We start from the raw sequence: 57,311 nt of genomic DNA, 5'->3' as shown, positions 1-57,311 counted from the left end.
ATAGCCGAAGTCCCGGGCGCATCGAACCATAACTGATTTGTTAAATTTTCATCCCACATGTTTCTCTAAGGAGCTCATGGTGGCGTACATGGTCCCCCCTTCTCATTTAATCCCTACGACCCTGTGAGGTAGGTTAGGCTGGGAGGAAATGACTGATCCAAAGTCACCCAGTGAGCTTCATGGCCGTGTAGGGATTTGAACCCTAGTTGACCAGGTCCTAGTCTGATACTCTAACCCAAGGGTCTGCAACCCGCGGCTCCGGAGCCGCATGTGGCTCTTTTACACCTTTGCCGCGGCTCCGGGGCGGATACTAGCGAGGGGAGGAGGCGCATTGTGTGCCCCGACACTCCCCACTGTGGCGGGCGCTGTACTGGCTGTGACGTCGCATGGGGGCGGTGCGTGCGTTAGTCACGCACCGTCCCGACGTCACCTTCCCGGTTTTGTGGCTCCCAGTTGTTTTTTTCTTCGGAAACGGGTCCAAGTGGCTCTTTTTGTCTTAAAGGTTGCAGACCCCTGCTCTAACCACTACATCACACTGATCTATTAGCGCAAACCAGACCCCACACCTGCTTGTCTTCTTTCTTGCATCCAGTCCAGCGTATGCCACTGCCCTTTGTCTCAGTGTTGCTATTGTAGAACTGAGTAAGGAACAGGAGGAGGAGGAAGGGGATAAAAGTAGAATTAAAAAGTCTCTGCCTCCCACAGCTTTGGCTTCACCTCCTGTTGGTCTCTCTGCCTTCCACTCTATCAGCCATTCAACGGAGTTCTGAACTGGGATAATGCTTGCTTGGATGGAAAAGTGTGTGTAGAAACTTGCATGGCTGGAATCTAACCTACTGCACTTGGCCACTGGTCAAGGATGGTGGGAGTTGCAGTTCCATCACCACCTGGAGATCAAAGTCTGCTATGTTTTTAGCAAATACCATGGGCACCACTTCTTTCCTCTAATGTGAAAATGTTTGGCATTAGCCATGACCCTGTACCTGGCATCAAAGATGGTGGGTGGAGTGCAATTCCAGGAAGCAGGCAATTATGCGCAGATTAGATGCTTTCAGCAGTGGCTCAAAGGGACGCTGTGATGCTCATAAGGCCACTGTGGACTTACAGAAACAAATTATAACCCTCCCCCTTCTAAAGGCTCTGCAGTTAGTGAGATCTACCTCCACGGATGCGGGTGGTGCTGTGGGTTAAACCACAGAGCCTAGGACTTGCCGATCAGAAGGTCGGTGGTTTGAATCCCTGTGATGGGCTGAGCTCCGTTGCTTGGTCCTGCCAACCTAGTCGTTCAAAAGCACATCAAAGTGCAAGTAGATAAATAGGTACCACTCCGGCAGGAAGGTAAACAACGTTTCCGTGCGCTGCTCTGGTACACCAGAAGCGGCTTAGTCACGCTAGCCACATGACCCGGAAGCTGTCTGCGGACAAACACCAGCTCCCTTGGCCAATAAAGCGAGATGAGCGCCACAACCCCGGAATCGGTCACGATTGGACCTAATGGTCAGGGGTCCCTTTACCTTTTACCTCCACATTCTAAATTCGCCTTTAATATCAAAAATGGAAGGGGAGAGGTGGTGGTGGGGGAGATGTAGCCTCTTATTTTATCTGGTCTGTGCTGGTGAGCATGGCTATTCCAAAATACGTTGAGCTGACTCTGCACAGAAGTCCACGGGGGTCTTAAGGGGGCACAGAGGAACTATGGCTTGCATCACGTTTGTTTCCCTGCCTTCGGCTTAGAATGATGGAAAGCGGAGCGGAGCTGCCTTGGGAGCTTCAGGGCAGAGACAGGATTTGAACCCAGATCTCCTCCTTCTCCTTCTAGTCCTGTATCCCCTGGCTCTTCTCCCCATAAAAGTGCCCATCACCCCCACCCATCCCGCCGCGACAATTCCCCACCGTGCTTGCAGGGGCTTATGGGAATTGGAGTCCAATCGAATTTTTACCTCCCGCCCCTTCCTCAAGCACTAACCACGTGCTAGGCAAGGAGGAAGTCCATTGGACGGACGGACCGGAGGGACTTACTCCTGAGTGGACAGAGGACAGAGGCGTGGCCGGAGCTGGCCCGCCCTGGAGAGTCACGCCGCTTTCATGCTTTACCGACGTCATCCAACGAGAGCTCCCCGCCGGTCACTTCCAGGAGCGGGAGTTTGTGTGTGGTAAGGGGAATCGTACCAAACCTTTCGCCGTGACGTCACGGCCAGCTTCGGAGCGGTGCTGGCGAAGGGCAGCGAACTGACAAGCTGCGCTTGTGCCCGAGTCACCGGCGGCGGAAGTGCGTCACCGCCTTTCCCGGAAGTTGCTGCTGAGTATCTTCCGGCCGACTGAACGTGGCCTGAGCTGCAGCAGGAACTGTCGCCGCCGCCGCGATGGTGAAGCCGGGATTCAAAGGCCGCGCCAGCATCAACCCCTCGCGGGCCAGCACCAACCCCGGTGAGCGAGTGGGGTGGGCGGGCAAGGGAAAGGAGGGAAGGTCGCCAGGTGGGGGGTAGCCCCTCCGGGCTGGATCCTGCGCTCTCCCCACGGGGTGCTGGGCCTCGGCGCTGGTCCGCAGCAGAGCTGCAGGTGAGGCCGCACTTGGAAGAATGCGTCATGATGCATATGAGGGCAAAAAAAGGAAAGAAGAAAAAAAGGTATTAATTTCTCCTGAACTGGCGGAAAGTGACCAGGAACCTCAGGGTCGTAGTGGCCCAGCACGATGAGGATGTCGAAAAAGGTAAATTCCATGCTAGGGATCGTTAGAAAAGGAATTGGAAATGAAGCCGCCAATCTCATAATGCCATTATGCAAAACTATGGTGCTACTTCACATTGAATACTGTGAGCAGTTCTGGTTGCTTCACCTCCGAAAAGATATTGTAGAACTGGAAAAGGTTCAAAGAAAGGGCAGCTAAAATGATCAAGAGGATGAAGCAGTTCCCCAAGAGGAAAGGTTGCAGTGCTTGGGACTTTAGGAAAGGTGAGTAAGAGGTGACATGATAGAAGTTAATAAAAGTATACATGGCCTGGAAAAGCGGATAGAGAAAAGGTTTTCTTCCTGTCTGATAACACTAGTGCTCATGGGCATCCAAAGAAGCTGAATGTTGGATAACTCGGGTCACTTAGAATGAAGTATTTATTGAAGCACGGAGTTAAACCCTGGAACTCGCACTCACAGGAGGCAGTGATGGCCACCAACTTGGATGGCTTTCAAAAAGGATTAGACAAATTAACGAAGAAGAGGGCTACCAATGACTACTAGCCAATATGTCTATGCTGTGCCTCCACAGTTGGAGGCAGCAATGCTTCTGAATGCCAATTGCTAGTATTCCACAGTAAGGAAGGTGCTCTTGTGCTTGAATCTTGCTTTTGGGTTTTGCATAGGCACCTGTATGGTTGGCTGCTGTGAGAAGAACAGGATTCTGGTCTAGCTGGAACCCTTTTGGCCTGATCCAGCAAGCTATTCTTATGGATCTTGACATAGCTGTTCAGGCCGTGTCTGAGCATTGCACTACCAGGTTTTATAGCATGGCCTTAACCAACCTGGTACCCTCAAGAGGTTGGGGCTACAACTCCCATCTGCCTCAGCTAGCTGAGGTGGGTGGGAGTTATAGCCTCAAACTTCTGGAAGGCACCAGGTGGGTGAAGCAGTACATTGAAAAGCTCTGTGGAGCCACTTAGGTCCATGATGACAGAAGATGGTAGCATAGATGTCACAGGGGGGAAATGTTTTTCCTTTAACAGTTCCTTTTCTTCATCTTTGGTTACTTGTGTCCACACAAGCTGACACAGGTTCCTTCATTTGTACAATTCCTCACTTACACTAGAACCGACCGATGGTTCTTTTAATTTTTGGTCACCATTTAGTCACCATGTCTTTCATTTTCTCTCTCCCTCATCACGTTAGATCGGCCAAATGGCGCTGGAGGCCACAACATGCGGGACCGGGCAACCATCCGGCGCCTCAACATGTACAGGCAGAAGGAACGCAGGTGAGGCTGTGTGTGTGTATGCCATGAACTGCAATAAACACAGTACTGGCTGGAGGGTTTCCTAGTGAGGGCATTGAGGTTCCTGAAATGACAAATTCGTGGAGAGGACCATAATGGCTATGCTCTGCTTCCACAGCTGGAGGCAGCAATACTTTTGAATACTAGTTGCTGGAGACCACAGGAGGAGAGAGTGGTCGTGCTCTGGTCCTGCTCATGGGTTTCCCATTTGTGGCATCTGTTTGGCCACTGTGAAACTAGTGTGCTGGACAGGAGGCCATTGGCCTGATCCACCAGGCTCTACATATGTTCTTGTGTAAAATGACATTTAAAGAGGACTTTTCCTGAGACCAGCAAATGTTTCACAATCATGTTTCATGAGGAAGCTTGATGCAGAAATTCATTTTAGTCAGTAAAAGGAAAGGGAGTCATTTATTAGTTGGTTCAGTTTACATCCTACACTTCATCAGTTCCATTGATCTCAGAGCAGGTTTTTTTAATGATAATTTATTTATTCATACCTCAGCCACATATCAACATGCTATAAAGCAGTGCTATTTTAACAAGATAAAGTAGAACAAATATCAATGCAGTGATAAGAATGCAGCAGAGCAGCACTAGTAGCTAGTGAAGTATTTGCTCAGCTCTCCCCTCTTACCAAAAGCCTGATTGAAAAAATGAGTTTTTAGAGTTTTGCGTCACATCTTCAAAGCAAATTCCATGGAGGTTTCTGGGAAAGAAAGGAAAAAAACTTGTTAGCAGCCACAGGAGGGAACAGTTTGGATTGGGTCTATGCAGGACGAAGGAAGTTCTAACCCTTTGCCCCTGTACAGTGGCCTAGATCCAAATCATCTTCTCTTGCCAGCTGCTATAACATGCATAAGGGAAAAAGTACAATCTTAAGCGCTTAAGGCCTTAAGTCTTTTTCTCCATTGTTAATAGAAGTTCTGGGTTGTGATAGAATTTTGATCAGGGCTGTGACATAGGGCAGAGTTAGGTTGCTTCCTGCCTTCGGCAGCATGGCCTGGTTCCAAATTGTCTCTTCCATGGGGTTGCTTTTTGGGTTACAAAGTATAAAAGCACAAAGCAAACGATGAAACAAAAAAAGTTAAATATTTACAACCAAGTCCTTCCCTAATTTTGAGAGAGCAATAGTGGTCACTCCAGAACAGTCTTTCCTTACTGCCATCTGTGGAAGCAAAAAGCCTGCCATTCCTCCAGTTCTCTTCTGGGTTGCAGCCCTGTGATTTTTTTCTGACTTTTTGATCAGAAATCCAATAAGCTAAAGCACAATTTGTTGGTGGACTGCCTCATTCCTGCTGGGATGACTGTTTTTTTTTTTTTGTGTGTGTGTGTGTGTTTTAAAAGGCTGCTCTAGGTAGATCCTTGTGTCCTCTTAAGCAAGAGCACATACATACTCAGGATAAAAGATTATAGATTTATTTAAAACTTCTATCAAGGAAAATATTCAGCATATGGACTTTCCCTGTAAGTTTACAACACCCATCAGTGCATCACAGGGATCTGTTGTTGCGGGAGGTTGGACTAGATCACTTTTTTTTACTTTCCAACTCTATGGTTATATGATTCCATGAAAAGAAGTTGTCTGCCCAATTGTTGGTCTGTTAGTTTTTCTTATTTAAATCCTGTAAGTAATAAATCTACCTCCTCTGTAAGTTGCTGAATAGCTGGAGACCCCCAATCTGTTTCTTCTTTTCTTAAACTAAAAATGAAAAGTGGTCCATTAGCATTAATAGTTATTCCCAGAATTTGCTTTAATTAGCATCCTTTTCATGTCACAGCAAGAGATTAGTAAGCAGAAGTGGTTGTGGGGCTCTCCTTCAAGCTAGTTACTGTGGTGTGTTTGTTTCTTGGGTCAGCTATTCACTGCTAAAAGGGCACTTCCCCCACCCCACTTAGTTGAGACACAACTTTTGCTACCCCACCTTTCCTTAATGCCATTCTTGCCTGCTCTTCCCTCAAGATCATGCTCCCATGCTTTTCTGCTTCTGAGCTGACCTTGAGAGCAACTAACCTATTATTGCCCATTCAAACACCTCAGCGCTTGGCAGGAAAGGGTTTCGTGCTGACTCAGCACTTCAGCAGAGGCCACATGACATGCAGGTCTTTCCCCCATCACTGAGACCCGGGAGCCACTGTTTTTGAAAGTCCTCCTTTCTCTGTAAGCTGATTCAGATACAGGTTCTTAATAAACAGGGCTCAAGACCCTCTTGCCATCCCCTCTGCTCCCTCGCCTGTTGCCCTGACACATGGGATTGGCAGACATGCATCACACCAGTGTTGCCGAGCAGAGTCACAGCTGCTTTGCTGGAAACCTAGATCTGGGTGAAGCTGCCCTTCTTCAGCTGCGAGGCTGAAGTCACTGCTGCCTCCTGTTTTCCTCAGACTTGGCGCCTGCTTCTGTACTGTCTGTAAACAAGTCGATTTCATGCCCCGTTGTGCAGCCGGCATGTGCTCTGTACCCCTGAGCAGGTGCTAAATGGAAGCAGCCTTGCTGTGTCTCCCCAAACATCTCTGCCTGTGAAAGGGGGCCAAGGGCAAAATGTGGAACCTCTTAGTGATGTGTTTTTCAGAGGCTCTGCTCCATTGCTTGGCGCGGCCTGTGGAAAAGTGTCAGCCTTGGGTAACAGGCATTCTTGCCCCCGCCTCGGTAACCCTCCTGCCCTCCCGCCTGACATGCAGCCAAGGAGCCCTTATTGCTTCCAGTTGTTCACCTGGAGCCGTACAATCAGCTCCCTTCTGCTCCGTCTTGTGTTTCGCTTGAGCGTTTGCCCTTTCCTTCAAGCCAAGGAGCAGGGGCAGGATGGAGGGACCAGCTTATTACTCCCCTGGGAGCCCTTATAGGTACGGTTTTGTTTCTGACAAGTACATTTTCTGCCGTCCTCCAATTCCAAACACATTTTACAATCTTAGCTGTGTTCGCCCTCTTAATACATCGGAATCTGCGAGTCGGCTGAGTGGTCCATCTAGCTCCTTATTGTCCACACTAATTGGCACCAGCTGATCAGAGTTCTTCCAGGGAAGGAATCTGGGACCTTTTGCATGCAAAGTGTGTCCTCCGCTCCTGAGCCTTTGGCTCCCTGTTTCCAATTCAGGGTTGGGGAAACGGAAGCTGAAAGGGACTAGCTTCCCTCAGACAGGCTCAAGCACAAGCCAGCTCTCCAGTGGCTGTTCTTTGTCTGCAGGAACAATCGTGGGAAAGTCATCCGGCCACTGCAGTACCAGTCCACGGTGGCACCCGGCACGGTGGCAAGAGTGGAGCCCAACATCAAATGGTTTGGTGAGATTGTTTTTGGCTATGCTGTGGCACAGGGTTTTTTAAGGATTTCTTCCTTGGGTGAAAGGCAGACGTGCAGGGACCCTAGTCAAAGAGCTGGGTTTGGATAAAGGCCACCTTGCACCTGCTCCTAAATAACTGCTTATTTCATCAAGCCCAAGGTGTGGGAGGCACCATATTGGGCCTGGGGTGCCCCCATTTATGGTTCTCTCAATGCAGGTAACACGAGGGTGATCAAGCAGTCGTCCCTCCAGAAGTTCCAGGAGGAGATGGAGACAGTGATGAAGGACCCCTACAGAGTTGTCATGAAGCAAACCAAGCTGCCACTCTCTCTTCTCCATGACCGAATTAAGCCTCATGTAAGTCCTCCTCTTACCACCTTGTGGTGGGGACTCTTCTCTCCCCACAGCATCCAGGGCCCCTATTTTGTTCTTTTCTTGGGTGTGGTTGTATGCATGCTGGACTCTGGGGAAGACCTCTGGGTTACATTTCCCACGCATTCGCAGAGAAAAGCATATTCCAGTAGGCGTAATTGCAGTAGGTGCAATTAAAGGCCTAGTGAAGGTGTGAACATTGACTTTGCAAAATAACTCCACATAAAGGTTATTCTCTAGTCCACCAGTGCACAGATGCCGACATGCCCAGAGAGGAGGGGGGCAGCCTTTGTTAGGCTTTGTTGCCTGAGTGTCCGTGTCCCTCCTCATCTTAGTCCATTCATGTAAACCATGTGTCATTTTGTGATTTGCACCTGCTGAATTGCTTGTCTCTGTAAACCCCCCTCTAGACCTTGCTCCCTTCCCGCAAAACTCCCCAGTGTCTGTGGGTTGCTTCTGAGTGAGTAGGAGCCGTCCTTTGGTTCCAAGCCTGATTGGCTGGAGGAGGGCTCTGTAGAATATGATTACGTTTGCAACTTATAGATGTAACCTGAGTTGCAGCGTGGCTGCTCGCCCTTTGCCAGGAGGTGCCCAACATGCAAGGACTCAGTAAACTTGGGGGGGGGGGTGTTTCTTGACCCATCTATTCCAGCACCGTGTTCTTATACTGGCCTCCCAGTTGCCCATAGAGGAAAGCTACAGGAACCCTCTCCCCTCCTGTGCCTTAATAATAATAATAATAATAATAATAATAATAATAATAATAATAAATTTTATTTATACCCTGCTCTTTCCGGCCAGAGCCAGGCTCAGGGCTGCTAACACCAATAAAATTACAGTAAAATCATAATAGGGGAAAAAAATACCAATTTAAAACACAGGTTAAAATGCATTTTAAAATGCAGTCTCATTTTAAAAGTAGCCCATAGATCAAAACCATAAGGGGAGGGAAAACATAAGGGTCAGACTGAGTCCAAACCAAAGGCCAGGCGGACCAGCTCTGTCTTGCAGGCCCTGAGGAAAGATGTCAGGTCCCGCAGGGCCCTAGTCTCTTGTGACAGAGTCTGGTCCACCAAGTCGGGGCCAGTTCTGAAAAGGCCCTGGCCCTAGTTGTGACCAATTTAACCACCTTGCAACCTGGGACCTCCAAAATGTTGTCATTTGTGGACCTTAAGGTCCTCTGCGGGGCATACCAGGAGAGTCGGTTCCGTAGGTATGTGGATCCTAGGCCGCATAGGGCTTTAAATGCAACTGGCATTTGGAAGCATTGCTTCCTTGAACTGTGGAGGCAGACCAAAGCCATCATGGCTAGTAGCCCCCAATTGCCCTCCTCCTCCATGCATTTGTCTAATCTTCTTTTAAAGCCCTCCAAGTTGGAGGCCATTGCTGCCCTCTGTTGCATGCCAGGTGTGTTCATGTGGAACATGTATGCGGTCTGTGGTGTTTCTCTGGTAGCCAGATGTGCCAATTCCCAACTCCGGGCCATTGCCCAGGCCTGGCACTGAAGAGGAGGCCGCTTGGCTCTGTCCTCTGGCTTCTTAGGTCCGCCCCACAGCCGGTGCCTTTCATCTCAAGCCCAACATTCCCTCTGCTCTGGCCCACGAGCCGGGCTCTTTCTTCTACGCATACTGAGCTCTCGCAGGACAATTTTGTTTTCTCACGAGTTTCCATGTGTCTCCAATAAAAGGAAAACATCCTAAATTAAGAAAAGAGTTCTGTGTAACTTGAGTGCACATCACTTAAACGAGCAAGCCTTGCTCTCTGTAGGAGACTCGCTTCCAAGAAAAGGGCTGGCCCTTGCAGCTGGACTTTGAAAGAACAAAGCAAAATGGGAGGCAGATTCTCCCTGACAAATCTGGGCCGTGGCTGGATCTGGAGCCCTCTTCGATGGAACTGAGCAGAGAGAGCAGAGGGATTTGCACCCTTGTAGCTTTAATTGCGTTGGACTGAGCGAATGGTAATCTTAATAATAAGAGAAACGGAGCAGCTCTTTCTGGCAAGCCCCAGGGCTGTGGCTCAGGTCTGCTGGGCTGCTGCTCTCAGAAAAAAACCCAAACAACAACAGAACAGGGGCAGTACGTTGTCCAAATCAGTTTAACTTGGGTGTCTTGTTCTGAGCCAGGGCAAATGAGGTGTGACTTCTCCCTCCCCCCCCCCCCCCCGCCTTTCAGAATTCCAAAGTCCACATTCTCGACACAGAAACGTTTGAAACTACATTTGGCCCCAAAGCACAAAGGAAGCGGCCCAACCTCTCGGCAAGTGATGTGCAGTCCCTGGTGGAAAACGCCACAGCTGGAGCCAGCAGCTATGACCAAGACAAGGACAGGGATCGGGTGACAGAAGATACTGGAGTGAGGTGAGCCCCTGGAGCATCCTCCTAGGGAAGGGGATCCCTCTCCCGTCTCTTTTTCTTTCTCTCCTCCCCTCCCCTCAAGGGCCCCGTTGGCTGAGTTAGCAAGACAGGAATTGGAGCTTTTTACCCTGAGTCAAAGGCAGGGCTAACTGGTTTTTTTCCTTTCTCATGGACTGGGCTGGATCACTCCCTCAGAACAGGCTAGCTGAGAGCCTGTGTGGTTTAGTGGTTACAGCATCAGACTAAGACCTGAGAGACCAGGGTTCAGATCCCCATTCATCTCACTGGGTGTCCTTGGGCCAGTCACAGCCTCTCAGCCTAACCTACCTCACATGCTTGTTACGACACCTTCAACTGCTTCTTTGCAGGGAGGAGGCGCGAGAGGAGATCTACAAGAAGGGGCAGTCCAAGCGCATCTGGGGAGAACTGTACAAGGTAGGCTCTGTGGAACTGTGGGAAGGAGGGCAGTTCCCATCTCTCAGCCGGAACGTGACCCAATAGGTCCCTTCAGTTGCTCTCCATCCATTTGCTTCTGGGAAGGGCCTTGCAGAGGTAATCCCTGCTGTGATGTTCTGTGTGCTGCTTCCTTCCTTATGACTTCAGGCTTATACAGGGGAGGCGTGATGACAGTGAGGCGTAGCGGTTTCAGTCTAGGGCCCGGGAGACCAGAGCTCAAATCCCTACTTGGCCATGAAGCTTGGCCTGCCTCACCCCCACCACAGGGCTGCTGTGGGGATAAAATGAGAAGGAGAACTATGTTTGTCACCTTGAGCTCCTTGGAGGAAGGGGGATATAAAAGCAGTTAATCAATCAATAGCAACAGCAGCTCTGGGTCCCAGCTCAGCTCACTGAGGCCCTCTGACCTCTCCTTTAAACTGCTGCTGCTGCATTTTCCTTATCTCTGCTGTGTCCAGAGTTCTGTGTTCATAGCAGCACTCAGCCCACTTCCCTTAGCTTACACATGCACTTGTTTTTGTGTGTATGAGAGAGGTTTTCAGACAACCTCTTTGTTCAGAAGTCTTTGGTAATGTAAAACAGCCAGAGCAGAACTGCTGTCCCCCATTCCACTAACCTCTGAACGCAGCATGGTGAATTTCAGCAGTTTGAGTGTGGGAGCTGGACCTCTTTGCAATAGATGCTCTTGTGTTTTCTGCAAGCTAAGCTGGTCCTGATCCTGGAGCCTGGTCTTTCCCCCTTTCCATGCTGGACTTGCAAAAGTAGGCAGTCTGAATTAGTTTCCCTTACGTGTTCTTTCCTGTTTGGAAGAGTACGAGGGCTGCCGAAGGTAGCTAGACTGTGGGGCCTGATGGTGGCCTGAGCCAGTCTGTGGCGGTGGGTCTGGGTTGCTGATAGGACTGTGCAATAAATAAGTGTTTAAACAAGGCAGGCAATAGGCTTCCCAGGGGGCACCTCAGCTGAACTTGTACAGATAATTTGCAGGCAGTGTCTCACTCTTTCAGATCCACTGGTATCTTTCCACTTAAAAAAAGGTAAGAGTACCTCTGACCATTAGGTCCAGTCGCGGACGACTCTGGGCTTGTGGCGCTCATCTCGCTTTACTGTCTGAGGGAGCCGGTGTTTGTCCAGAGACAGCTTCCAGGTCATGTGGTCAGCATGACTAAGCTGCTTCTGGCGAACCAGAGCAGCTCATGGAAACACTGTTTACCTTCCCACCGGAGCAGTGCCTAATTATCTACTTGCACTTGACGTGCTTTCGAACTGCTAGGTTGGCAGGAGCAGGGACTGAGCAACGGGAGCTCCCCCTGTTGCGGGGATTTGAACCGCCAACCTTCTGATCAGCAAGCTCTAGGCTCTGTGGTTTAGACCACAGTGCCACCCACGTCCCTATCTTTCCACTTAGAGCTCAGCTAGTTATGCAGAGCCTGCTAACAATCCAGGAGCAACACCCCTCCCTCCCACCACAATCAAAGATCCAGCATAAACAAAGAACTAGGAAGGCTTCTTTCTTCACTCACACTCACCCCCACCATGAAAAAGAGAGGACAGAAAATCAATTAATGTTAGAATGATGTTGGATAGAAATTAAGTGGTTTTTAGCGGTAATACTATAAGAGAATATGAAAAATGGATTACTAATAAGTAAAAATTTAATGTTACAATATTTTAAGATTAAAGACTAGGATAAATAAAGAGGGGAAGGATTTGCTGAACTAACCAATTGAATTGGAATACAAAAAAGGGAGGCATGAGGAGGTCCGGGAAACAAGCTAATGAAAAATAAGTAATGGAAAGATTGAGTTGTTTTTAACTGTTTTTTATTTTGTATTTTTCTTTCTTTTTTTCTTTTTTCATTTTGTAATATCTTGAAAATTTTAATAAATATCTTCTAAAAAAGAAAAAAGAGGACAGAGTTTTTAATTTTTATTTTCTGGTGGTGTTTATGTTGTTGGTTCCTCCTAAATAGCTTTCCTCCATATTAAAAAGGATGGTTTTTAAAAAAATATTTAAAGGAGACTATCTTTTTGCTTGCTTGCCCTCCCTCCCTCTGATAACAAAACAGGAGAGATTGGTGGGGTGGGGGCTTTTGGGGGAGCCCTGTGGGAGGGGGAATGGAAGGGAGAATAATTAGCTGGCTGCCTTATGCTGAAATGGGAGGTTGGGTACTATGTGAGAATGATGGAGGAGGGTGTTTTTCAGTAAGGAGTGCAAGCAAATACAGTGGTACCTCGGGTTACAGACACTTCAGGGTACAGACTCCACTAACCTAGAAATAGTACCTCGGGTTAAGAACTTTGCTTCAGGATGAGAACAGAAATTGCGCAGCAGTGGTGCGGCGGCAGTGGGAGGCCCCATTAGCTAAAGTGGTGCTTCAGGTTAAGAACAGTTTCAGGTTAAGAACGGACCTCCGGAACAAATTAAGTTCTTAACCCGAGGTACCACTGTATGTTTCTACTCACAAGCAAGTCCTACTGAATTCAACAGGGCTTACTCCCAGGTAAGTGGAAATAAGCTTAGTTGAACTCTGGGGTTTATGCATGCATAGATTCCGCTTAGTCCTTTGAGTGGGGAAGCAGACGTAACTTGACTAGTAAATCACTTAGGCTACTCTTAAATTGGTGTTCCGTGTGCTGTGCTGGCTCGCCAGATGCAGCTTGTCACGCTGGCCACGTGACCCGGAAGTGTCTGCGGACAGCGCTGGCTCCCGGCCTCTAGAGTGAGATGAGCGTACAACCCTAGAGTCTGTCAAGACTGGCCCATACAGGCAGGGGTACCTTTACCTTTTTACTCTTAAATTAGTTGAAAATAGATTGAATATATTATATGGGAGTTCATTTAACATTTTTATTAAATCTACTACTTCCTTACATTTTAAGGCCCTCTGCTGTCACAGGGAACCACAGCCCACCCTCTGCCACTGCATGGAGGTATGGGAGACCCTCTGCTGCTGAAGGGAGGCCCAGCAAGGCCCTCCAACACTGCAGGTGTATATTGTGATATGTCAAGATATCGTGATGTTTAGCTGGTGATATATCATGATGTTTAAAACCAGATATTGCCTAGCCTTAGTCGCTGAGATTCTGTGGAAAGTTTCCTTCTAGTCTAATGTGTGTCCCTTGCCCTCTCTGTGCCCTTCCAGGTCATTGATTCATCAGATGTCGTTGTGCAAGTGCTGGATGCCAGAGACCCCTTGGGAACCCGCTCCCCCCACGTGGAGACTTACCTGAAGAAGGAGAAGCCCTGGAAGCACCTAATTTTTGTCTTGAACAAGTGTGACCTTGTGCCCACATGGGCCACGGTGAGTCTCGTGAAGGAGGGGTGCTTGCTGGCAGAGCCAGGAAGGAAGGCTGCCCTTTGATGGCTTCCTGCCAAATTCCCCTGGAAATGGCCTTGTCAACCCCAGAAGCTGCTAGGTCTGAAACAGTTCCTTGGAGTGGAGCAAAGGGTTAGGCCACAGCTCCCCTGGGTGGGGGCTCATCGGCAGGGAAACCAATTTTGGAAGTGGGATTTGGATTTTGGAAGTGGGATTTGAACATTTCCAAAGTGCTAGACCTGCAGAGCAGGCTTTTCGTGTCTGGGAGTCTTTCGCTATGATCCCTGCGTAGCAGGGCTGTTGGACTAGTTGACCCTTTGGGTCCCTTCCTACTCTGCACTTCCATGGTTCTGTGATTCTATGAGTAGCTGTGCCTCGTGAAGTGGGATGCTGAATGGCACACTCTTCCCTTCTCCTAGAAACGCTGGGTGGCTATTCTCTCCCAGGAGTACCCAACTTTGGCCTTTCACGCCAGCCTCACAAACCCCTTCGGAAAAGGGGCCTTCATTCAACTCTTGAGACAGTTTGGAAAGGTAAGGCACATCTTTGTTTCAAAGGTGCATTGTAGTGGCGTGCAGTCACTAAGACTAGGCTTGTCCCCTAAATGTTCCCCTGGTGCCTCTTTCCCAAAGCCCGGAAAGCTTCTGCCTGGCTTAGGGAGGGAGGTGCGAGGCTCCAATGGGTCCAAGATCCATCCTGCCATCTTCCCAAAGCCCATTGGTTTTTGAAAGGAGGCTGGAGGGCTCCATCATCCTGTCAGAGCCCTGGTACCTCTTTTGCAAAGCCCGGGAATTTTCTGACTGGCTTAGGGAGGGAGGCACGATGCTCACGTGCATGACATCAGGACATCACAATGTCACATGCGTGACATTGCCGCCACCCCCATCTCCCTTGCAAGCTTGCGCCTCTGGCCCTAACTGTTCCCCTATGAAAAATTTCACTGCACGCCACTGGTGCATTGTCGGTGAAGAGCCTTGCATTTTTGGGGGGGTGGGGGTGGGGTTGCTGAGATGCAGTCCTCGGCAGGAGATACAGTTTCAGAAATCCCCATGGGGTTGGCGGGGGGCTTGGTTTCTGCTGTGCTAGGAAGTCTGATTTCCTGGGAGCGTCCTCCCTCCCCCCAAGAGGAAGCCATCAAGTTTCACATGAGAGATGCCAGCAGGTACCATCTTCTGTTGTTGGGGACTGCACTGCATAGGTATGGCGGCGGCAGCTGCTGGTGGGACAAGTAGATTACTTGAACTGCTAGGCTAGCAGATGACTGTAGGTGTTTGTGTGTGCCCATTGTCATTGAGAACCTCTTTCCCTCGGCCTGAAAGCCCAGAAACCTCTGTTCTTGCACACTTGCACTGGAGCAAGCTTATTTTCTGCTGCTCCAGAGGGTAGACCTGAATTAGTGAATTCAAACGAACAAGGAAGGAGGTTCCAGTGAAACATGAGGAAGAACTTTCTGGTGGTAAGAGCTGCTTGACAGCGGAACAGGAAGTTGTGGACTCCTTTTCCTTGGAGGTTTTTGAACAGAGGTTGGATTCATTAGCTGTGTTTCCTGCATTGCAGGGATTGAACTAGATGACCCTTGGGGTCCCTTCCAACTCTATAGTTCTGTGATTCTATGCTAGTTCCGTACTGACAGCCGCCCCTTCTCTCAGTGACTAGACAAGCAGTGATGCCCCAAAGAACCTGATGTGCTGCTTTTCTGCCGGAAGAGAGCGGCGGCAGCAGCAAAGGAGGTGGCAGCTGTTTGGCCTCCCTCCTTGCTCTTCTCCAGAGTAAACTGGGGGAGGGGCATAGCTCAGTGTGCAGAAGGTCACTGGCATCTCCAGGAAAGGCTGGGGGAGGCTTCTTCTCTGAAACCCTGGAGAACTATTGCATCCGCTTAGTGTAGAGGATGCTGATTCTGTTCAGGGCAGTTTCCGTTCTTCTTTGGTGAAGTTAAGGATTGCTGTGTCCTCTAAGAGAAAGAGGTCTATTGATGGCTACTAGCCACAATGGATAGGCTCTGCCCCTACAATTAGAGGCAGCAAAGCTTCTGAATACTGGTTGCTAGAAACCACAGGACGGAAGAGCACTCTTGTGCTCGAATCCTGCTTGCAGGTTTCCCTTGGAGACACCTGGTTTAGAGCAGGATGCTGGATTAGATGGGCCACTGGCTTGATCATACAGCAGCTGTCCCCAATAGCTGATTCAGAAAACCAGCACCCCTCTCCAGTTGGACGTCTCCTGTTTGAGGAGGCCCAGTGGATGCTATGCCCACACACGTCCTTCTCTCCCAACAGCTGCATGTGGACAAGAAGCAGATCAGTGTGGGCTTCATTGGCTACCCCAATGTGGGAAAGAGCTCTGTGATCAACACACTCCGTTCCAAGAAGGTCTGCAATGTGGCTCCCATTGCTGGCGAGACAAAGGCAAGTGGCCTTCTTCATCATCCCCAAAAAGTGGGGGGTGGGGGCTCATGTTTAATCTCCAGTAGGCAAAGGCGAGGGCGAGTTGCTAAAGGTGGCTCTCCCCCTCCTCCTTCAATCAATCCCTACTGTCATCAAGGAGGAAATGCTGCCTCTTAATCTCCAGGGAGCAACCCCTGAAGGTGTTTGACTCTCCTTCCCCCAGCAGTGCTGAGGTGGGAGAGAGAGGGAGAGCACATTAATTAATCTCTGCTGAGCAGCCCCAGTTTAAAGTAGCTGCTACCACATTCATTTTCAGGTGAATAAGGAGGGCCAAGTTGATGCCATTCTTTCACCCCACAGGTGTGGCAGTACATCACCTTGATGCGCCGCATCTTCCTCATTGACTGCCCAGGTGTGGTGTACCCCTCCGGTGACACAGAGACGGACATTGTGCTGAAGGGAGTGGTGAGTAGTGGAAGGGACAAGCGTTGAAAGGAGCAGGTGCTTCTCTCCTAGCCCAGCCATGGTCTATTATTTATTTCTCTGAATTTATATCCCACCTTTTTCTCTAAGGAGCTTTCACCTGCCTCATTTTATTCCTACAACAACCCTGTGAGAGGCAGTGACTGGCCATCAAGGTCACCCAAGGTCCTAGTGCAACACTACAGTACTCTGACTCTCCATATTTGTTGTCTACCATATTTCACTATCAAAAAGGTGCTGAGGATTAGGATACTTGAATTGTCTTTGCAGAGGCTTCCTGGCTCCTCAACATCTGGCAGAGGGGACACACAAGCCCATCAGAACCCCTGCCTTTGCTCGTTGGAGCCACCCTGCATCGTTCTCACTGCTGCAGCTGTGCCCCAAATGCCCCAATGCCGTGGTAATGAGCTGCTTTTCTTATCTCCAGGTTCAAGTGGAAAAAATCAAGTGCCCGGAAGACCACATCGCTGCCGTGCTAGAAAGGGCCAAGCCAGAATACATCAGCAAGACGTACAAAGTGGACTTCTGGGAGAATGCAGAGGACTTCCTTGAGAAGCTGGCCTTTCAGATGGGGAAGCTGCTCAAGGTGAAGGAGGAGAGCTTGCCTTTCCTTCCTGGGGATTGTGGGTGGAGGGTTATATAGCCAGGCTGTCATGGAAGAAGTCACTTGCTTGGGCTAGCTAGCTGCTGAACTGCACTTTGATTTGTAGCTCAGTGGCAAAGCATCTGTCTTGCAAGAAGGTCCCAGGTTCAATCCCCAATGGAATCTCCCAAGTAGGCCTCTCTCAAACCCCGGAGAGCTGTTGCTAGTCAGTGTAGACAGTACCGAGCTAGATAGAATGAATATAAGGCTAGGTTCCTGTGATTAATAGGCCAGGAATATATGTACTTTGGAAGCAATGTCAATAATAGGAAAGTGTTTCATCAGAGGAAGAATGAGAAGATCAAGCAGGCACTCTTTGGTGACTTGTCTCGTTCCAGGAATCAATCCATCCAAGTGACAGGTGATGGCTACATGGGGAAAGGTATGCTTGTGGGGTTCTAGAGAAAATGGGGTATCAATCTATCCCTCATAAGTATCCCCACCTTCTTGATTTAGTCATAACCTGCCTTGTGATCTCAGTAATGAGACTCCACTTTTCCTTTTAGAGAATTTGAGCAGAGGCCCCTTTTTCACAAATGTCTATGCTTTGTGTGTCTGAAAAAACTGTCCCACTGCCGTTTCAGGGAGGAGAGCCTGATGTGAGCACAGTGAGCAAAATGGTGCTGAATGACTGGCAGAGAGGCCGCATTCCTTTCTTTGTGAAGCCCCCAAATATGGAGCAGGGCTCCCAGGTAAGAGCTGCATGTTTAAGGTGGGTGAGCAAAGGTGCCATCTGATTTCTCAGTCCCAGTGCGGTCGCGGCTGGAATTCTTTGGAAAACAGAAAAGATGGGATATAAATCCTCCAAAAAAAAAAATTGATTTTGAACAACATGTAACGTAAACTGGTGAGCAATATCTAAGCAAGTGGAGCAGAATTGATTTTGCCTGGTCCTCATTTGGATGGCAAGCAACTCTTGGACTAATAAATCACCCTTGTCCATCAGCCGTGGCAGAAAACAGGATGATCTTACTGGCCAAGTGATTTTACTCAAAAGGGGGGCAGGGGCAAAACATTCCCATCTGCCCTCATGGGAAAAAGGACAGGACAAATGAAAATGAGACAGCACTTAAGACCAGGCTAGTCCCACTGTTTCAGTGTTTTGGGGAGTCCTACATCAAATACCTTACACTTCTAAAATCACAGTAGAAGGTGATGCTTTCTTTAATTCTAACAGAAGTCACTGCTGTTTTGTTTACTAGTAGTTCTTTGCTGCAAACCAAAACCATGGAGAAAATCAGGAGTCCTCCCCCACCACCCCAAAATAAAATAAATTCAGGCGATTTTTGCAAATATAAAGAGATGGTTTCTAAAAGGAGCTTTGGGTCAAGCCAAAAACTCTAATCTGGAATCCCTGGCCCTTAATCCTAGAGCTGTAGGGGAAGGAGCACTTGGTACATGTTTAAAGTGGAAGGGAAATCTGCATTTTGATCAGTTTTTGAAGCTGGACCCTGCTGAGGTGCAATTACAGACCCAGCAGTGGGAAGTAAGATGTTCTGGAGTGGAACTGACACATTGGCATATGGGTGTGGGTTTTGGTAATTGTGGCTCCCAGAGATGCTTCCTTCCCTTCATCTTCCAGCCCACAGGTGCTGCTTTGGAAGTGCCCGCAGCTGCCAGTCTGAGCGAGAGCCCTGGGGAGAGCCTTGTTGTGACGGAGACAGCCGCAGCAGAGCCCAGGGGCGAGGAGGGCCCCCCACAGGAAACGAAATGGCCCTTGTCCCATGTGCGGCAGAACTTTGGGAAGCTCCACGTGGCCCCTCAGTTCTTGAAGGAGGACCTGATCCCCGTGGATGTGCTTGATGTTGATGGGACGGACAGTGATCCAGAAGAGGAGGAGGAAGAAGATGGGGAGGAGGAAGGGCACTCCCAGCTTGGCAAGACAGAGAACAGGCCCTCCGGCAAGGAAAGCACCAGGCAGGACCCAAAGGCAGTGCTGAAATCCCTGGATGAGAAGATTGCCAAGTACAAGAAATTCTTGGACAAGGCCAAGGCCAAGAGGTTCTCGGCAATAAGGTAGTGGCTTTTGCGCTGTCCCTGGGAGTGGGATGGAGCTTGGTTGAGCTTGATAGTTACATGGGTGTAAAAGTCCGAAAAGTGGAGGCTAAGCTTCTGTCCAGCCATTATGTTGCCTTTCTGACCCAGCGGCAGCTGAGGCAATCCAGCTGGCCACAACATGCCATGAGCAGAGATTAGATGACTTGGCCCAGCCACATACTGCAGAGGAAGGCTTTTGCTGTCCCAGGCATTGCTTGCCCCCCCTCCCCCCGGCCTTGACTTTGGGAGGTGGTCTTGCTCCATCAGCGAGTACTCTTCTGGGGACAAAATTGAATTTGCGACAAGGCTAGTGTGCTCTTGTGCCACAACCTTCAGTGTCTCTCTCTCCCAGAGTATGTGATGTGTGCGACTCCTGCAGAGGTGGATGGTATTGCTAAATTGTGACTGTCGCAGATGGTATGCCTGCTTAGATGGCAAGGTCTCTGTGTGTGTGTGTGTCAGAATGCCAGCTGTGTGCAGGTTTTTGCAAGGGCCTAAATGCCCACCTCCTTGCCTTGCAGAATTCCCAAAGGACTGAGTGAAAAAGTCTTTGCAAAATCACAGTTGGACTCTGGTGCAGTTGAAAGTGATGAAGCTGCAGGTAGGTTGGCATTATGACAGCACTGGGAGGTCTCCCTCTGAGAGCTCACCCACAAGAGGCCCGTCCTGCCTGTAATCCCATGGTGAGAGGGGATGGCCTGCTCCCGGCTGTCCTTGGCTGTGCTCCTTCCACTACGCAGTCCTGAGTGACTGGGAAACACAATTGAAAGCTCTACATCAAGGGAGGGGTCAATTATTAATAAGAATATTATTTATTACATTTATATACCGCCCTTCTTCCAAGGATCACAGAGCGCTTTACAGTATAAAGGCAAACAACAAACAAAACAATACCCACCAACTTCCATTTAATAAGGCCATAAATTGTTTCTTTAGTCAAAGGCTTGGGAGAAGAGGAATGTTTTAACCAGGCGACCAAAGATCTATAATGAAGGCGCTAGGCGAGTCTCCCCAGGAAGAGCATTCCTCAGATGGGAAGCCACAGCAGAAAAGTTCCATTCTTGTGTTGCCACCCTCTGGACCTCTTATATTCTATGGATTGGGCTGTCATCGGCCTAAGTAGTTGCAGGAAGGCCTTACGTCTTTGGGAACCCCTAGCCACTCATCACCCTGCAGTGCTTGGCAGTTTGGAAAAGCTCCAGCCATCGGCCTGAGCAGAACCACAAGTTTCTGGAGCATTTTGCCTCACACATTCTTGAAATGCTGCTTTTAGGGAGCCCGAGGAAAGCTGAGAAAAGAGGACGGCAAGAGGATGGTGAACAGGACCAGGGTGCCTGTCCGGTGAAGGTTTGCAAGAAACAGAGTTCCAAAGAGGTAGGTGCCAACAGTATCTTTCTGCAGCTCCCACAGTTTCAGGGCAAGGGGGGCTTTTGCAGCTTATGCACAAAAATTTGTACGGCATGTTACGTGGAAGGGAAAATATTCACATTTGTAAACCCACCTTTTGTTCCTTTTAAATAACAATGAATTTGCCCATTCATTTGCACATGGCAAAATGACATGGGCTGTGGCAGCAGTGATGCTTTCCTTTGACTGACTAAAGTGGGTAGGGGTCAGGGCATGTTCCCTCTTCCACAGTCTCCTGTGTCCCCACTGCATCTGATGGGTGAGATTGTCCAATTAAAAACAAATTGCCAAAGAGAGTAGCACAAACTTTCTTTGCTTCTTTCACAGAGGAGAAGAGCAGAGCGACAGCAGCATTCAAAGAAAGTCGGTGTCCGATACTATGACACACATAATGTCAAAAACAAAAACAGGAACAAGAAGAAACCCAACTCAGCAGGACAGAAATCAAAAACTAAGAGAAATAAACACAAGTAATAGTTTTCTGATCTAGATGCCTTTCTGTCCAGTTTTCTGACTGAAAATAGGGATTCAGCTTTAGCCCGCATGTTGCGCCTATGCAGTATTCCTGTGCTCTCAAATTATAGGTTCTCTAATGTTAAGGGATATGTTTCCTGTGTGTTTTTGGCAGATGGAGAAATTTTTATATAGAACCTTGAACTTGCAGATGCTTCTGTAATTGGAGCTACAAATCATTGATAGAGCACATACCTGCATGTAAATAAATAAACCTGCCATAAAAGGAGATGGGATCAGTTAGCTCTGCTTCAGTGGGAAGACTTTGACCCTTGTTAAACCTCTGGCTAGGAAATTAAGAAATGAAGCAGCAGCAAGTAAAACTGCTCATTTCCTGAGTTAAACTATGGAACTTGCCCAAACACAAAGCTGTGACAGCCACCAATTTGGATGGGTTTAAAAGAGGATTAGACAAGTGCATGGAGGAGGAGAGGGCTATTGGTGGCTACTATGCTCTGCCTCCACAGTTCAAGGCAGCAATGCTTCTGAATGCCAGCTGCAGGAAGCCACAGGAGGGGAGAGGGCTCTTGTGCTGGAATCTTGCTTGCTGGGTTTCCACTGGGGCATCTGGGTGGCTACTATGAGAACAGGATGCTGGCCTGATTTAGCAGGCTGGTGGCGCTGTGGTTTAAACCACTGTGCCGCTCAGAAGGTCGGCGGTTCGAATCCCCGCAACAGCGTGAGCTCCCGTTGCTCGGTCCCCGCTCCTGCCAACCTAGCAGTTTGAAAGCACGCAGTGCAAGTAGATAAATAGGTACCACTCCGGTGGGAAGGTAAACAGCGTTTCAATGCACTTCGCCAGAAGCGGATTAGTCATGCTGGCCACATGACCTGGAAAAACTCTCTGTGGAAGTGGACAAACGCCAGCTCCCTCAGCCTGTAGAGCGAGACAAGCACTGCAACCCCCGAGTCATTTGTGAATGGGACTTAACTGTCAGGGGTACCTTTATCTTTATGTTTTTAAAGAGGTTGACTGGATATTTAAATATCAAGGAAACGCATGCCAATTAAGCAAACAGACCAAGTTTCAGAATTGTTTAGTTTAATGTGACTTTGTAGAGCCTTTGTCCTGCTGCGGGGCAGAGGCTTGCCTGGTAATAACAAACTGAAGTACTACTACATAAAAAAATACTTTAAAAAATTCTAGTTAGGGTAAACTGGTGAGGCAAATCCCAAGCAAGCTGAGAAATCACTAGAAGCAGAGAAGGGGAGCTGATCCAGATGAGAGAGGGGGTGCAAATTAATTCTGGAACCTTTTTTAAAGAACTCTTGGAAGATATTCTTTTGTTTGCCACTCAGGAGGCACTCCCCCCTCCAGCCCTAGGCTGTTGGAAAGGTCCGCTACTTCTTTGGTGCAATGATGCCTTCAAGCTGCGCCTGAAAAGCAGAAAAATACAGACTAATTAATTAGTCTCTCACTTTTGCCAGAAGGTGCACATCTAACAATCCACTGCTTCACTTGGAGGCTGCTGCAGTCCTGGGGGCTGAAACAAGTTGGAGTGGAGGGGGGGGTGTTGTTTGTTCTTGCATTCCTCATCCCATGTTTTATAAATTAAGTTTCTTTCATTCTTGGCATGGAAGTCTGTTGCTTTATGAGAAGAAAGTGGAGAGCTGGCACTGTTTCCTGGCTACAAAAGTCTCATTTCATAATGTAAAAGTACTAAAGAGGAAATTGAATCAAAGTTGCTGTAACAGTGGTTTGCATTCTCTGCTTTCATGACTGGCCGTGAAGCCCTTGGCTGTCTGAGGGCTGTGCTATGAACATCATTTCTGGGACTCAGGCTCACAACAGTGACTAGAGGCAACTTGATGCCCAATTAGGAAAAAAAACCACCACCACTGGCTGCCACTGAACAAGGAAGGGTTACTGGGGGCCACATCCAATTTTCTTGCTGGTTTTTCTTCCCTGCATGCCAGAAGCAGGCTCCACCAAGGAGGCAAATCTTTGGTAAGAGGAAAGTGTTTTCTGTCCCTCCACCCCAATCATAACACCCCTAAATTACCTAAGGGACAGGTGGAAGGAAACAAGACTTCTAAGCACATAATGCCCATTGTGAAGCATTCAAACAGGCCTCGATTTCCCATAAGTAGCCCTTTGAAACTTGGTGAAATATCCCACCCTGTCAACTGACGTGCTCAGCTCTGTATGATCTGGTTTTGATCAGACAGACTAAGATTAAAGAGTACAGTTGCACTTCTGGGACCCTTAATAATGCCCCTCACTACTAGTAAAACATGTTGAACTTTCTACATAGCTGATCCTCTCAGCAAGTCTTAAGTCCTCTGATTAAGAATACCACTGCTGGTTAGCATATGGCTAACAGATTAGAATTAAGGACTCTGGCCTTCCAGACCAGGTTAAGGACTAGGGACATGCTTACATAAAGCCAGGCTCTGGTATTTTCTAACAAAACATACATTACTGGGAGGCCATGTAAATTGGGAGCTAGAAACTGGCCTGACCAAATCAACCTGGGTGTGCCCTGTGTATAACAGATGAGCAGGAAAGATGTAGCAACCCTCCCAAAGTCAGAAACCAATAGATGATGGGGCGGGAAGGCTCCTAAAGTCTAATCGCAGAATCCTGTTAGGAGCATAGAATTTGCTGGACTATAACTTCCATCATCGCCGACTGGAGCTTTGAGTCCAACAGAATTTGGATGTCTAAGAAAGAGTGGTTTCTTTATGCACCAATCCAGCCCCTGTCCCCTCTAACCAACCTTGAGCTGCTGATTTGTTCGTTTCAGGAACTGCACTTCTTCTGTGTGCTTCTTCTCTTCCACCTGCCGCCTTTCAAGTTCCCGTTTCTCAATGGCATCACACTTGGCCTTCTGATCATTCACTTGCCTCTCCAAGTCCCGCTTCTCATCCTCTAAGTCTGCAATCTTGGAGCAAAAAACAGACCCACCAGGTTAATGAGTGGCCACAAGAAGTGCAGTGTTACTCCTCCAGGCCTCCTGGAAGTGTCTTTACTGTCACCTAATAGAAGCAAGCAGTGGCGGGTGGCGCTGTGGGTAAAACCTCAGTGCCTAGGACTTGCCAATCGTATGGTCGGCGGTTTGAATCCCCACGGCGGGGTGAGCTCCTGTCTTTCGGTCCCATCTCCTGCCCACCTAGCAGTTTGAAAGCACCCCTAAGTGCAAGTAGATAAATAGGTACCGCTTTATAGCGGGAAGGTAAACGGCGTTTCCATGTGCTGCGCTGGTGCTGGCTCGCCAGAGCAGCTTCGTCACTCTGGCAACGTGACCCGGAAGTGTCTCTGGACAGCGCTGGCCCCCGGCCTCTTAAGTGAGATGGGCGCACAATCCTAGAGTCGGACACGACTGGCCCGTACGGGCAGGGGTACCTTTACCTTTAATAGAAGCAGGCAGGATGTGTGACAGTAATTACTATTCAGGTGGTTCCACGACTTGCTCACCCTAGGCAGCTCAGCCTTGGAGCTGATGATTCTCCTTCGCAAAGTTGCAATAAGATGCACTGCACACACACATCTGTGCAACTATAAGCAAGTGGTAGACTTCATGCTTGCCAAGAAGCTTTGAGGCCCAAACCAACTCTGCCTTTCTTTCCCCAACTAAGATCGTGCAGCGGTGGGAGATGTTGGCCTCCACACTTACTCTCCTTTCCATATCAGACTTGCCCTGCTCAGCCTGCAGTGCCTTCCTCATGCCAAAGGCAACACTGCTCTCATACAGGGTCTGGTAAGCAGCAATTGTCATCCGGATCTCGTCTCGCACTCGCAACAGCAGCAGCCCCCGCTCTGCACAGTTGATGGTCACCTCTCGGATCAGCTCATCTGCAAGGGAAGAGTTGCAAATGAGGCTTTGCATGGAAAAAGTCTGGACTGATGCTCTTTCTCCCACCCACCTCCAGAGGTTGGAAGCTAGGGACTCATGACTGCCTTAAAGGACAAGAATTCTTCAGTGTTTGATGTTCCAGCTTGCGAGCGAGTTAATGGCTCTAACTTAGGTTTCAAAGCTGTACTTGTAGCAGCAACAAAGTTGATCAGGGAGGCTTTTCCTAGGAAGATGAACTACAGTTATTTAGGAGGCAGGTTAAAAAGAAATGGATAAGCAGAAAGGGGTGTATTTGGGGGGTGAGGGTGGGATGGGAAATAACACTATAGTGTGTTACAGTGGTACCTCTGGTTGCGAACGGGATCTGTTCCAGAGGTTCGGCCAGATCCTGAGGTTTTTGCAACTCGAGGATCACTGTTATATGCATGCGCGTGGCGGTAGACCGCTTCTGCGCATGAGTGTGCGGCAAAACACTTCCAGGTTTGCCACTTTTGCAACCTGACGTTTACGTTACCCGAGGGTAATGTAACCCGAGGTGCTACTGTATTTTAATTGGAAGAGGTGTAGGACTAGAACTGGGGGTGAGGATGTGACAAATCATTGAAACGAGGACCTGGGACTCATGCCCTCATTTTCTGGATGAGATTGTGCATGCGGAGAGGGCTGGCTCTGTTCACTCACTCACCAAAACACTGGGAGTACAGCTCTCGCCTCACAGGGCAGATGCCTGTCTCACGGGCCTGGCGCTGCTGGAGTTTGAGGTCCAGCTGTTCCTGCAGATGCACCACATCCATGCGTGTGCTGGGGGTGCTCGACACCTGCTGGATCCATAGCTGGTTCTCTTCCACCCATTCTCTACACCAAAGCAAGCAGAGAGAGGCTAGGATTCAAGGAGACCAAGCAGGCTCACTTTAGGTTTTGGTAATGAAAGAGACATTTCCAGTGGCTTCTAAATCTTAGAAAGGAGACAGCAACCCAAAGCCTGTTCAGACCTCAGTTTATCGTGGATTGTGAATTCCTCATGCCTCCATCATTCCCAACCTAAAGTGTCCTCTTCAAACTACTGCTGTCCCATACCTAAAGGTAAAGGTACCCCTCCCTGTACGGGCCAGTCGTGTCCGACTCTGGGGTTGCGCGCCCATCTCGCTTAAGTGGCTGGGGGCCAGCGCTGTCCGAAGACGCTTCTGGGTCACGTGGCCAGCGTGACAAGCTGCATCTGGCGAGCCAGCGCAGCACACGGAAATGCTGTTTACCTTCCCGCTCGCTAGTAAGCGGTCCCTATTTATCTACTTGCACCCGGGGGTGCTTTCGAACTGCTAGGTTGGCAGGTGCTGGGACCGAGCAACGGGAGCGCACCCCACCACGGGCATTTGAACCGCCGACCTGACGATCGGCAAGTCCTAGGCGCTGAGGTTTTACCCACAGCGCCACCCGCGCCCCGGGGGTCCCATACCTAGTCCTCCCTAAATAGAGATTCCCATACTTTGAAAATTTGAATACAAGAGCTACATCAGTTGTATAGGGAAACTCCAGATTTAGGGAAGAGAAAGTGAGTGACAGGAGTAGTTGGAAGAAAACATGTAGAGGAGGACATGGGCATAGCCAAGTGGGGGGCAGCTGACCCCATAAATCAATCAAAATACTTAACTGAGGTCCCCCCAACACAAAGCCTTCCCCCCTAATAGAAATCCTGGCTATGCCCGTGGAGGAGGGGGAATTAAAGGCGGCACGGGGGAGGGGTTCATAATCCACATTAAGCTGAGGAATGGATGGCTCCATGTCCAAGGGCATTAAGAACACTGTAGCCTCCACTCCTTGAGCTGCTTGGATCTGAGTGCACTGTGAGTAGACCTGTAACTGCAGGATGGAGCCGCAGCTCAGTACAGTGGTACCTCTGGTTGCGAACGGGATCTGTTCTGGAGGCCCGTTAGCAACATGAAGATTGCAACCCGCAGCGGCGCATTTGCGCATGGGTGGGTTGTGATCCGCTGCTTCTGAGCATGACGTTATTTTGTGCTTCTGTGCATGCGGCGAAACCTGGAAGTAACCCTTTCCGGTACTTCCGGGTCGCTGCGGGACGTAACTTGAAAGAACATAACATAAAGTGGATGTAACATGAGGTATAGCTGTATTTGGGTGGGTGTGGATGTTTAGAACCCTCTAAAGCTGTCAGTTCAGCATGCATCTGCAGAGGAATTTTTTTTTTTTTTTTTTTTTTTTTGCTGTTGCCACTATAGAGAAGATGCAGACTTCTTCTCATGCAGAGCGAGGTAGCTGGGCAGTGGGTGCTTGCCATGCCTGGAATGAACGGGGACCCGCCCCCCCAATAAAGAATAGAGCTTCCTTGCGGGCCTCTACTGTGGTGGGGAGCCCTCCAGGACTGGTAGCTCAGCTGCCCCTCCGGCCCCAGCAGGAGGAGGGGGACTCGAGAGGCCCCTGCCCAGGAGCCACTTGGTTTCGGACCCAACCCACTCACAGAGCCTGCATCTCACCTGGGGGGCAGGATGGCGTTGAGGATCTCCTCGGGCTGCTTGGTGGCGTCTACAGTGGGCGGCGGGGTCTTGCCCTTCGGCGTCGGGACGGGCCCCGGCGGAGGCCCCACCTGCGGGCTCGCCTTCAGCGGACGCGCCTGCGGAGGAGGAGGAGGAGGAGGAGACGGAGACAGAGGCAAGTGGAGCGGGGCTGGCTGGGGTGAGCGGAGGGGCTCCGTGCACGGAGCTCGGACCCAGACGCCACCCCCCCGGGACGTACCTTGGGCGAGCGCTTATCAGTGTTGCGGCTCACCAGCACCGGCGTCTCATAGCGGAGCAGGGAGTCCGCGGGCGGGATCATGATGGCGGCGGTGGCTCCTCTCCTCCTCCGGGCGGACCCGGCTTTCGCCCCGGGACCTGTTGTGCTAAGGTTGGCATAGCGACGGCGACCGGGCTCGGACAGGAAGCCCAGTCACATGACACGCTCCAGCCCGCGCCTGCGCAGAAAAGCACCGCGGCCGTTCCATCTACAACGCGGCAGCCTAGAGACACGCAGGAGCCGAAAGGGTTCGTGAGAGTAGTGCCGCCTGCGCCGACTTCCGGGTACCGTGGACCGCTGCCCCGTTCCTCCCGAGAGGCAAGCAGAGAATTGCCGCTCCCGGCTAAGCACTTGCTTGAATCCTTCTTAACATAGTCCAGTGCGGGTATCCTTGCTATTTTGCTTTGCACACGAAAACTGTCCTGCAAAGCAGCTTAGCAGCAACAATCCCTGATGCTGGGACTGAAAGAGAGGAGAAGGGGAGAGAGAGGAGCGGAGCGGTCACCTGCTCAGGATGAGCCTGTCCTTGTTTTCAACCCCCGCCCCCGACTGTCCCTGCCCGTCATGGAAAGCGCCTGGAGGTCTGTGAGCTTAGGCGCGGCTGGCGAGCACAAGCGACGGGGCATTCTACGTGGTGGCTCCGCAGTCCGGAGCCTCACTTCTGGGTCACGTCTAGAGCTGTTTCGGAAAGGACTGAGAAGCATCTCCTATCCCCCAGTGATAGATTCCGTATTTATCGCGCCTCCCTCCGTCTGCAGCGCTTCAGCGCTTCACACACGGCTTGGGGGGGGGAGCTTCCTGCTCTCTCGCTCTCTCGTTTGTTATGAAAAAGCAATAAATGAACCCATTAAGTGAAGACGAAACTTGGCCCTCCAGCTGTTTTGGGACTACAATTCCCATCATCTCTGACCACTGGTCCTGTTAGCTAGGGATGATGGGAGCTGTAGTCCCGAAACAGCTGGGGGGCCAAGTTTGGGCATCACTGCATGGTTAAGTAAATGTCTTATCAGTGGCCGCCAGGGGGCGTCTGACCACGACTGGTCCTCCAGACAACTCCGCTCACAGGGCAAACCATAGAGCGCACAGTAGGTAGAACGGCATCGAGCCTGGCTGGAAAGTGTTTCTCGATAGTGACACCGGCGACGACCTGGAAGCGGAAGCGGGAGGAAAAGAAGAAGGAGAAGAGGCCGGCGGTGTTATGGAGGAGCCGCAGCGTCGGCGGAAGCGGAGCCCGCGCGGAAGCCACTCGCCGCCGCCGGGGAACTCGGGGGCCGGCAGGTGATGATGCCCGGGGGTGGCGGGGATGGGCTCAGAAGCTCCTGTATCTTGTGAGGGGAAGGGGCCCGGCCCAGCGCCGCCTCCTCCTCCACTGGCGCTCCGTGGAGAAGGGGGGGGGGCGCGAGGCCGTGGGCCGACTCGCTTTATTTGCCCTTTGCCTTATAAAAAGGAGCCTTGAAGGACCGAGAGTCGTTGTGCTGTACTGGTTAAGAGTGTCGGACATGGGAGAGACCGGGGTTCAAACCCCCCGCTCGACCATGAAGCTCTATGGGTGACCTTGGGGACCAGCCACTGCCTTCTCTCAACCTAAGTTGCCTCACAGGGTAGCTGGCACCATGTTTGCCACATTGAGCTCCATGCCTAAAAAAGGTGGGATATGAAGACAACGAACAATACAATGGTCTCCGGGCAACTTTTTCCTATTCAAGTCTGGCTTGACTGGCTTTGCAAGAAGGTGAGGTAGGGCAGAATGACAATTATGGGAAATGTGGGTTAAGTGCTTCTGTAGTGGCATTGGGCTTTGATTAGATAACACACATTAGGGAAACTGAGTTTCACCTGTTGACTGTGAGAGTGGTGCTACACATACTAGCCTTCGCCGGCGTGGTGCCCTCCAGATGTTTTGCATTGCAACTCCCAGAAAGTACAGTATGCCCCTTCAACTGTGAAGGTCTCCTTATCCCACTGGCCTTCACCTCAGATCTTGCTTAAGCATAGGAGGAATTGCAGACAGTGGAAAGATACAGGAAGCCCTCGCAGCCCCCTGTCTTTGTGTCACCTGCTGTCTCTTTAAATAGTTGTTGGCTTTATTTCCTGTTTTGTTATGCTTCCTGGTTGCATTTTTATCTTCTGTACTTTGTTGATTTAACTTTATTTAAGCTGCCTTGTGGGACGCGGGTGGTGCTGTGGGTAAAACCTCAGTGCCTAGGACTTGCCAATAGTATGGTCAGCGGTTTGAAACCCCGTGGCAGGGTGAGCTCCCGTCTTTCGGTCCCAGCTCCTGCCCACCTAGCAGTTCGAAAGCACCCCTAAGTGCGAGTAGATAAATAGGTACCGCTTTATAGCGGGAAGGTAAACAGTGTTTTCGTGTGCTGCGCTGGTGCTGGCTTGCCAGAGCAGCTTTGTCACGCTGGCCACGTGACCCGGAAGTGTCTCCGGACAGCGCTGGCCCCCGGCCTCTTAAGTGAGATGGGCGCACAACCCTAGAGTCGGACACGACTGGCCTGTAAGGGCAGGGGTACCTTTACCTTTTAAGCTGACTTGTATGATTCTGCAACTGTCGGGTATATATTCCTTATTGATGCCCCACTCTCACCTCTGAATTGCTGTATACCAGACCACAGTGGATCAAGTGTGTTGACTTGCATGTGCCTTTTTTTGCTGATGGGAATTCATGTGCTTAACCTTGGTTTCATATCTTTAAAAGGTCACAGTCAAAAAGAAAAAACAAGTCCTCAAACAAAAAAAGCAAATCCCCCCGAGAGAAAAGAAGCCGAAGTCCGCATCATGTGATACCTAAAGTAAAGCAGGTAACTGGGCATACCAGATAAAATTGACAGAAGCTTTGTATTGTATTGCACACTTGGGATTAAAGCCAGTATGGACAACTTGAGGAAACAAAAGTTACTGGTGTAAAAAAAAAAAGCTAAACAAACACTAGCACTGCCATTAGATTGTGCAATAGCTTAATTTTTCCAAACAGACCTTGTAGTGTGGCTACTAAATTCAGCATGCTGTGATAACAGTTTTACAGTTTTAGAAAATATATGAAAAGCTGAAACCATTTTACTTATTTATACTCATGAACAGAACTTTTAAAAACTTGCTTTTTGCTATTGCCCTAATGTAGGAGCGAGAAGAACGCTCCCAGAGGGGGCATGAGGAGCGTCCACATCGAGACCACTCTGAGCCGGGCCACAGGCGGGAAAGAAGCAATGACCGAGACAGACATCGGGACCATTCTGGCCGAAGGAAGCCCCACCGGGATCAGCCTGGGGGCCACGAAAGGGAGAAGGACGGTCATCGCTTCCAGGTTCAGCAGGCACAGAGGGAATTATATAATGAGCAACGTCGGGAGCGCCGGGAGCAGGCAGAAGCCAGCGGTGACGAAGAGAATCCAGGGGCAGAGGGGTCACACAGCACAGACAAAGAGCCAGGGAATAAAGAGAAACCAAGCTTTGAACTGTCTGGTGCACTTCTGGAGGATTCCAATACGTTCCGTGGTGTCGTGATCAAATACAGCGAGCCCCCAGAAGCACGGATCCCCAAGAAGCGGTGGCGTTTGTATCCTTTCAAGAACGATGAGGTTCTCCCAGTTATGTACATTCACAGGCAGAGTGCCTACCTGCTGGGCAGGCACCGACGCATTGCTGATATCCCTATTGACCACCCCTCCTGCTCAAAACAACATGCTGTCTTTCAGTACCGGTAAGTCTTGGCCCAGGTGTGGGTGTGGATATGTAGCTGCTTAGGAGCCTCTATGAGCTATGAGTAGCTGTTAGTTTCAAGTTAGCTATTAAAACTCCCCACTTGCTGGGATCTATACAGCAAGAGACAGTATTAAGAACTTTGGATACATCATTTTATTGATAAATACGCCCTGTAATTGCTACCTCCATGTTGTCCTACCCCTCTCCAGCAAATTTATGCCAAATACATTCATCTGCTGTCGTTTTGACCGTAGCTCCTCTTTCCTGGTACACTATGTCGCTATTGAGAAAGTATCCTTGCTTTAAAGCTCCTTGCCTGCAATTTGATGTCAGCCTTGTCTCCTTTTAAAGCCCTTCTAATTCCTTCAACTTGGGACAAACCAGCAACAAGTCCCAAGCAAGTGTCGGGGAGCTTCTAGCCCAAGGACCTAATTAAGCCTGGCACAGGTCCCAGTTTGGTCCATGAAACTGTTCCCCACAGACTACAGTCACCTGCTCCCCATTTGGCCTTACATAGAGGATGTGAAGTGTGGGGCAGGTATAGACACGGTTATAAAGGATTTAACTTAAGCCCCCAATTGTTCCTTTGCAAGCACGTTCTTTGTTGGTGCTGATAGGAACTCCCTAGCACAGCTGAGGGGACTTGCATTGTTTGCAGGAAGGGGTGTGGATTCAAACCTTCTTGGAACAGAGAATTTTTTTTTCTCTGCAGGGGGAAATGCTTTGTTTATGGAGAAAGCAGCTTGAACCCAAACCACTTTCTTGAGAATGACTTCAAAGGAGCTCCCTCTGACTGCTAATCAGTGGTTACAGCAAGTCCCTTTGAAGGCATGCTCCTCTGAACTTCAACATGTGCATGTGCCAGTCATCTGGCAGTATTATGACGTTGGCAGAGGGTGGGGGAATTAAGGGCCAGCCTTGACAAACCTGGTAAACTAATGGAAGCCAGTGCAAAAGAGCTTACCCTCCCTATGCCTCCTCCAGATCTCTTAAGGGTCAGGAGAACCCCCAGAGCAGCACCCAGGAGACATGGGGCTTGCCAAGCTGTACTTGGCAAGCAGAAATATTTGTGCTGACAGAACAGTCGTAAGAGCATGACTTTGAATTCCTGTCTAAGGATCTGGCCCACTGGGTGGTTCCTATTCCCCATTCCTGATATGCTGAATAGTGTGAGGACTGGGAGTGATCAGAAATTGCAATTATGGGGCATATTGAAGGTTTAAAACCAGAGCAGACCTTATGGGGCTTTAAGTTCATTATCAATAGTTCCACTAAAGATTAGGGCAGCTACAAATTTCTCAAGGTGGAAAGGGCCACAGCTGATCTCCTTGAGCAAAGCAGTTACAACTAAATAGCTCTTCTTCCTGAATAAGCACACAGGTCTCTGCTGTCAGTTATGTTCAAAGAAGTTTTATGTTTTAAGATGTGCTCCACAGGGTTGTTGTGGGATGCTGGAAGCTGGGAGAAATCTTAACGAAGTTGGGCTCCCATATATTATGCTGTTAATCAGTACAAATCTCTTGTTTCTTACAAGGCTTGTGGAGTACACCCGCCCTGATGGCACAGTGGGCCGGAAGGTAAAACCCTACATTATTGACCTTGGCTCAGGCAATGGCACATTTCTGAACAACCAGCGCATTGAGCCTCAGCGCTACTACGAACTGAAAGAGAAGGATGTCCTGAAATTTGGGTTCAGTAGCAGGGAGTATGTTCTGCTCCATGAGTCATCAGATACCTCAGAGGTGGACCAGAAGGCAGAGGAGGAGGATGAGGAGGAAGAGGAGGAAGAATCCACCTGACAGCCCATCAGGGGGTGGACTTAACCTTTCTCTGCAGCTGAGCCTCAGATCCTTTGTGTGGACTGAAGCATTGCTGCCCCGATGCCTCTCACTGCCTTAAAATCTGCTGCCTTTGGCTAGTCATGTTAATTTGTGAACTTCTCACACACTCAGTTGATGGTTACGGGCACTGAAGTAGAGCCAACTGTTGCTTTTCAAATGGTTTGGGTTAATCAGAAGGTGCTAGGAAAGCGAGGTCACTTTTGATGCCCAGCTGATATCGCAGCTGTGTTGCTAGAGTTTCTCAATGTATCTTTTAATTTAAGACTCTGAAACAAGAAACCACCCTGTACAAAAATTGCCTTTTCCAAACAAACAGGTTATTTTGCTTCTCCCCACCCCTTTTATTTTTTTGCTTGCACACAGTTTTTTTTTTTAAATGATAGATGCAACTTTTTTTAAAGAAAAAAAAGAATTTTGGTTTAAAGCCTGTTGGATGTTTTGTAATGTCTCTAGCAGTTCGATTTATTAATGTGTTGAGGTAAAAGAACTTGCAAAAAATTGTGTAGATTTCTGAGATTCATGTAGGAAATTGTGTATCAAAATACATTTTCAGGGATATACTTTCCAGATCCGTGGCAGTTGAATCTGGAGTGAAAAGGAAGTTTTCTGTCTCCTCTGTCTGGCTTTCTTACCACTGAGGGGAAGGGAGCATTAAGTTCGTTTCTCAGGCACCTGTATTACCCCATGAATAATTTTGCACTTAGCATGGTGGATAGTTTCCAAAAAACATTTAAGTAAATTTAATTTCCTTTCTTTCAATGTGGATGCTACTATATTTTTGTCTTACTGATAGCAAGAGGCAGGAGGTGTATTAGTGTTGTACGAAGGGAGGTGGAAGAGACCTTTGCCCACAACCCTTTTGCACTCTGAAAACTTTTGCACAGGTTCTGTAGCTGCAGTTTTGTGTGTAGCTGCCTTACAATAAAGGAAACACAACTTGCTGTGTGTAGGGGTAGTAACTTTTCCTACTGCCCCACACTTTGAGAGCACCTCCTGTTTGCATAAATGTACCATGTGCATAGGGTTGTGTGCATGTCTAGAAGAATATTAGGATAAAGTTTAGCATGTAAATATGGGGCCAAAATGCAGATTTTCAAGCTTTTAGGTGATGGAGATGGTTTTGGACAGCAGTATTGCCTTTCCCAGAAGTCCCTATTTTCTTTTTTAAATAAAGGATTTGTAAATTTAGCTTGAACATGTTTATATTGCTGTGGTTTTTTTCTTCCTTTCTCCAAATTGATGTTATTTCCTACTTAACTTTTAAATGAAAACAGGTGGGTTGGTGTGGATATTACAGATAAGCAGCAAAAGTAGAGTTTACAAAGCTCTGTGTATTTTTTAAAAATGGCATTCAGCAAGCACGGCAAACCATTCTATCACTGCAACCTTGTACTATTGAGGAGTCACACTGTAAGCTGTTTAGAGCCTGTGCCCCATAATCCAATACCAAAATATTTATTTTCAATACAGTGCCATTGTGACCCTCTTAAGAATGTTGGGGTGTGTGTGAACAGGGGAAGGACTAGACCATGTGAAAAGTGAACAGAATATTTGAGCTGCAGTTCATTCATTTTCGCCTTTGTATTCAAGTTATAACAAATTGCACCTAGACATTCTGTTGTTGCTCCCATAACCTAGTTTAAGGTGCCATTTAGCTCCTAGCTTTCATATCTCAGTTTCTAACACTGCAGGCAGCAAAATCACAAAATTGGGATGACACATACAGCCCCAATTTTTAAAAAGGAAGAGCAGCAAAGAATGGACTTAACCAATCCATGAAAGAACATATTAGACAACCTGGTCTGAGATGGGCAGGTGAATGTGTTCTGTGGCTCTGCCCATGTACATTCAACTGAATGACCCACTTTATAATGCCAAACCCAACTGTGTGGACTCCCTAAGAAGATCACAATTGCTGTCAGCTTAGCAATTATTTCACTTACTGTGTTGTCCTAATGCATTCTCAGTTTCCGGCTTACAGTTTGTCTGGGGTGTACAAACCATGAGCTTAGGTTTGGATGATCTGCTACTGGCACAGAGGAGATAAAAGACAGCCAGTGATTAGAGTGCCAGTTTACAGCCTGGGAGACCAGGGTTTGAATCCCCACTCAGCCATGAAGCTCACTGGGTGAACTGGGGCCAGTCACTGCCTCTCAGCCTAACCTACTTCATCGGTTTGCTGTGAGAACAAAAATAGAAGGGCAACCATGTGCACCGCCTTGAACTCCTTGGAGGAAAAGGGATATAAGGTCACACATCACTCACTCCCTAAGACAGAGGGGCCTCTGCCACCTGGTTCAGGCCTGGTTCGAAATATAATTGCTTTCTGCTTCATAACAAATATTTGCTTCATCTTGCACCCATTGCCCCGTTGAAGGAATCCCAGGAACTTTTCCTGGCCTGTTGACATTCCCTAAATATATTTGAACGGAGGCGATAGTGCAACTCTTCTCCATCTCCTCTTCTGCTGAGTAACGTCAGAAAGGCAGAGGCTTGGGAGCCCAACTGTGAGTTGGCTTCCTGGCGGGGTGAGAGACCTCCCCAGGTGGAAGGGCGGCGGGAATCCGTGGGCCTGTGTCCGTCGGCTCCTCGACCCTTCCCAGCCCACTGATCGGCTGGGATTGGGACCGACGGGCGCTTCTAGATCTAAGAGGGAAGCGCGGGCGGAGCCTTCCGGCCCCTCCATCCTTCCTGCTGCTGCTTATCGAGAGCGGCTCCGCGGAGTGGAAGCCCCGCCGAAAGGGAGGGAGCTGGCAGGGCGGGGACTGCCGCCTGCGGGCCGCCCAACCGCCGCTTGGCTGCCTCCGCCTCCGCCTCCGCGCAAGGGCTGGCCCGACGGCGGGGAAGGAGGAGGCTCCAGCCTCTGCTGCTCCCAGCGGCTCCGCCCGGCATCGCGCTCCCGCTCGCCTGCCTGGGTCGGGCCTTCCTCTCGCCTCTCCTCCTGCCGCTCGCCCTCCTCCTTCTCGCGGGCGATGGCGGCGCTCCACGGGGCGGCCACCAAGGCCGGCGCCCCGCCGCAGATCCCGGACACCCGTCGCGAGTTGGCCGAGCTGGTTAAGCGCAAGCAGGAGCTGGCCGTGAGTAGGAGCCCCCCGACGCCGAGGGAGGGGAGGGGAGGGGCGAGCTAGGCCTGGGCGAAGATGATGATGATGCCCCTGGCCCGGGCAGTGTGGGCGCGGGCGCGGGGAGGGATGCCTTCTCTGTCCCTGCTCCTCCAAAAGCCCCCACCCACCGCGAGGCTCCCCTGCCGCCCCTCCCCACCGCGCGCTCGATGTTTCCTCTCTCCCTTCTGCCCTTTTGCAGGAGACGCTGGCCAACCTGGAGCGGCAGATCTACGCCTTCGAGGGCAGCTACCTAGAAGATACCCAGATGTACGGCAACATCATCCGAGGCTGGGACCGCTACCTGACCAACCAGAAGTGAGTGGAGGGCGGGGTGCAAAACAGAAAGCCGCCTTCAAAGAGGACTGGCGTCATGGGTAGCAACAGGAGACCTCTAGCAAAGCGCTTTGCAACTGCGCCAGGTCCACCCTGCTCTAAGTGATAAACCCTATAGCTCTCCTCTGGGGGGGTGTCCCATGGCCTGGACTGCTGCGGGTGACTCCCTGCTGCCCCCCTTCCACTTTGAGCTACTCCTTCCTTCTCCTCCCCCCACCCTCCACCTCCTGCCTCACCAGTGCTCCTTCCCTGATTTGGGGCAGGGGCTACAGCCACCTCTCTGGGGTCCAGGGTGTGTGTGTGTGTCACCCACTGGGCCTGGGCCTTAATCTGTTGTCATACAGCAGCCACAGTTTATTCTAGAGTCCAGAAGGCGGCCTGCAAAAGGGCACTCCCTCCCACTTCTTCTTGAGAAGAGAGGGGTGGTTTCCCCGTTTGAGGTGGTGGTTGTGGGGAGATGCTATTTCACAGGTCTGCCCTTGACTTACACCAGCCAATAGGAAGGCTGCTGGATCAGGCCAGTGACCCTTTTAGTTCAGCATCCTGTTCTCACAGTGGCCAACCAGATGCCCCAACGGGAAACTCACAAGCAGCACCTAAGGTCAAGAGCCCCCTCGTCTCCTGTAGTTTCTAGCAACTGGCATTCAGTAGTATTTACCTCCTCCGACCATGGAGGCAGAGCATAACCATTCTGGCTAGTAGCTGTGGATAGCCTTCTCCTCCATGAATTGGCCTAATCCTCTTCCAAAGCCGTCTTGGTTGGTGCCCAGCACTGCTTCCTGCAGGAGCAAGTTCCATAGTTTAACAATGTGCTGTGTAGCTGTCCTAAATATTCAGTTGAAGGTCCACAAATTCTAGTGTTTTGAGTCAGGGAGAAAAACTTGTTTCTATCTATTTTCTCCTCTCTTGCTTCCAGGAACTCCAACAGCAAGAATGACCGACGGAACCGCAAGTTCAAAGAAGCCGAGCGCCTTTTCAGCAAGTCTTCAGTCACATCAGCTGCTGTGAGTGCAACCTGGGGGCGAGGCCTGTGTTGTTTCTCTGAGGCCTCCCCCTCCTATGTCCTTTCTTCCACCCAAACACGTGGAAAGCATATTGCATGATTTCCAGTAACAGGTACTCAGAAGCATTGCTGCCCCCAACTTTGGGTCCTCCTCTAGGTAGTCTCCCTGTATCCTCCCCTATTGACAGGAAGAAGTCACTGAACTGATCCCTCAACTTCTCTAGACATCTTTCAGGTTGAGCAAACTGTGTTTATTTGTTATTTTGAAAGCATTGGAGTTATTCCTGTCCAGTTTTGGCCAGCCCTCTCGCACAACACACACCATTTGGGTCCTCCCAGTCTCCTTCCTTCCCACCTTGTCTTATTCAGGTGTAGTTTGTTCTTTGTCCTCCGAGCACTGAGGGAGGACCAATGCCAACCCTCCTGGGGCAGAGGAAGCTTCCCCCCATCACTAGATGCCTGAGATCCTGTCAAGGGAGATACTGCCAAAGCATAGAAAGTAGGGCAAGTACTTGGAGTGGGGTGGGAATTGCAACCTGTGCCTGTCCGATGGCACAATCTCGGAAGTCCAGCCAAATGTGGCACCTCTTTGAGTGGCCTGAGAAGGAGGCGATGGGGTGGAGTCTCCCAGAAGTTCCCACAATCCTCCTCAATCTGGTCTCTTTCGGTTTCCTAGGCGGTCAGCGCACTGGCAGGAGTTCAGGACCAGCTCATTGAAAAACGTAAGTTGGCCTTCCTTCCTGCTGAGCCCCCTTCCTGTCTTGTGAACTTGTCTCCACACTGCTCACTTCACAGATGCTGTGAAATCCAACTCAGAAGGTGCAGAGTTGGACTGTCCTGCTTCTGGAAGAGAGCAGGATTGAATGCCAAAAGCTCCCTGCACGTGGAAAACTTTTTTTTAAAATTAAATATTTTATTGAAGTACTGTAAATAAAAAAACCAATACAATAAAAACAATAGAAATATGTAAAAAGGGCAGTATATCTAGGTGAGACCGAATATTAGACTGGCAGAATACTTAAGACCATTAGGAAAACTGAATTTCATATTGTGCTGCAGAGAGAGAGTCCTGTGTGCTTGTTATTTATAATATAACACCAAACAGAGTAAAAATTTTCAGAGCCCTCCAAGCTTTTGCCACCAAGTAATTTAGGGGTTATTTTTTCAGCTAATGCTAAACTTCACATATTTTTATACCAAAGCAGAAGTCACAAGTCCTGCAAGGTTCTCCGTGAGAGCTGAAAACTTTGAGTTGCTCTTCCCACAGATTTAGTAAATAAAGCTGCAGTGAAGTTGTGTTGGGATATTTGAGGATTTTGGTCATTTCTTGACCAATTGTCCAGCATTTGAATGCCTGTGGGTGGAGGAACCACAGGTGGAGGAAGGTGCTTCTTTCCCCACATCCCCACTAACAATTCAGGCATCACATGGGCAATTTGCACTGGTACGTTGTGCCATCTGCATAGGATTTCCATGGAACACTCCCTCATGTAAGCCGAGGCTGGTTTATATAATTTGGATGACCATAGCACATAGAATCTATTGTCTGCATGTGCAGGTCTTTCTTCTGTGTAAGTATAAGGCCTAATAAAACAGACCAGTGAGAATATCTACTAATTCGGCACATTTGGCTGACACTAGGCCTTTCATGTGGAAAGCTCCTTCTCCATCAAGGAGAAGGGCAACCCTTGCATCACCCAAATCAGCCCATGTTTCTCACTTATTTACTCTTCCATTCTGCTCTGAGTTTTCTGAGATAAGAATAGGTTAGAAATATAATGGTGTTTTTTTTAAAGAAGATTACAGTAAATTGATAATTGATTCAGGTGTGGGTGCAAAAAGTGCATTTCCCCCCTGCTGTGGGGGCTTCCTTCCTGACCCCTGGGGGCTGGCTTTCTGGCCAGAGCCAATGAGAGCAGCTATTTCTCTGAGCTCTGAGGCGTGCCTGGATTTCTCCTTCAGGGGAGCCTGGCAGCGGGACGGAGAGCGACACCTCCCCAGACTTCCACAACCAGGAGAACGAACCGAGCCAAGAAGAAGCGGAAGAGCTGGATGGCTCCGTCCAAGGGGTGAAGCCCCAGAAGGCAGCATCCTCCACTTCGGGCAGCCACCACAGTAGCCACAAAAAACGGAAGAACAAAAATCGACACAGGTGAGGTGGGCGAGGGCTAAGTGTGTGGGCTGAGCTGGAGTTGGGGGTTTAGAGGGCACCTTCTCTTGAAGGGCAAATACCCTGCCAGAGGATTTCCCCCTCCGGCTTGGCACATATTTTGGTCTTGGAATCATAGAATTGTAGAGTTGGAAGGTACCCCCAAAGGGCATCTAGTCCAGCCCCCTGTGACACAGAAATCGCAGCTCAAGAACCCTTGCGGGATGGCCGTCCAACCTCTGGTTAAAAACCTCCCGTGAAGGAGAGTCTCGCCCTACCAAATCTTTCTTTTGAGGTGGGTGTTGAAGAGGACTCTTGGTGGCACAGAGCAGGGCTGGGGGACTGGATTTTGGGGCCACTTGGACAGGTGGGCAGGGGGAGTGCAGTGCAGCAGTTAGAGCAGTGCTTCCCAAACTTTTTCAGGACACCGCTGCCTTGGTTCCATAACCTCATCCCCAGTGCCCCCTACTCTGTAAAAAGCATTATTCAGAATAGTGGTTTGCATGACCCGTTAAGGTAGATGATAACACACTGGAATTCAAAACAGTAACAGTTAATTGCACATTTATTCAAAATCCAGTTAACGCTATTTAGCTTAATTATTTCAAGAAAACTGATGAACTTGATACGTTGATACCAGCTTTTCGAAGTCTGAGAGTTATTTACACCTCTAGCGGCCACCCCCCGCCACCCCTTTGCCTCTTAGTGCCCCCCTAAGGAATCACACTAGTGTTGGACTAAGATCTGGGAGACCAGAGTTCAAATCCCCACTCAGCCATGAAGTTCCCACTGGGTGACCTTGGGGGCTCTTGTCACTGTTCCCAGGCTAACCTACCGCACAGGGTTCTTGTGAGGATAAGATGTGCAGAGGGAGAACCAACCAATTCCACCTTGAATTCCTTGGATGGAAGGAGGTGGAGTAGGACTGTTGTGCATAAATAAAAATACATGTCAGGTCATAGGATGTTCAAGGTGTGATTGCAAAGGAAGAGGAAGCAGGAGAAGGTGCCTTCCTGACTCTTCCTTTACAGGCAAAATCCTGCCCCTTTCCTGTTACTGCGCAGGGCAATAGAAAAAGATGTTCCGTTAAAAAGCAGCCCATTTTGCCTGTAAAGGAAGAGTCGGGGGTGAGAGCACTTAGAGGGGGCTCCAGCTTGAGGTCTCAAGCCTTGCCTTGAATTTTCTTACACCTGATTCACCTGCCATCAGGGCTGAGAAAGCTAGGCGTGGTTTATTTTGTTTTGTTTGGAGCATTTGCGTCCTGCACTTCAGCCCCAAAGACTCCCAGAGCAGCTTAGACTAGTGGCCAAAATTGTGGAAACCTTTTGGAAAAGGTGTATTTCCGAGGTTTGATGGCTCATAACACCGCTTTTTTTTGGAGTAATACCATAAAATTATATATCAATGGAGAGGTAATTTAATGAAGAATGCAACATTAAGTTCACTTACCTGTATTCTGTAAAAAGTTGTACCCAAATAACCAGAACAGAGAAGCACAACTTCCTTAGGCTGATATGCAGTAGCGTTCCTTCATTTGAATGTAGCCAATGAGCATTTGAGTGTTTAGAGAGCAAATCAGGTGTCGTCTTGTTTTGGCAATGATCCAATCAGGTCACAGTAGGATTCAGCTGTTGATGTTATGTACTGGAGCTGAGAGGAGGACATTGGTCAGTGTGTTAGATGATTGCTATCAAGTTGGTTGGTTTTTTTTTTGGTTCTTTCATTTAGTGAGCTTGTAAAACGTAATAAAATTAAACAAATGGTGCAAAGAGTTGACTGGTAACCCAGAAAGCGATGTAAAATAGTACTATTAAGTGAACAAGGCTACAGTTATGAAGAAATTAGAAGAAAAATTGGTGGAAACTTAACTAAAGGTGGCATTTCTAAATTTTTGAAGAGCTATAAGGAGACTCAGTCACTACAAAATCAGACTGGTAAAGGCAGGAAAAGGTGCATAACAGCAAGTAACGACAGAAGAATTGAGAGACTTGTGGCTACATGGCAGAAAAATAATCTGGGTGTATACAAGATGACATGGCACAATGTAATGTGAAGTTGAGTGCAAGGACTGTTTGGCGCAGACTGCAGGAATATGTTCTAAATGCTAGAATTCCAAGGAAAAAGCCACAGTTATTTCTCAAACAAAGGCTGAAAAGATTAAACTGGGCTAAAACCCAACTGGACAGCAGAACAGTGGGACAGTGTTGTTTGGAGTGATGAGACCAAAATCTCCTTGCGTGAGGAGAAAAATCAGAGAAGATTTGCATCCTGCTTGCATTACACCTACCATGAAACACCCAGTTAGTGTTATGATCTGGGATTGTATGACAGCAAAAGCTGTGGGCAGAATTTGCATCATTAATGGGAATGTAAATGCCCCAAAATACATAAATGAAATACTTGAGCCCGAACTGAAGCGTTCCACATGTAATCTTTTCATAGACAATGAAGCATTTATAGAAATATTTATTTAATATTTAAACAGGATTTAGCTCCATGTCATGTTGCTGCTGTTTGCAAAAGGTGGTTTCAAGATAATCATATTCCACTGCTGGAATGGCCTGAGAATAGCCCAGACCTTAACCCAACCAAAAACCTATGGAGCCAACTAAAGAAACTTGTTAATCAGAAGCAACCCAGCAATAAAACCCAATTAATAGAGGCAATAATTCAATCTTGGTTTCGCATTATTACAGCTGCAGAACTAAAAAACTTGGTTCATTCCAAGGGAAGGCATCGTAATGCCGTAATTAAAGCTAAAGTTTACCCAACTAAGTATTAACTGACATGGTGAGAATTCTTGCATATCTCATTTTTTCTATGTGTTTCACGTTTCTTCTTTATGACTGCTGTTGTAATAAATAATCCTTCATAAAAGTTACTACATTACATTCTTCATTAAATGATCTTTACATTGATATAGAATTTTATGGTATTACTCCAAAAATGAAGTGGTGTTATGAGCCATCAAACCTCGGAAATACACTTTCCCCAAAAGGTTTCCACAATTTTGGCCACTAGAGTATATATGATCAAGACAAGACAATCCCTAACTGCAGGCTTACAGTCTATTAAAAACAAACAAACCATGAAAAACAAGGGAAACGGAACAGGGAGGGAAGAGGAAAATGAAAACCAAAACTCGGACACCAATTTCTGCACAGCTGTTCCTATATTGACCAGCTGGCACAGTTCAGGAGCAGGAGGTGCCTGATGGAGCTAGGCCTCTAGCAAAGCTGATGAAATGAGCCTTGCTGGTACCCATCTCTCCCACAGAGGCAGCCTGGGGTGAATGGCTGCCTGCAGGTGACAGTTGAGGGCAGAGGAGGCCCGATGGGGCTGGCCCGTCCCAGCAGAGCCAATCATTCTCTGCTTCTCAGCTCTCCCACTGCTGGAACGGCACCCGAAACAGCGTGGTGCATCACTTGGTGGACCAAAAGTTCCCCACCAGTAATGTAGAGGGAGGTAGCTTTATTTTAGTAAATTTTGATTCTTCATTCCAAGGAGCTCAGGGTGACAATTATGGTTCTTTCTTATCCTCTCAGCAGCTCTTGGGAGTAGGTTAGTCATGGTTCACCCAGTGACTCACTGTTCAGAGCCAGGCATTTGATTCACCACTGCTCCATGCTGACCCTCTTGAGCAAACCTATTTATGGGTTGAGGGGGGGGGGGAGAAGCCGCCCCAGGGATGCAGTTCAGGTCCACAGCAAGGGATGCTCCTAAATTAGTAGGGGTTTGCCAAGGGCCCATCTTCAAATAGGAAAGAGGCCTCCGTTGAGCAGATGACAGATGGAAAATGCAGGTGAAATGTCACCTCTAACTGCAGCATGTTATGGCTATTGGCATAGCCCCATCTGGGTCCAGGCTGCTCTGTAAGAGTGAGAGGGCAGGGACCTGCCCCACAGGGGTTGCAATTTAGGAAAGTGCAAAAGGTAGTGGTGGGAAAAGGGGACGAGGGGTGGAAAATGGGAGTCTGCCACAGTTTCACATCCTAGGTGGGCATTCAGAATATCTGGCAGCTGGGTAGAATCAAAGATTTACAGAGTTGATAGAGCTGGACAGGATTCCAGGATTCCAACCCTCTGCAGTGTAGGAGTTGCAGCTCAGGAATCCCCGACAGATGATGGCCCTCCAACCTCTGTTTAAACACCATTTATGTTGTGGGGCGCTTCAGGCTTTCCCTTCCTCCTGGGTTCTCCGGACCGGGAGTCTCATAGCCATGCTGTGTTTGATTGGTCTGTTGAAAATCCCAATCCCCCCAAGAATCCAGACCGGGGTTTGTGAGTGAGGCTGGCATGTGCGTGAATGTCTGGGACCGAATCCGTTCTGGTGCTGCTTATTCCTGCCTTTGCTCTCCCACCTTCCCGTGTCAGCTCCCTCCCACCCACTGCTACTCTGCCCTTAAGAGCTGCCTTTGCCCCCCTCCCCATCATCCTTCTTCCTCCTCACCTGCCTGTTCCCTCCCCCTGCAGCTCTTCTCCCCTTGAGCCCCATAAGAATGCTCCACAGAGCTTGTGGGGTGGGAGGTGGAATCTGTGGGGTGCCAGGCTGAGAGGCTGGGAGTGGGGTGGGGGGGGGAGTGGGAGGGATTTTAAAGGCCGGTGCTTGGTCATCAGATGCCCTATTCTGAAGTTTGGATCATCGCCACTGGCTCTGTTTTTATTTTTGAATAAACTTACTAGGGTGGCTAATCGACTAATTAATTTTAATTCCTTAGTATATTAATGTCTGTTGCTTTCTTCCTTTCAAATGCTGCCCCCTCAGCCCGTCTGGCATGTTTGATTATGACTTTGAGTAAGTTTGACTTGACTTAGTTCTTGTGCTGTGTTTATAGTCCGTAGACCTTTCTCCACACCAACCCCCCCTCCCCTGCTTTCATCTCTTCCCTCCCCCCCCATCCCCCACTCCTCCCTCCCGCCATGCCTGGTCAAAGCTATTCTAACCCATAGTTTATCTGTTTAATTGTAGGTATGTATATTAGGTTAGGCTGGCAAGTTTTTTAAAATACAGACAAAAGCGCATTGGAGGTAACTTTTTATTTAATAACCTTGGCAATATTCAATCAGCTTCCTTCTTCCGCTTCCTTTACATCATTTTAAAAAGCAGATAAACTTCTGTTGGGGTTTTGAAAACTTGATTTTTCTTGCTTTGCTTTTCTGAAGCCAATGGCCCATGTTGGACTTGGCATTTTTCCCACCCCGCTGCAGAGAAACACGAAGCCTTTGATTTGGCTGGGGTAGCCAAATCCTCTTTCAATCTGACATCCGCTCTCTCCTCAAAAGAGCTGCACTCTTTAACCTGCTAACATAGCGCATGACATGTTAACTCAGTCTATGGATGCTGGCTAACTCTCTAATTCATTTTCCTTCTGATTGTGTGGGTAGAAAACTGCATTTCTGTGCAGGGTTGGGGTATATTGTTGGGATGGGGGCAGATTCTGCTTTGGCCTGGCTGAATTGGCAACTGGGGACAAATTAACCACATTCTGTGGCTTGGTTTTTGGATCTGACTTTTCCCTGAATCTCATCTGAAAGCTCCTTTCTCTTTCCTTCCTTGCAGGATTGATCTCAAATTGAACAAAAAGCCCCGAGCTGTAAGTATCATCCTCTGACCTTGGAATGCCCTTCTCCACCCCCTACCTTCAATCCCCTGCCCTCCCTCTTCACCCAGTTCTTCTTTCAATGGCAGAATTCTGGGATGGGGAGGGTGGATTAGGAGTTAAGACAAATCCCATCTTTTCACTAAAGGGTGAATCCTTCCTCTACTCGTCCTCCACTTAATGAATAGAGGGCAATGTGTCTAAGTGGTTAAGCTTCAAGATGTTTTTCTTCACACACCTAAATAGAATTAAATTATGGAACTTCAGCAGGAGGCAGGGATGGCCACCAACTTGGGTGGATTTAAAAGATTAGACAAATTCATGGAAAGAGTTGTCCTAGCCGTGATGGCTGCACTCTGCCTCCACATTGGAGGCAGTAATCCTTCTGAATCCCAGTTGCTGGAAACCCTTGGAGGGGAGACTGCTTTTATGCTTGGGTCCTGCTTGCTGGTTTCCCACTGCAACATCTGGTTGGCCGTTGTGAAAAGAGGATGCTGGACTAGTTGGCCTGAACCAGCAGGCAGTTACGTTCCCATGTTTTCACCAAAGGCAGTGTTTACGTCCGCCTTTCTCTCTGGCATTGCCCCTGCTGAGCTAAATCTTCCTCCCTCTCCCCACACTGAATGCAAAGAGTGGGGTGGGATTCTGAAGCAGCAGTTTGTGGGAGCAGCTGTCCTGATGCCCTGCCACCTTATTCTTTCCTGCCACAGGATTACTAGATGCCTCCAAGCTGAATCTTCCAAGAGCCTGTCTGCCTTCCGCCCCAAATCCCAGCCCTCACCAGGAGACTGAATAAGCACAAGGCCAGCTCTTTCCCATCCCAGACTGCCCAGGTCTCCTGGCTCAGCTCAGCTCAGATGATGTTGATGGGGACAATCTGTGACAGCAGCAGCAGCAGCTGCTCCTTCTTTGCTTCCTTCCTTCTCAGCTGTTCGGTGACAGACGCCCACCTTGGATTGGCCAACCTCACTGCTGCTGTTTCATCATGTGTAAAATAACCATCAGGAAATGCTCTTGTTGATGTTTCCTTCTGTTTCTTCTGGTTGATTATAACCCATTTTTTTGTCTCATGGTGTTGCTTTTTTAAAAAACAACAACAACAACAAACCTTGATATTTAAATTACAACTTTTTTAAAAAGAAGAAAGAAAAGAAATGGTCCAGCTGTGCTGCCCCCTTGTCTATGTAGGTCCTTTTCCCTCTTGTTGGAGCCTGACTGTGGTGATGCTGGGGGAACTACTTCAAAGAGGCAGCGGGTTGGAGCAGGAAGGTGACTATTTAATTCTCCTGATGCTTGAGAGGGATGAAGGCGGTGGGGGCAGAGTCTCTCTCTTTTTAAAAAACACTTCTGTCTTTTGTTTGTAAATAAAGCCATCAAACTTCCATCTCACTGAGCTTGTTTCTGAGCGGGGGGGGGGGGGGACCTAGCTGGCCAGCCAGCCTGGGTCAGGGCCAGATCCTGCTGGTGGTGGTCTGCAAGGCACCATTGCATCAAGACAGGGAAGCCCTTTTGCAGCCAAGAGCTCTGGGGAGAGGCAAGCAGGTCCTAGCAGGAGCACCTGGGCAAGTGCTGGGGAGGGGGGCTTGGGAAGGAGCTCTCTGATGTCTGTGCTGGCGAGTTTTGTCGGCTCACCTGATTGTGGCCGTTCATGGATCCAGCCTGAAGCACTTGGGAGAGGCCTTCTGAGACGTGGGGACGCCAGGTGGTTGTGGGATTTGGCACCTTCTTGTTAGCAGGGAGCAAAGGAACCAGAGACATGGATTTCCAAAACAAGCACCTGAAAATCACCCAGTTCTGCTTTCATCATTTGGGCTGTTCCAGTTTTGCACTCTGTTGTCACACCTCCCTGAATTTCAAGGATTCAAAATTACGGGAATGGTGGAGAAATTTCTGTGACTGAAGATGCAGGAGCATCACCTGGGCAGGTGTGTGAAATGTGTGCAACCACCTTCATGGACAAGTCTGCTGTCCGCCTCCCCTCTGGCCCATCCCCTTTTCTCACCACTCCTCCCCCTGCCAATCAGCATTTAAACAAAGGCAACTCAGACAGAGGAATCCAGCTAGGAAGTAATCAGCCAAGAGTACCTTCAGCCTAGATGTTAAAAGTCAGACCCTACAACCAAACCTCGCACCAACACCAAGATAAATCACAAGTCAGCTCCCTTTGCCACATTGGAACCCCTTTAGCATTTAAACTTACATTGCAGTAAAGATGTCAAGAAAGCCATTGAAAGGAGGATAACAAGTTAGGCAAACTGCACTGGGACACCTGGCTTCTAATGGGGTTCCTGGGGTTCCCAAGGGAAGTATTGGGAATTTCTGGGGCTGGGCCCTGACATTAGGCAGAGTAAGGCAGCCAACATAGGCAAAAGATCTTGGGTGTTAAGTAAAGGCAGCATATTTTCAGTTGATTTATTATTACTGCCATTTTGTATTGCAGCCAGGAAGAGGAAGATCAATCCGTATTTATTTGTAAAAATATTTGTATACTGCTATATCATCCAAAGTATATCAAAGCTGTTTACAAAAATAAAAACCACCACCCACTTTGGGAACTACTGTATTAAACTTTTTAAATATTGACCCTGGGTGAGTTGTTGCTTGTCTCTACAAGGAAGTGGAGGCATCTTCACCTTGGGACAAGGGTGGGGAGACTTCACTCCCTCCACCCCCGCAAACTGGCAAGCCTCCTTGCTTGGCTCCTTGTAGAGTGACTGTGTTTGGGATTTGCAATGGGGAGGTATGAATCTGGCTCTTGGCAAGTAATGAATCTAGCTCTCCTTGAGGTCAGGCACCTGCACCAAAGAGAACTAATATCTGTGAGCCTCCCTTATGAAGGCTTCCTTTGCAGAGCTGCCCAAGGGAGATTTGCTCCCCTCTGAGAGGACTTCTGTGCCCCTTAAAGGTAAAGGGATCCCTGACCATTAGGTCCAGTCGTGGCTGACTTGGGGGTTGCGGCGCTCATCTCGCTTTATTGGCCAAGGGAGCCGGTGTACAGCTTCCGGGTCATGTGGCCAGCATGACCAAACCACTTCTGGCGAACCAGAGCAGCGCACAGAAACGCCGTTTACCTTCCCGCTGGAGTGGTATCTATTTATCTACTTGAACTTTGACGTGCTTTCGAACTGCTAGGTTGGCAGGAGCAGGGACCGAGCAACGGGAGCTCACCCCGTCGCAGGGATTCGAACCACCGACCTTCTGATTGGCAAGTCCTAGGCTCTGTGGTTTAACCCACAGTGCCACCCACGTTCCTCTGTGCCCCTTAGGAGCTTGCAAATTGTGCAGAGCTCCAGTCTGCATTAGCAGCAAGAACTGCTTCCATCTTGGAGCCCCAGGCAGTGTCTGTGTGGCTCGTGGGAGGTCTCTTAGCCAGCCACTGGCCAGCCCTGCTTAGCTTTCAGCAAGCGAGTGGCTCTGTGGGCCTTCAGGTGTGGCTGGGACCTGAGGTTTGGGAGCCCGGTAACCTGTTCCCAGAGCACCAGCAATGCCTGGAAATGAGAGGCAAGGAGAGACGAGATTAAGACCTAATGAAAGGGCTAATCCCCCTTCCTCTCTTGCACTGATCCTCTTGGGTCAGGCAGGCGCTTATCCCTCCCAAGGCAGCATCCCAGAGGGGAAGCCACAATCCCAGTCTCTGTCTTGGGCACCTGGTTTTGTTTGCAGCAGTGGAGCGAGAGCAGGTGAAGATGGCACTCTGCTGGGTGGGATGGGTCAGGGCAGGCATCCTGGGGGCAGGAGGCAAATTCTGCACAACATGCCTCTGTGTCTGTCTGTCTGTCTGTCTGTCTCTCTCTCTCTCTCTCTCTCTCTCTCGTTTGTGTGTGTGTGTGTGTGTGTGTGTGTGTGTGTGAGAGAGAGAGAGAGAGAGAGAGAGAGAGAGAGATGCAATGTCATCCATGACAAATATCAGGAAAGAAGATGTGATGTAGTCATTAGCTGATCCTGGGCACTTCCTGCCTTTTTGGTGTTTATAAGACCCAGTTTCTCTTCTTTCTTCTGCAGAGGCGCCATGGTGCCCCACAAGAGGCTGCTCCACCCCAGAGCTGGCTTCAAGTTGCTTTTGGCGCTGGTGCCAAAAGCTCTGGATGGGCTTCTTCTCCTCTGGCGAGCCGTGTGGGTTAGTATATGTGGAGTAGTGTAGGATTTCCATTAGCAGGCTGGGAGTAGTCCTATGACTGGGTGAAACAACACCAGCTCATGTTTTCCCCTCTGGGATCAGTCAGCCAAAGGGGAGGAGCCTTTCAGATCACTGAGTTTTGCCTTTGCACGAACGGACCTTGCTGAACTTTTGCGGTGGGGTGGGCAGGGGTGAAACGGCGCCATTTAGGCACCGGCTACACCCCCATCTCTGCCAGTGTTGTGGGCTTGCAACTGACCCTTTGATGCAATATGGACAGGGTTTGTTGTTGTTTTTCAAGAAGAAACAACATTCCAGTTAGTGATGGCTTTTCCAGAGTAACATTTGGCTCTCAAAATCATTTGGTGGGGAAAGAGCTAGAGAACATACATTTCACTTTTAAATTTTGAAAAGTTTGCATGTTGGTTAGCAGACCCTCCCTATTTTCCAAGGACAGTCCTGGATTTACAGAAGCCATCTCGGTTTCTGATTTGATCCCAGAATGTCCCACTTTCCCTTAGGATGTCTCTATTTTCATCAAAGAAATGTTGGAGGGTATGGGTTAGAGTGAATTGGGGGAGGTTCTGTGGGGTTTGTGTGTGGGTTTTAAACTCCCTTGTTAATTGTGTCTTGTTTTTTAAACTCTACTTCCTACTCCTTATTTATTTGTTTCATAATACCGATCTATTGCTTGATTGTAAAAAAACAACAACCCTCAAAGTGGTTTACAAAGAGAATACAGCAATAAATTTATCAGAAAAACAACTTTAAAACAACACAAGGCATTCAAAAGATAAAACCAATAAAACAGATTAAAACCCACATCAGCTTTCTAAGCATCTGCATAGGCTTGTCTAAACAAAAATGTTTTTAGCAGGTGCCGGAAAAGAGTGCAATGAACGTCCCTGCCTGAAACGGGGTGGGAGGGATTTCCTTGCCTTTCTAACTTCTCTCTTTCCACCTCCACAGGTTATCTTGTTCTGTTACAAGCTTTGCTGGGAATCCGCCTTTGACCTTGTGCAGGAGGTAACAGCCCTGAATCTTGCAAGTAACCCCCCACCCCAATGCCACCTCTATCCAAGCTAAAAACACACCTCAGCCTTCAGGGTGTCAGAGTGTTATAAAGGCTGGGGGTCTAAAATACTGTTATATGCAACCCCAGTCTCCGAATTGTGAGAGCATCCTGGGGTTCCAGGAGCTTACCCACGGTTCGGTTTTCTTGGAATGAAGGTCAGAGAAGACTGATGTCTTTAGGGTACATAGTTTTATTTACACATATATACAATCTGAGGATGAAGATGGAGGGGCTCACATCGTCAACACCCCAACAGATCTTGCTTCTCCATTAGTCACAGCTTTGGATCCAGCACAGAGGGAGCATGTCTCTGTGTCTCCAGCTTCCAGCTCGCTCTGGCTGCTGTTCTCCTACCCAGCAGCTAGGACTGGTGGTGGATGTAAGCCCCCCCCCCCATTAACCCAGTGGGAACCATCACTCAGCTGTACCTTTTGCTACCTGGCTCATTCTTTTGGGATGCTGATGAGGACACTTAAGTGGCCAGCTAAGGTCATTGTTTTAACTTGTCTGACTAGTTTGGCAAACTCTAACTAACCATCACTGGGTACAGGACCCCAAGAATTGGAAGGGACTAGACTGACCCCCCCTCCAAATCCACAACAAAACCTTGAGTTTCATGTTCTCACCCTCTGTTGCTGTCTTAGGCTTGTTCGTCAATGACTTCATGGCTGGAGGACATCGGTGAAGCCCACCAAGGAGATGGGCTCCTCTCCTCACCACCAACCCCTGAGCCCCAAGAGGCAGGTTTGTAGACTTACGATGGGCATGTTGGAGGGGGGGGGAAGGGAGCGAGATGAAGGGGTTACATCTTCTCATACAAGGACTGGCCTTCCATCCTGCTCTCTGTGCAAAGGAGCCCATCTAATCCAGCATCTCGTTCTCACAGTGGCCAAATAGATACCTGTGGGAAACCCACAAGCAGGATCCTGCCCACCTGTGATTCCAGGGCATGCTGCCTCTGACAGTGAAGGTGGAACTCAGCCATTGCGGCTAGTAGCCTTTGGTAGCTTTATCCTCCACAAATTTGTCCATCCAAGTGGGTAGCCATCACTGCCTTCAAGAGTGTGTGCCATAGTTTGGTGGGGAGAGTGCTGCCGTTGCACTCAAGGCCTGCTTTCGGTTTTCCCTTTGGGGCATGAGGTTGGTTGGCCACAGTGAAAACAGGAGGCTGGACTAGATGGCCTGATCCAGCTGCTGCAGGCCTCTTCTTAGTTTTTTTTAATGATTCCTAAATGGAACTTCCATGGACAGAATCATGGAATGGTGGTGAGCAAGAGTGAGAGTTGGCCATTGCTCTCACATCTTGCTTGTGGGCTTCCCTTTGGGGACATCTGGTTGGCTACTGTGAGGACAGGATGCTGGGCTAGATGGGTCCCCATATGGCCAGATCCAATGGCATCTCCTTCCATTCCACCCCATTAGTCCATGGAAACCAGCTTTGTCCACCTTAGGAGCAAATGGCTCTCCAGGGTCTCAGGCCGAGAGAAGGGTATTTCCCCCCTACAGTTTGGGATTGTGTTAGCAGAAGATGCCAGGGACTGAGGTTGGGACCTTCTGCAAAGACTCTGTTGCCACCAACCTCTGGGTTTATTGTCTGAGGGTTGCCTGAAGTTCACAGGCAGAGGCAGTTGGGGCAAGGTATCTAACATCCTGCGTCACAGGGGGTTGAACTAGAGATGAGCCTTTGATCCCTCCCTACTCTACGATTCTATGATCTTGGTGTTTCCAGGTGCTGAGAAGTTGGGGAAGATGGTGCAGATGCTCCAGGAGTCCAGCAGCACCATGCTGGGGCAGCTGGTGAGTCTGGAGGCCGAGGTGCAGCACATCAGCCAGGAGCTGCGAGCTGAGAAGCTCCTGTGGAGCAGCCGCTACCTGGAGCTGCTCAGGGAGCAGCAAGAACTGCTTGTGCAGGTGGGCCTGGAGCGGAAACCCCCCTTTCCCAGGAGTCACTTCCCCTAGGCTCCTCTTCAGCTGGAAAGATGGTAGGGCAGGGGTGGGGGGCACATCTGTACCCCGCCCCCAAAGCTGTCAGGACTTGCAGCTCTTGCCATTCTTCCTGGCTGTTCTGGGGCTGATGGGAATTGGAGTCTCAGTGGAATGGGCTACCTGGGCAGGTGATGGACTCTCCTTCATTGTGGGTGGATGGACAGGGATTATTTAGCTGTGATATCTGGAGTGCAGTGGGTTGGACTAGATGACCCCACAGGGTAGTTGTGAGGCTAAAATGGAGGGAGTGGGCGAAGAACCGCCTAGGCCACCTTGAGCTCCTTGAAGGAAAAAAGTGATATATAAATGCAACAAGTAAAATAATAAATGAATGAATCAAGCCCTCTGTTTGGTGCAGTTCCAAAGGCAGGACCAGACTCTGTGGCTGCAGGACATGGAAGGGAAGAGCGATGCCCAAGAGGCCCTGGGATGCTACACAGGGGCTGGTGGCCAGAGGACACAGGCTGCAGCAGGCAAGTGAGCCCAAAGGACAGGGGATCACAAGCTGGTGATGGAAGGGGAAGCTATAAGGTGGCAGAGGAGGAGAACTTGCAGGGTAGCGAGATGCTGGAGGGGTGGTGGAAGTAGGCAAGAAGCTGGTTTCTCCCAAATGGGCTTTGCTGCTGTGAGTTTCAGCCTGCAATATGTTTCACCACCTGTATATTGTTCTGCTTCCTTTCAGAGCTTCCCTCTCCTTAGTCTTACAGACTAGGAACAGAAGCCGGATGAAAACAAGAGAGGCATGCTCAAAGTTGCACAAAGAGCCCCTTGTGGAAGGAGAACTGGAACCCACGTCTCTGTTCCTAGCCCCTTGGATTGCACAGGCTCACTGATAAAATAAACAGGATTAAATAATCTAGGGGTTGCTATATTTCAAAAAGTGAAAATCTGGACACAAAAGTTGTTGAGCTTTTGAGCAGGTGCCGGAAAAGAGTGCAATGAAGGCCTCTGCCTGATGTCAATAGGCAGGGAATTCCAGAGTGTAGACGCCGCAGGCTGTGAGCTTCCTTTCTGACATTCCTCAAATGTGGAAGCAACAGCGTCCCAGAGGGTGGCAAGGAGAGGGGTGGAGAAAGGCAGCCATCCTGTGCATTGTGGTTCAGACAGTCCAGAGACACTGGACACTGTTTCCGATGGCCAGATCCCAGCGATGTCCAGGAAATTCCGGATGTATGGCAACCCTAAATAATCCCAGAGCCAGAACCTTTGTGACAAGGGGGCCTCTGGGCTATACTGGGTTGCCTTCAGGTGGCTGGGGGGGGGGGGTTTGGTCAGATAACTCCATACCCTCCCAACATTTCTCCAATGAAATTAGGGGCATACTAAGGAAAGTGGGATATTCCAGGATCAAATCAGAAACGGGAATGGCTTCTCCAAATCAGGGACGTCCCTGGAAAAGAGCGACACTTGGAGGGTCTGTAACTAGGCCCATTTGGAGTCATGTCCTCCATGAGAATTTTATTGCCTGAGATTCAGAAGAAACTCCAGGCTATGGGGGCTTGATCAGATAAAGCTCCAAGGGTCTCCAAGAGGCAAACAGATGGATGCAAACAGGAATGGGGCAGGGGGACACACAACATTTGTGTGTGTCCTTGGCTGGTGGGTTGGCACCTCTCTCTGCCTGCATTCTGACCATGGTGTGTGGTGCTTTTGGTGCTATAGGGGGTGATGCCACTAGGTGGCACCCATAGCCTTCTCGGTTTGCTGGCGAGCTGGCTAATTCTGAAAGGTCTCCCTGCTTTCAGATTTAAAGAGGGCATGGAGACCAGCTTCTGGAGGAAGGATGGGGTTTGAGTCAGAGCTGGTGGTGTGTGGTGTGGAGGTTATAGGCCGTGGTCTAGTCTAATCTCCATACTTGATGTGGGAGATCAAGATAGATGTTGTGAGAGAGGGAGAAAATACTTGCGTCCCTGATTCCTGGTACCTAAATGCAGGACTTTACGTTTATCTCTTCTGAATCTCATCTTGTAAGTTTCAGTCCAACATTCCAGCCTGTCAATATCATTCTGAAACTTGATTCTTCTTTCTGTGGTTTAAGCTGTTCCTCCCAGCTTCATTCAACTTGCAGATTAGATAGGTACCTTCTCTACACGCTCAGACAAGTCATTTAGAAAACTGATAAGCAGCAGAATGCTTTGCACTTTCCTACCATATTCACAACATACATACGTAGATACATTCTTTTATTTGTATGCCACCTTTCCATAGTTCAAAACATGCTCAAGGCAGCTTATAACATGAAAATTACAAACATATCAAATAATTACAAACATAGCCTCTCCAAAAAGTTCCAAATTTGAATTTTTTTTCACATAGAAATAATTGACCAATTTCCACACAAAAATAATACCAGGAACAGGAACAGCCTCCTGCAACAACACCCCCCTAAATAATACCACAGTGCAATAGTCTGTTCAGCAGCCTCAGCTTTTGTTGCTGGAGTCAGTCAGCCTCACAGTCAAGATAGTCTCTGATGTCTTCAGCAAACTGTAATGTGTGCAGAAGAGGGATACCAAAATGATAAAGGGTCTGGAAACAAAGCCTTATGAGGAATGGTAGAGGGAGCTGGGGATGTTTAGCCTGGAGAAAACTGAAAGGTGATATGACACCCATCTTCAAATACCTGAAGGGCTGTCGCAGGGAAGATGGAGCGAGATTGTTTTCTGCTGCTCCAGAGGGAAGGATGTGAACCAATGGATTTAAATGACAGCAAAGGAGATTCTGACTGAACCTTGGGAAAAACTTCCTGATGCTAAGAGCTGTTTGATAGTGGAATGGACTCCTTCGGAAGATGGTGGCCTCTCCTTCATTGGAGGTTTTTAAAGAGAGGTTGGGTGGGCATCTGTCAGGGATTTCAGAGCTGTGATTCCTGCATTGCAGGGGGCTGGACTAGATGGCCCTTGGGATCCCTTCCAACTCTACAGTTCTATGATTCTGTGAATCCTGTGACACTCCTCTTGAAACTTCCCTCCAGGCTGACGCAGAGCCATTCACAGCGAGCTCGCGTTGGCTATGGCTGCTCAACCACCCGTGGATCCACCTAACAGTTATTATCTAGCCCTTGTTTTTACCATGTTGTCAACAAGGAGATAGTGGGAGCCCTTGTGGATGGCTTTGTTGAAACCAAGATGTAGTGTGTGCATGCCTTGCCCACCAATGATCTAGTAACTCAATCAGCAAAGGAGATAAAGTTTCCCTGGCACAATTTATTCTTGGTAAACTCATCCTGGCTCCTAGTAATCAATGCATTCTTTTCTTGATACTCACAGACCAACCCCTTAGTAGTACTGCTGCAGAGTTCAGCCCAGGCTAGTCTGTCATTTCCTGGATCCACCTTTCCTCCTCTTTTGAAGGTAGGGACAACACTCCTCTTCCGAGAATTCTCAAAGATCACAGGGAGCAGCTGTGAAATAACTTCCACCACCTGCTTATAATTGTATTATTATTTCCCCTCATAGCTGTTGTTTGTACACAGGAGTAGGGACACCTTTCTCTTGCAAATTTGTGATGCCACCTAGCCAAGCTAAGGGCAACTTAGCCCTCCCCATTTCAGTGAGAAGGAGAGAAGCATGTGTGCTTAACACTTGCATTAAAGCAAGCCAGTAATGTGGTGGATCATGCACCTAAATTCAAAGGACTTGTAAAACAGCAGGAAAGGAAATCAGGTTAAGGCCATTATAAAAACTCTCTCAAGTAAATTTAAAACCCCACTTTAAAAGTACTGCTTGCTGTCATAGCTGTCACAGATTGGAAGCTCAAGCTGACATGAATGGTCTCATTCTTTATCCTCACAACAACCCTGAGGTTGGTAAGGCTAAGAGATTGGCCACCGCTCAAGGTCACCCTAGGCACGCGGGTGGCACTGTGGGTTAAACCACAGAGCCTAGGACTTGCCAATCAGAAGGTCGGCGGTTCGAATCCCTGCGACGGGGTGAGCTCCCGTTGTTCGGTCCCTGCTCCTGCCAACCTAGCAGTTCGAAAGCACGTCAAAGTGCAAATAGATAAATAGGTACCACTCCGGTGGGAAGGTAAATGGCGTTTCCGTGTGCTGCGCTGGCTCGCCAGATGCAGCTTGTCACGCTGGCCACGTGACCCGGAAGCGTCTTCGGACAGCGCTGGCCCCCGGCCACTTAAGCGAGATGGGCGCGCAACCCCAGAGTCGGACACGACTGGCCCGTACGGGCAGGGGTACCTTTACCTTTAGGTATGGGACAGCAGTAGTTTGAAGAGGACACTTTAGGTTGGGAATGATGGAGGCACGAGGAATTCACAATCCATGATAAACTGAGGTCTGAACAGGCTTTGGGTTGCTGTCTCCTTTCTAAGATTTAGAAGCCCCTGGAAATGTCTCTTTCATTACCAAAACATAAAGTGAGCCTGCTTGGTCTCCTTGAATCCTAGCCTCTCTCTGCTTGCTTTGGTGTAGAGAATGGGTGGAAGAGAACCAGCTATGGATCCAGCAGGTGTCGAGAAACTGTCTGCAGACAAATGCCGGCTCCCTCAGCCTATAGAGCGAGATGAGCGCGCAACCCCAGAGTCGGTCACGACTGGACCTAAATGGCAGGGGTACCTTTACCGTTATAAG

General features: G+C 49.1%; 5 protein-coding genes across 9 annotated transcripts; 4 read left to right on the top strand and 1 right to left on the bottom strand.

Annotated features, from left to right (window-relative positions):
- Positions 1-2,219: 2,219 nt before the first annotated feature.
- On the top strand, positions 2,220-21,201 carry GNL2 (G protein nucleolar 2). The gene is made up of 16 exons (XM_082233243.1): positions 2,220-2,427; positions 3,880-3,964; positions 7,168-7,262; positions 7,479-7,618; positions 9,805-9,989; positions 10,355-10,421; positions 13,585-13,743; positions 14,178-14,291; positions 16,035-16,163; positions 16,503-16,607; positions 17,053-17,211; positions 17,853-17,960; positions 18,851-19,284; positions 19,827-19,906; positions 20,579-20,679; positions 21,040-21,201. The coding sequence occupies exons 1-16, from the start codon at positions 2,364-2,366 to the stop codon at positions 21,184-21,186; spliced, it is 2,172 nt and encodes a 723-aa protein (XP_082089369.1). The 5' UTR covers positions 2,220-2,363; the 3' UTR covers positions 21,187-21,201.
- A 1,049-nt stretch (positions 21,202-22,250) lies between these two features.
- Positions 22,251-27,969, bottom strand: DNALI1 (dynein axonemal light intermediate chain 1). Its single transcript, XM_082233254.1, has 6 exons — positions 27,774-27,969; positions 27,515-27,651; positions 25,708-25,877; positions 24,843-25,021; positions 23,946-24,110; positions 22,251-22,602 (listed from the first exon to the last, which is right to left on the bottom strand). Exons 1-6 carry the CDS (start codon positions 27,852-27,854, stop codon positions 22,567-22,569), a joined length of 768 nt encoding a protein of 255 aa, XP_082089380.1. The 5' UTR covers positions 27,855-27,969; the 3' UTR covers positions 22,251-22,566.
- A 177-nt stretch (positions 27,970-28,146) lies between these two features.
- SNIP1 (Smad nuclear interacting protein 1) lies at positions 28,147-34,555 on the top strand. 2 transcript variants are annotated; one of them, XM_082233251.1, is made up of 4 exons: positions 28,147-29,090; positions 30,517-30,619; positions 30,940-31,517; positions 33,054-34,555. In XM_082233251.1, the coding sequence occupies exons 1-4, from the start codon at positions 29,011-29,013 to the stop codon at positions 33,316-33,318; spliced, it is 1,026 nt and encodes a 341-aa protein (XP_082089377.1). In that variant the 5' UTR covers positions 28,147-29,010; the 3' UTR covers positions 33,319-34,555. The 2 variants fall into 2 exon arrangements, with proteins under 2 accessions (XP_082089377.1, XP_082089376.1); XM_082233250.1 differs by lacking the exon at positions 28,147-29,090 and adding an exon at positions 29,473-29,549.
- Positions 34,556-36,184: 1,629 nt separating this feature from the next.
- Positions 36,185-46,930, top strand: MEAF6 (MYST/Esa1 associated factor 6). Of its 4 annotated transcripts, XR_014222084.1 has the most exons (9): positions 36,185-36,437; positions 36,664-36,779; positions 37,714-37,801; positions 38,477-38,522; positions 39,763-39,952; positions 44,714-44,743; positions 44,918-44,976; positions 45,509-45,542; positions 46,259-46,930. XR_014222084.1 is itself a non-coding variant. In XM_082233256.1 (8 exons), the coding sequence occupies exons 1-8, from the start codon at positions 36,333-36,335 to the stop codon at positions 46,265-46,267; spliced, it is 618 nt and encodes a 205-aa protein (XP_082089382.1). In that variant the 5' UTR covers positions 36,186-36,332; the 3' UTR covers positions 46,268-46,930. The 4 variants fall into 4 exon arrangements, 2 of the variants coding, with proteins under 2 accessions (XP_082089382.1, XP_082089383.1); XM_082233256.1 differs by lacking the exon at positions 44,918-44,976 and having other exon boundaries at positions 36,186-36,437; XR_014222085.1 differs by lacking the exon at positions 44,714-44,743 and having other exon boundaries at positions 36,190-36,437.
- Positions 46,931-49,368: 2,438 nt separating this feature from the next.
- Positions 49,369-53,790, top strand: LOC309537533 (uncharacterized protein). The gene is made up of 5 exons (XM_082232417.1): positions 49,369-49,665; positions 50,635-50,691; positions 51,385-51,484; positions 52,470-52,651; positions 53,085-53,790. The coding sequence occupies exons 1-5, from the start codon at positions 49,558-49,560 to the stop codon at positions 53,205-53,207; spliced, it is 570 nt and encodes a 189-aa protein (XP_082088543.1). The 5' UTR covers positions 49,369-49,557; the 3' UTR covers positions 53,208-53,790.
- Positions 53,791-57,311: the final 3,521 nt, after the last annotated feature.

The sequence above is a fragment of the Podarcis vaucheri genome (genome assembly GCF_965113315.1).
Source record: "Podarcis vaucheri genome assembly, chromosome: 7".
NCBI classification, from domain to species: domain Eukaryota; kingdom Metazoa; phylum Chordata; class Lepidosauria; order Squamata; family Lacertidae; genus Podarcis; species Podarcis vaucheri.
This window is presented reverse-complemented; position numbering and strand designations above follow the sequence as displayed.

Coding starts and splice junctions, on each gene's coding strand:
- LOC309537533 (XM_082232417.1), top strand. CDS start 49,558: ATGGTGCCCCACAAGAGGCTGCTCCACCCCAGAGCTGGCTTCAAGTTG. Junction 49,666..50,634: donor TCCTCTGGCGAGCCGTGTGG/GTTAGTATATGT, acceptor CCACCTCCACAG/GTTATCTTGTTCTGTTACAA. Junction 52,652..53,084: donor AGCAAGAACTGCTTGTGCAG/GTGGGCCTGGAG, acceptor TGTTTGGTGCAG/TTCCAAAGGCAGGACCAGAC.
- SNIP1 (XM_082233251.1), top strand. CDS start 29,011: ATGGAGGAGCCGCAGCGTCGGCGGAAGCGGAGCCCGCGCGGAAGCCAC. Junction 29,091..30,516: donor GGGAACTCGGGGGCCGGCAG/GTGATGATGCCC, acceptor TATCTTTAAAAG/GTCACAGTCAAAAAGAAAAA. Junction 31,518..33,053: donor CATGCTGTCTTTCAGTACCG/GTAAGTCTTGGC, acceptor GTTTCTTACAAG/GCTTGTGGAGTACACCCGCC.
- DNALI1 (XM_082233254.1), bottom strand. CDS start 27,854: ATGATCCCGCCCGCGGACTCCCTGCTCCGCTATGAGACGCCGGTGCTG. Junction 27,652..27,773: donor CTGATAAGCGCTCGCCCAAG/GTACGTCCCGGG, acceptor CCTCCTCCGCAG/GCGCGTCCGCTGAAGGCGAG. Junction 25,878..27,514: donor AACGCCATCCTGCCCCCCAG/GTGAGATGCAGG, acceptor GCTTTGGTGTAG/AGAATGGGTGGAAGAGAACC.
- MEAF6 (XM_082233256.1), top strand. CDS start 36,333: ATGGCGGCGCTCCACGGGGCGGCCACCAAGGCCGGCGCCCCGCCGCAG. Junction 37,802..38,476: donor CTTCAGTCACATCAGCTGCT/GTGAGTGCAACC, acceptor TCGGTTTCCTAG/GCGGTCAGCGCACTGGCAGG. Junction 44,744..45,508: donor ATGTTTGATTATGACTTTGA/GTAAGTTTGACT, acceptor CCTTCCTTGCAG/GATTGATCTCAAATTGAACA.
- GNL2 (XM_082233243.1), top strand. CDS start 2,364: ATGGTGAAGCCGGGATTCAAAGGCCGCGCCAGCATCAACCCCTCGCGG. Junction 10,422..13,584: donor TCTGGGGAGAACTGTACAAG/GTAGGCTCTGTG, acceptor GTGCCCTTCCAG/GTCATTGATTCATCAGATGT. Junction 13,744..14,177: donor TTGTGCCCACATGGGCCACG/GTGAGTCTCGTG, acceptor CCCTTCTCCTAG/AAACGCTGGGTGGCTATTCT.